General features: G+C 46.2%; 1 protein-coding gene across 4 annotated transcripts; it reads left to right on the top strand.

Annotated features, from left to right (window-relative positions):
* The first annotated feature begins 9428 nt into the window (after positions 1-9428).
* On the top strand, positions 9429-41224 carry UACA (uveal autoantigen with coiled-coil domains and ankyrin repeats). Of its 4 annotated transcripts, none has more exons than XM_082061511.1 (19): positions 9429-9564; positions 22748-22881; positions 23382-23470; positions 24241-24305; positions 25241-25298; positions 25782-25852; positions 25955-26061; positions 26949-27130; positions 27575-27612; positions 28945-29031; positions 30187-30294; positions 31343-31375; positions 31873-31971; positions 32197-32227; positions 32622-32674; positions 34124-36805; positions 37453-37605; positions 38577-38642; positions 39394-41224. In XM_082061511.1, exons 1-19 carry the CDS (start codon positions 9508-9510, stop codon positions 39463-39465), a joined length of 4185 nt encoding a protein of 1394 aa, XP_081917637.1. In that variant the 5' UTR covers positions 9429-9507; the 3' UTR covers positions 39466-41224. The 4 variants fall into 4 exon arrangements, with proteins under 4 accessions (XP_081917637.1, XP_081917636.1, XP_081917639.1 ...); XM_082061510.1 differs by having other exon boundaries at positions 32197-32233; XM_082061512.1 differs by lacking the exon at positions 9429-9564 and adding an exon at positions 19999-20175 and having other exon boundaries at positions 32197-32233.
* Positions 41225-63159: the final 21935 nt, after the last annotated feature.

The following is a 63159-nucleotide window of genomic DNA, read 5'->3' as shown; positions in this document are numbered from 1 at the left end:
GCCCCAGAATAACCCCAAACTGGTGCTGAGCCAGTCCTCTGAGCATCCGAGGAGATGAAACCAGTGCTCCTGCTGGCACTGTGTTCCTGCCGACCCGAGTGGAAAAAGGCTGGAGTGATGGGTGAGGACATTGCATCCCATGGCATGTTTCTACTTTTACCATGTTAAAGATCATGTCTGTAACCTGCTCTAATTTTAGGCTGTGGTATATCTGCCCAGAATTCCCAGCACGGAGGAATGAGCGCAGGTGTAAAATTAGATGGATTATTTCTGGGCTGGCGGTTACCAGTGCCCCATCACTAAAAAGCGCAGTGCCCGTTTGTGTCCGCACTTCTGCCTCCTGCGCTTCACACCAATCACCAGCTGCCTTCCCAGCCCGGATTAGCCTGCAATCCAAATCTTGTTATCCGGGCAGAGGTTTATAGGGAACCGACACCATTCCTGCGTTCAGGAACTGATCCAGATTAGCATCAGTTAAACATAGCAGCCTTTCATCCCCGGGCGCTCTGGCTGGCAGGAGCTGGGACAAGACGCTTAATCGGAGACTAAGCAAGTATAAATGGTGTGTTTCTAGTCTCTACCATGGCTGGAGAAAAGATTATGTGAAATAACTAATATGGAAATGTTAATCAGTCCAAATTCCATTATCAGGAATGCTAATCACAGAGGAGGAAACGGCTTGGATTAGGGTGGCGTGGCAACAGACCCTCTGCCCCGATGTTTGGGTCTTGTGCTCCGCAATTTAAGCTTTTATTTAAAATACAAATAATTTTATTTCCCTCATCAGTACAAAAAACAAAAATGTCAAAATATACAGCAGCTGTAAATCAGCGCAGTGATATGTGCAGGCAGCCTGGAATGCTCTTCTGAGGCTGCATCGAAGCGGCAGCTCGTTAGCGTTAGCGTGAGCTCGTTAGCGTGAGCGTCCCTGCTAACGAGGGATGTGTCAGAGCCGTGTGTCACCGAGCGGCCGCTCGCTTTTCCTCCAGCACACAAACCTTAGACGAGTGCAGGCAGAGCACATCCGTACGGACTGACTCCACCGAAAAACACTTTGCGCTTGCAAAGTCTGCTGAAATTAAAGGCTTTGTGCCTGAACATGACATCCTGAGCATTTGACTTTTTTAACACTGATTATTACTTTGTATTAGACTGGTCAGTTCCTCATTTCAAGGCTTTTCCCTGCTTGCTTTATCCTGAACTTTGTTTTCCAGACCTTTGTAGTTAATACTTCTGAGGCGCCTCCGGCTTCTGTTTCCATTCAAGCTGGAAACACAGGGAGGATGTGGCAGTGGAGTGTGATGTGGGGGAAATCCTTATGGCAGAGTCCACCCCAGCCCAGCAAACTGGAATTAAAACAGATTTATAGGTGTTTCTCCCCGACTTTCACAGGCTGTGCGGGCAGGGAGCAGGGCCAGGCAATTGCGCACGCAGGCCAGAGGTGGTGGTTGTTTCAGAGGCTCTCGAATTATCTGCTGGGTTGTGGGCAAGGAGGGATGTGAGAGTGGAAGCTGCCCTGTGAGCAGGACAGGGGTTGTTTTATCGATGGAGTCACAATGCAGATTGCCCACTGGACCTGAGTAACTGGGCAAACAAGTACATTCAAATCACAGAATCCAAGAGGGAAGGAGACTGAGGCTGTTCAGCAGGGCTGGAGGCTCACCAGGTAAACCAGCCCTGCATTTAGGCACCAAGTCCAGGAGCAGAAGTGTCCCCGCAGCCAGGGCTGTGGGCTCCTCGAGAGCCGGGAGCAGTGTGGGATGGGGGTGCGCGTGCTCTGCGGGGGGATGAACTGCCCGGCGGTGCTGGGGGGGTTCTGGCTGCCCAGACAGTGTCTGGTGTCTGCTCTGAGCACACCCTGGCACATGGAAAAGCACGGGGAAGAGGGGCCAAAGGAAAGGCCTCTTTTTTGCATAGTTCTCAGGCTGTTAGGGTATTTTGACCCGTGGGTATTTTTTTTTGTCTCTCTCTTGAAATGACAAGACTTTGAGAAAATCCATCCTTGAATAGCGGAGAGCGGGCTCAGGTTACGCGGCGGCTGAACCCAACGGACAGGTATTTCGGGCGGCCCCTCGCTGCCTTGTCTGGTGTGCCAGGGGGCTCGGGAATGGGGACAGTGCTGCCTCTGCCAGGGCTGCTCCGAGGGCTCTGCAGCTACACCAGCTCCCAGCTTTGTGCACAGATTGAGCCAAAGATCCTTTCCAGAACCAAATCCCATTTGCAGGAAATTCACACCCCGTTTGCCATCGGCTGGCAGCCAACAGGGAGTAGTAAATGCAGGCCCAAGATTGATTTTACAGGAATATCATGAACTCGGTGAGCGCAGGAACTGGGCAGTGTCAGTGAGAGCTGGCAGCTGTGTGCCAGCCCTGCGGTCACCCCAGGCACCCCAATCTTCCCGTGTCACCCTGTGGGTCACCCCAGGCACCCTGATCACCCTGTGTCACGCCAGGGGTTGTGCGTCCCCCCATCTCCCCTTTCTCTTCTGCTGCAGCCCTGTTCTTGCCCCTCCTGTGGCTCCCAGTTTTGCAGCTGCAGCTCAGCCACAGTCACAGCTGAAGGCAAATTTAAAACCCCACTGGTTTCCTGCTGACCAGAACAAAGTGTGGCAGATAATGAAGCTGTTCTGTGAGGCTGGAGAGCTGCATGGTGCTGCTCTGGTTTCAGAGATGCTGCTGTTTAGGATTATCGCAGGAGATGCAGTGGTTGCTATTATCACATTACAAATCTGTGCCTGGATGGTTGCTAACCTGGGACCCTGCTTTCTTTGCTCCTCATCAACCTCAAAATGAATCAAGGATCTCTCCTGTGCCGATGGGAGGTCCCAAGAGGAGCCACGGTGTGAGGGAGCTACTGAAGGTCAAGGGACTCCGGTTTCACTGTTGATGCATTTGAGCTTAACCAAAGCTCCGAGCTGTTGATCACACATGCAAGAACCTCAGGAAGAGCTTTTGCTTTGCTACTGACTCCACTGCTAAAGCTTTGGAAACTGCGACTGGTGTTGCCTGGAAGCGCTGGGTTCCAGTGTTGCCAGCCAGCAAAACAGAGCCAGCAGGACGCAGAACGACAAGTTAAGGACAAACAGCCACTGGAGATGTTCCCCTCTGAACCATGTGCTAAGGACAAACAGCCACTGGAGGTGTTCCCCTCTGAACTGGGCTGGCTCTCCATGGACAGAACATTGTCTCTCTGAAGAGCTGTCTGCAGCTCGGCTAGTGTTCCGATGGATTTGCACACTGTATGTTCCCACAGAGACATACTTTTCTCTCTCTTTCACTGCAAATGCATCAGTCGTTAGACCACAGCATGGTTACTCCCCGTCTGGTTTGTTCAATCAGGCCCATGCAGGCATCCAGGTCTGGTGAAGTTCCTTTTGATCTCTGCATTTCTTTAGGCTCCTTATCACTCCTCTTTATCCCTGCTACTTGTCTGTCCTCCTCTTTACCGTGTTTATGGTAAAGCTTTATCTCTGTCACCAAACCGGTCCCTGGGTGCTGGGTCTCTGTCCTGCTGCTGCCATGTCACTGGTCCCAGCATGGAGGTCACTGGTGTCCCCCTGCCCGTCTCTGCACGGAGTAGCCAGGCACTGTCAGAGCCTGTTGGGATGAAAGGCCCGTGGTCCCCTGGCTGCTCCAGGCCAGCCCACGCAGGAGCCGCAGCTCAGGGAGTGCTTGCAGGATTAGTTCAGGATCTCCACGTTTCCAGATGCTTGTTTTGTGTTTTCTGCCCTCACGACCATTCCTGAAGTGTTTTTCTAATCCCACAGGCCTTGCGGAGAACCCAGGGCTCCCTGTTTGCTCAGTGTTTGCTGTATCTCTCCACAGATTTGCCCTGGGTGTCCCGGGACAGCAGCTCCTCTGGTACAGGAGCTGCATTATCTGACTGAAGCTCCTGCTTTTTCCTCCTGAAAACCCTGCTTTCATTTGCTGTGTAGGGAACCAGATTATAATGGTGACGATTTCCTGATGCATGTGTGAACAGAAGATTTTTTTTGATACATCTCTTGCACCCACTTCTGTTTCCAGTTCTGGCTCCACAGCACTGCCCTGCTCCAGTACAACCACAGAGCATGTTACAAAGTTCAGTCACAGCTCCCTGGGCGGTAACTGGAGTCTGAATGTGACACATTCCCTTTAGTTTCACTGGGAAATTCAGCTCCCTTACACTTGTCGGAATGTGCTGCTTAATTAATATGATTTGTCACACAGACGCTGCAGACCACGGTGCTAAAACCACCACAGGTTTCCTGGCTGTCTCTCAGTGCTGTTGTCTCATCACAGCAATTTCACTTCTTTGAAAACTTATTTGCCTTCTCTCAGCAGCAGAGTGGAGACCCAAGACAAGATGCCTTTACATGGATGTCTTTCCTAGCGATATTTCAAAATCTTCCCCTCACAACTGGAACCAGAGTCCCATGCAGTTATGAAAATCAAATCAGCCACTTTCCTGCAAACGTGTGGGAAAAATGGAGGAAATCTGCCTCAATGTTCGTCCACAACCTGAGCTTTACCCGCCGCTCCCACTGCCAAAACAGATTCCCTGCCTTTGGGGATTATCTTCTTTTGGGGTGTGTTTTAATCATCAATGAGTACGCAGGACAGCCTGTTCTGTTGGCTGTCTGGGCAGTAGCACCAGTCCTGGTTTCTACACCCACTTCTGACCTGATGAACAGCTTTGGGAAGTCGTATTCCCCCGTTCCCATTCCCTTGCTGCCCTCTTGGTCACACGCGGGCGGTTCTGCACTGTGGGCATGGTCTTGTGTGGGTCGGGGCTCTGCGCTCGGTGTGTGGGGCTGAGCGTTCGCTGCGGCTTCCAGGCGCTGCTCTGAAATAGCTGCGAGGAAAAGCCACAGCAGCCAAGTTGGCAGCCGAGCTTTTGTCAAATTCAGCTCCCAAGAGGTTGGCACACGCTTTGTTTTTCCCTAGGCTCGGGCATCACGCCAGACTGCTTCAGGAGCACAGTGTGTAAACACTGGCTGCACGGAGGTTTCCGTCTAAACATGTTTCCTCCCTTCTCCCTTTCTTGGAGCCCAGAGCAAAATGGGGGTGAAAGGAGTAAAATCAGAGAATCACAGAATTATTTTGTTTGGGAGAGACCCTCAAGATCATCGAGTCCAACCGTTCCCCACCCCTGGCACTGCCCCATGTCCCTGAGAACCTCATCTCTGTGTCTGTTCAACCCCTCCAGGGATGGTGACTCCACCACTGCCCTGGGCAGCCTGTTCCAATGCCCAACAGCCCTTTGGGGAAGAAATTGTTCCCAAGGTCCAACCTCAACCTCCCCTGGTGCAACTTGATGCCATTTCCTCTCATCCTCTTGCTTGTTCCTTGGGGCAAGAGTCCAACACCCCCCTGGCTACAACCTCCTTTCGGGCAGTTATGTCCTTGCAGTGCAGGCTGTGACTCTTCATGGGTTCAAGAGCAAATGGAGACAAAATTATATCCTCCTCCATGTGTGTGCCCTGCATGGAGATTAATTTATCCAGATGATTAAGGCAGCAAGTGATGCAGGAAGTGGCTGAGTAATTTAATGACCCAGGTAGAAATAGAAAGCAAGGAGAGCGTTTCCCTTTCAGTCAGGTTGGGGTTCGATTTTTATGTTGCGTTGCAAACTGATTGATAACTCAAATGCCTGGAGAAGTGTCATATTTTCAGACTGATTTGCTTTTCTGCCTTATAAAATACCTGAGAACCAAAGCTTGTTGAGACTCTGGCTGGGGACAGACGTTGCCGTGCGGTGGCTTGTGCAGAGGCTGCTCCCCCGCCAGCTGTAACTGAGTGAAGCTGTGGGTCCAGGGGTCACTGAGGTCTCTGCCGCTCACAAATGGGGGAGCCAGTACCACCTCGCTTTGTGGTGTGCATGACCACCTCACTTTGTGCTAGTTTGTGACTCTAATTCAAATACTTCCTGAACTCTGACTGCGGGGAAGAGATTTGCACAGATGGTGCCCTTCTAATAGAGCAGAAAGGCACAATTTGGCACTGTAAGTCTGAAAAAACCTCCGTGACGGTGAAGCTATTCCTTCCTCCTATCTCACTGTACAGCTTGGCTCCAATTAGCTTGTCTCAACTGCTAGATGTGCAGGCCAACACGGCTTCTATTTCAGGGGAACTTGCCAGAGATTAATTAGATCCCAGGCCTGTTAGAGGACCGGCCAGCAAATTTTGTGTGCCATTAACTCAGCACTTATCACACAAACATTGCTGGAATAAACATACCCTTTGTTGTGCTGCTGGAAGCGAAGGCTGTCACAAAAATGAAACATTTGAGCAGATACAGAGCGTGATAGTTTCAGGGCTACATAAGCTGCTTAGATCAGGTTTTAGCCGTGGTTACTGAACCAGCACTAAGTGTGTGTGTGTGTGCGGTCCCGCTGTGCTCAGCAGGGCTGTGGCTGCTCCCCCGGGGCCCCAGGGAGTGCGGACAGTGGTTCCTGGTGCACAGAACTGCTGATGCACGGGCATCAAACAGGCATCCACTGGATGCGTAAGGAGCCATCCAGTCCGCGTCAGCCCTTCTTCCAAAGAAACCTGTGGTTTGAAGGATAAAGTCGCAGACAAAGAAATATGTGGAGCTGGGGAGACAGTGGAACAAATTTCCATTTGGTCTCTGTTTGTCAGCAGTGAAGTGAACTCCTGAGCACCCTTGGGTTGTGCTCGGCTGTTCGTGCCCACACAGAGCAAACACAAGCTGTGGCAGACTGGCCTGTATTGGCTCCTCTCCCTGACAAGAGAGCTGGGAGAAAGTCTGGCCACACAAGTGGGGAACGAGGCGACAGAAGCCAAGAACCAGTGACAGAGTGCTGGTGAGAGTGTGCTGCAGAGTACATGAGGATGGATCCAGCGAACAGGCAGAGAGGGGATGGGATGCAGAGAGGGTGATGTAGTGGGAACTATGTGCCAAGAATCTTAGCAGTGGCAGCTTGAATTAATTTGGAGAGCAACGTGTGAATTCTGGAGAAAAAGACTGCAGTAGATGTGTCCAGAATCAGGGAACAGCTCTGGCGCCATGGTAGGGGAAGGGCCAGAGCACAGACGCCTGTGCAGACTGCACTGCCAGGGCCTGGCTTGGGCTGGGGACTCGAAGGGAGAGCTGCTGAGGCAGGGAGATCCCTGCGTTCCCTCCTGAATCCACACAGCCTGGGTGCCAGTCAAATGGACAAGTCAGTCACCAGTAATTTAACACAAACCACCTTGTTCTTGTGCCGACACGTGTGGCACTAGGGCTGAAAGATGGTGCTTGGGTGCTTTCTGCTTCTACAGGAGGGCAAACAGGGGAAGGCTCTGCACAGGTGGATCTGGCCGATCACTTCACCCTGCACAGAGCTGGCTCTTGAGGAACGCAGTGGGGCTGGGACAAACATCCCCCCCATCGGCTTCAGCGGAGGCAGCAGGTGCAGGAGGCAGATGCCATTGGGCTGCCGGGGCTGCTGAGCGTCAGGGGAGCAGAGACCCAGCTGGCTGGTGCAAACGCACATCTGCGTGTGATCTGGGGACGGGGAACGGCGCTGGGATCAGCTGAGCACCTGAAACTGCGATGTGCAGCTTCTCAGCACTGACATGAGAGCAAGGGGTTATTTCTAAAATTCTGCTTTCCCTTGGACTGGAGTGACTCAAAAGGAGCTTCCTTTAAACAGCATAAATTTGGTGGAAGGAGGAGAAATTTACTGCTGTTAGCTTGGTCCTGAAAGTCAGTCAATATTTTGTAAAGCTGAAACTTTGGGTAGTAAAAACATTTTTAATGAACCAACTATTTTATGTGACAACTCAGCAGACAATGTTCTGATTTTAACAACTAAAACCAGTTCATCTGCCCCGGATTAGACTGGTGCTGGGGCTCAGCGTTAGGCTTGGGTTGGTGAGCAGACATGAACGCTGCTGGCTCATGCTTCTGCAGGTCCTGACGCAAACACTCTGTGGCTTGAGTGTGCTCTACAAATTTGCTTTTTCAATTCTGTACCTTTGGCTAATGAAGGGAAACCACTGCTTGTATTGCCATGGGCAGAAAATAATTGGGGAATCCTGGTCTCACCAGCTTCCAGCTGCTGCTCTTATTTTACCCACCATGTCACTTTGATTTGTGCCTGGCAGGGTCAGATTACCCATGCCAGTGGCGACAGGATGGCAACGACGACAGGCTGAAGTGTTGGGAACCAGGGCTCAAAGGGGATTCCCCGGCTTCTGCTCCAAGGAGATGCTGGTCCTTGAGTTTCTGTCAGAGGCATCCCCAGGGGGAATGGGGGTGGCTCCTCAGAGGCGCTGCATGAAAGTGCGGCTGTTTGGGGAGAACACCAAAAACATTCAATGGCATTCAGAGCATTAACATAGTTTCTCCAGAGAGTTCAAATCTGAGCTTAATCCCTGTTAGATGAGCTCAGGCTGGGGGTCAGACTCCTGTGGGGAGGGGTTTCATTTTGGAGCAAGGTGGTGCTCCCCAGCAACTCCGATGTGCACAAAATGAGTCTATTTACAGACACCAGGTGTCTTTGCCTCTGAACAGGTCACCTATAGAGAAAACTGTGTTTGAATCCATGGTTTGCCTGAGCTGATTAAAAAGCAGCGACATTTACCTCGAGCTCTGCTTACATTAGAGGGATGTATCGATTGAATAGCTGCAATCCTGCTGCCATAAGCAAGGTTGTAGAGTTGAAACACAATCCCTGGGTTGTAATTAAAGAGTCTCAAAACTGTGCATGACCTTAAACTCTCCGGTGCTGTGGCACTGTGTGTGACAAGGCTGTGAGTAATGGGATGAAAAGCAGATGTTAAATAGACTCGGCCTGAACAAAGCTGTGACCAAAACAAACTGCCACCCTCAGACATTCCTCACAGAGAAGCAGGGAGTTAATTACACTGTTTTAAACGCTGCCTCTACTCAGCTCGTAAGATCTCTCGCAACTAAGCGCCTCCTTTATTAAGAGCGAGGATATTTGCAAGGCCAGCGATCGCTTTGCATTTGCTGCTCCTGGCAAGCGTGGCCCCGGCTCCCACGCCCCCTCCAGCCACCCGATCTGGGAGCTCCGGCCTCCCTCCCCAGCACGGAGGTTGGAGGCAGTGTCCCCCGGGGATAGGAACCGGTGCCTCGAGGATCCGAGGCGGCGTCCCCGGGACCGCCCCAGGCCGTGCCCGGTCCCGGCCCCTCAGCACACCCGCCCGCGCTCCGCTGCTGCCCCCGAGGAGCTGACCTGGCGCCAGAGCGGCGCACCGCCTGCCGCGTGCCTCTGCCCTGCCCGCGGCGCGCCCCCTGGCGGGCGGGCGGCTCCGTACGGGGTAAAACCCCACTCACACCCCCTCAGGCGGCCTTTAAAATGAGGAAGTTCTTCCCCCAGTTCTGCCTGCTGATTGGTCGCGGCGCCCCGCGCGGACGGGTGCCGATTGGTTGCGACTCCCGGGTGGGCGGGGCGGCGGGCTAGGGGTGTCGCGGCGGGCGGGGGCCGCCCTGCTCCGGCCGTGGCGGCGGGTGCGCGTGGCGGGGCCGGTGCCGCGCCCGCCCGCCCGGGGCCGCGCCATGAAGAGCCTCAAGTCCCGCCTGAAGAAACACGAAGCGATCATCGGGGGCAGCACGGTGGGTGCCGGCGGGGCTGGGGGCGGAGAGGCACCCCCAGCGGCGCGGCGGTCAGCGCTGGCTGCCTGAGGGCGGGGGACTGCTGGGCTTTGGCGCTGTTCGAGCTGAGCCCCCGGGTTACCGGGCGGGACTGAGCTCTGCGGGTGGGACACGCAGCTCCATGGGGAGGGGGCTGTGGGAGGAGGGCGGGGCTCTCCTTGTATGTAAGGCCGGAGACCCGAGGCGTGGGGTCTGGGGACTCCGGGAGGTGTGGGGGCTGTGGGTGCCTCGGGTGGAGCAGTGGAAGGGGTTGGGGTGCTGGGCATCGCCTGGAGCAGAGCACAGGGGTCCTGGCTCAGGAGGGAGCTGAGGCGTTGCTGGGGACAGAGAGTGTGGAAGAGCCGGTATAACGAGGGGAGAAGCGAGTCGGTGGGAAATGAGGTTTTCTGGGGCAATTTAAGAACCTTGGCAGTGGGGGGAGCTGGGCTTCAGTGAGCTCAGGCTGTGCGGGATCAGTGGGTTCCCCTGGGTTTGGGTGCGGGGCCAGGCAGTGGGTCTCTGAGCACTGGCGTGGGGAAACGTGGATGAGCACACACACCTCACCTGGCACCAGCCCCTTGCCCAGGCCTCCCTGGCCGCTCGGAAAACAAGCATGTGAACGCATGTTACCTCTGGCCCCAGCAGAAGTTAACACCTTGGGTTTTTTTTCCATAAGATCTTTGGGAGCCACTGCTGAGCTCTGGCTGGCAACGTGCCCCAGGGCTTGCCGAGATGTGTGTTCATGGCATTGGCAGTGTCTTGTTCAATGTTAGTAATGTCTGTGGCAAGATCAGAGCAATTATCCCAGGGCACAGAGGGAGGATTTACTTGGAAAGTGGGCAAAAAGCTTTCGAAGTGGTTAGTGACTTTATGCAGTTGCAATTTGTGATCATCCAAACTGGGAATGCTGGGCCTGGGGGAGTCGCAGGCTCTGGGAGGCGGGTACTTCTGTGGTGGTGCCATTGTCTGTGTCTGGTTCCCCTTTGCTTCCAAATCTTGGGCTAGTGTTAGATGGATTTAAGTGACTTTATTGGTTTTCTCTTTTACTTGATTCATCTCTACAGGTGACTTTCGATGAGAGAGGTCTATTGTAGCAGAAGAAAGCTATATTTGGAAATTACTTTGTGTGGTAAATCACCTTTAATTGTGACCATTCAGTAAATGCTTCTCTGGGAGTCTGCTCTGGGTTGCACTCCTGAGCCTATTGCTGTCTTCTTGCACTGATTTGCTGAACTTGCCACTGGCTACATGGAACTGTGGAAAAGGGCAGGTTAATACGATATGCTGACTTGTATCAGTTGTCTTTTAATATATGAGCTATCTTTTAAAATACTCCTGCAAATTTGTATTGGATCTGAATCTAGGACTTGAAAATAATAGCTCATTTGAAAGATATGTAGATATTCAGGCTTGTGAACTGCTGACTGACCTCGACTGACACAAGGACAGCTCAGAGTGGAAGCGCATCATTGTGCACAGGAGTGATTCACAAGTCTGTTATGATACTCTGTAATGTGTAGGCTGGCACTGCTTTATGTGATTCATTAGTTGTCCTATACTTCAGAACTATTTGTTATTTCAGACTAAGCCTACAATATTTAAATTGCAATGCTTACAGCATTCATATTTGTTTTTTAATAGATATGGAGATTTTTCATTTCTGTAGGTGAAGGCTCAACAAGCCTTCCTTTCAAAGTACGTTTGAGCAGCATTAGTGCTTTTAAGAGCTGAAGTTATTCTGAAATACATGAAGGAAAATTACTTTCACCATGATCCTTTAAAACCCAGGGTTTGTACCCATAATGTACTCATTTCCCCTGTTTATTATGTATTTTAGTTATGTGATCGCTCCACTGGCTAACCAAACACCAGCTTACAACCTTGTATATAGGCAAAAAAAAACTTCATCTGCATGGGTGGGTGTTAATAGTGCGGCTGAATGGGGATGGTTGGGAAAAGCCGGGTCGCTGTTTCTGAAGGAGGGGAAGTGGGTGAGAGTCCTGCCAGCCCCAGTTCCACAGGTCTGCTGGAAACCAGTAAAAGAGCTGCCTGTTGGAGAAACCTCATCCCTCTCCTGTCCCCCCCTGCCCAGTGCTATTTCCTGGGGGGTGGAGAGAAACTTAATCCCCTCATCACGCTTCTGAAAATTTTCCTCCAGGTTAAGGTAATAGTTACGCCCCCTCTCTGATCTCCTGGGAACGGCTTTCTTACCTGTCTCATGATGGAGGGAAGCTGCGAAAAGCAGCAGAAAGTAAAAATTATAGTTAATACCAATTCTGCAATTATCCAGAATGTTGTGTCTGAAAATGGAATTATCTGATTTTTGCCAGCTCCAGCTGGCTGGTGCTTGGAAAATAATCCGAGCGGCCTGTTCAGTAACTTCGGTGCTCTGAATAGTGAGACAAATGCTCCTCGTTTCCCGTGGTGGAGGCTGGAGACTTTAAGAGCAGATTCTGTGGAGCACGAAGCCTCCAGGGCACGTTCGTCACTGTCAGTCAGAGAATGATGCCTCATTCACCTCCATTTACAAGATGGATTTTAATTAATATAGTCAGTCCTGTTGGGGTGACTGCAGCAGCATGTGCTGCTGGTATTTCTGAGATTCCAAAATACGTGGATGTTTGTGATCTAGTGATCTAGTTTGTGTTTAGAAAATGTGTTCTTCCAGTAAAGTTAGAAATTCTGTCTGTAGCTGTACACAGAAGAAGCAAATAGGAAATGCCCATGGGTTCATTTTTCTTGAGAAGATGCTGGGAAAAAGGTTGGCTTATTGTTTGACAGTTATTTTTGTTTCAGACCTTTGCTAACTGACCCTCACTGACTGTTGGCTTCTGTGGGTGGTCAGGAAGGGTTGCCTACTTATTTTTTTTTTTTTTTTAGCACTTGTCAAATAGCTATGGAGGTGTTTTGTGAAATTTGAGGTGCCTCATTGTATGAACGTGGGGGAGCCAGAGCTGTGTCCCTGTGCTGGGCAGGGCTGCTCTCTCTGGGGTTGTTTGCATCCCAAGATACGACGTGAAAGCCGGAGCTGGCCTGAGATACACACTTCAGAAATCAGCAGCGCTGCCCACGAGTCATGAGAAGGAGCAGATGTGAAACCATGTGAAGGCCTCTATCAATCCTTTCTCCTCCAGGAAAAGTGATGTTGGTTTGTTTTTAATTAAGAGAAACAGAACATGATATATAATTAGCAGAAACCATTGTGCAAGAAACAAAGGCAGACATCTGAGCGCTTGGCTGGGTATGATGATCTGTGGTTATTAAATTAATATCTGGTTAAGTTCTGTAGTTAGTGACAGCTGAACTGTTGTGGAGACTGCCTGGTGCTGTTAACTGGGTGACTTTCCCCTGTGTAAGGAGGGAACTCTGTGGATTGACCCAAAACACAATTAACAGCAGAGGTAAGGTACCACCTCTTGTTCTGATCCCACCATTTTTATTAAGGGAATGGAAGAATTCTGTCTGAATATGATGATTAATCAGCAACACTCTATCTCTGTATGTACAGCAGGGTAACTTTGTTAAAAATGATTTGTAGCACCAGTGTGCTGTGGAATACACACCAGTAACTGAAGGAATAAAGTAAAAAACTGATGTTTGGTAACCTAGTTTGAACTGACCATGCAAGATCACTCCTGTGTTGAACTTCTTAAACAAAACAAACTCGTGCTGCTGGTAACACGTATCAGTTCGTAAATGAACAAGATTTTCATGGCACTTTGTCACCTCTCTGCTCTGTGCAAGGACAGAACAGTTTCTGTTGGCCATGCTGATCACAATGCTATGATCTATTAGCAGAATTTTTCCAGCATTGCTGCTGTTGGCCAGAGCAAAGTTGCTTTTCCCTCTCCCCGGTTGTGGACACGCGGAGGTGACTTTGCAATCCCATCTTCAGGCAGCCCAGCCTAGAGTCAGCACCACTGTCATATTCAAATATCAAACCTTAGGCTGTGGTTGTTCTTTAGGGTATGTTTGCATTTCAGAAAGCTTTATTCAGGCTCATGTTAATGTGTGTGTTCCTTGGAAAAAAAAAAACCCTTTGTGATTCATTTGCATTTAGTTAAATAGAATTATGTGCTTGTTTGATGTTTGTGGTTGCTGTTGAAGAAACATGAGTTCAGTCAACATGGGCAATTTTTGGTACAGCAAAAGCTCTGTGGTACAGCCTTTTTGCAGGTGCATTATAATTTTCAGGCTTGTTACAAAGAAGGGTTATTTGTTAATGCTTTATCATTTTGGAATGTAGCAATTAAAAATATTTTGAAAATTGAAGGTACAGCGAGTGCAAGTGTACAGGTTAAATGTCCTTAGCTGCTTTGCAGACGTAATTGCGCAGATAAGGCTGGTTATCTGTTTCAAGTTCATCTGACCTTTTGCTCAGATACAACTTAAGTAGTACTCATCAGTATTTAAATATTAATATTTATTAGCAAGCAAATTCTTGCAATATCTGAGAGACTGATACTGTCTACATATTTTCATTACTTAATGGAGGCCGCACAGGACTGAGTCAGACCGTTCCCTTCTCCGCGGTGTTCCCTTCTCCGCGGTGTTCCCTTCTCCGCGGTGTTCCCTTCTCCGCGGTGTTCCCTTCTCCGCGGTGTTCCCTTCTCCGCGGTGTTCCCTTCTCCGCGGTGTTCCCTTCTCCGCGGTGTTCTGTGCACACATGCTTGATGCTGTGTGAGGAATGTAATAGTCAGGTTGTGTTTCATCACCCCTGATATTTTCTGATGCTCCATTATTAATAAATGGAAGTATACAAATCAGTTGTGCCCGAGCGGTGGTGCTCTCCTTGCTGTCAAAGGGCAGTGTTCTTTGATGTGTGTAAATGCAGCCCCAGTTAATGTAAAACGTACTCAGACTGTTTTAAAATGCAGCTCCAAACCCACAGGCTTGTTCCCAGAGTGCTTAAGTAGTTCAGATCGCTTTTGTTAGTGTCCAAGTGAGTCTGTATCTCAGGGCCGAGAATTTGAGGGTGTTTTGTCAATAAGGTGCACTTGAGTTGTATGCTGGCAATACATGAGGAAATTGTGTTTAAAAACCAAACCAAACCAAATTGAGTATGCTTCCTTTGGGAGCTATATACAGCGGTCTTTGACACTTGCACTGTATCTTGTGCTGTTGTAGCTGATGCTGGTGGGTTTTCTCCCTACCCCAGCTGGTCGGTACGTGTCACTCCTTGCAGATGGACATGTGCTATTTGACACAGATTTAAGCACCTGTGATGGTTTTGAGAGGACTAGTTGACATGCTACTTGGATAGCTGGAAGTAGATTTGAGTATTTTCCTGATACTTAATAACTTGATCTTGATGTGATATGCTAACTTGTAGTAGGAAGAAAAATGCCTTAATAATAGGGTGAAATAATGAACATTTCTGGTGAGGTTTTAGATGGTTACTGCTTGTTTTGCCGTAACCTGTTCATTAGGAGGCTCTTGCCTGTATGAGTTACAGGATGCAGTTATATAGAACCAAGCCATGCAACAGCACAACTGTTACTATGGGCTCTTGACATAAGCATTTTGTGAGCGCCGCAGAACCAGAGCAGGCCTAGGAAGGCTATTATTTTTGACCGCTTGTTACACGAAGCCTCACCCACTTTATAGCATTCAATGACTTTTCCCGTAGATGGAGAAATGGCAGTAAATGAGGTGATAACATGCTGCGTGTGGGAACCTGCGGCTGAAACAAGAGCCCTCTATTCAAGCTGGGGCTGGTTTTCCCTTTGCAGACTAAACAATCCCTCTTACTCCTGTGGTTTTAAACTCCAAACAATTTGTATGTGAATACAGACACATCCTCATAAGCAAGATGTGCTTATAAAATATCAAATACCATTCCATCACGCCCTCCCAGCTGAGCTCACCCTTTCCTAAACCTGGTATGTGCAGGATTTTCAAGGGAACTGCAGATGAGCCAGACGCTGCAGGACAGGGGGTATTGGCTGATGTGCATCTGTACCAGAGGGGGAAGCTGCACCTGGTGCACGTCTTTAAAAAATAGTTTCAGTAGCTTAACCTGTCCTTTCATTTTGTCACTTTGTGCAGTTTTTAAATAAATCAAACTACTTCAAAAGCAACTGTCATTTTGTGCCATAAAGTAAATCACAGGGTGTGCCTGTTCAGACGTTGGTTTTAATCACAAATGCACTCTGACCCCTGTAGAACGAGCAGGAAAATTGCATGTGCAGGCTGACAGGTGAGCCTGTCCTTCTCAGTGGTGCTCGGCTTCCAGAACACATGTGTTTCGAATGTCTCCCGCCTGTCTCTGCGGGAAACCGCATGGGACCTAAACTGGAAAAATCAGAATCTTGTCACAAAGATGGGCCTAAAATTAATAATTCTTGGTCTCTTCTTTGACAAGTTATTCTATTTAGTGACCTTCACAGACTTTAGAAACTACAGTTGTAGTTTTGTAACTGTTCCCATAAAAATATGATGTTAGTGTTTTTTTGTCTAGATAACTTTCAGGACCACTGGTATATTTGTGAGCAGTTGCTGTAGGTGGGGGTGGTGGGTTTGACCAGAGCTCTGTGCTCAGCGTGGTTTATGTGCTTATGTCACCCGCTAATGGCATTAGAGGAGGATGTGTCCCCGTTGGGTTTTTCCACTAATGGGATTATCTGCCTGGCCCAGCAGTGCCGGGAGCTGGTTCACTTTCACAGGTTTATGTCAGCTTTCAGGATGAAGGCTTTAAGAACTGCTTTGAATTACAGCTGGTATTTCTGAAGTGAGTTAAATGACTACTAAAGACTGCCCGTGTTTTATTTAAATATGCTGTTTATTATGTGTCCAGTGTTTTGCAGCTATGTAGGCAAAAGCGTTTAAAGACTCTGGATGAGCAATAATTCCCAGTTCAGGTGCGAGTTTCCTGAGCAATACTTCTATTTCAACAACAACTTAATTTGTCATTATTTTTTCCGCTGCAACAGTAAGACCAGTATTTCTTGTGGCCCTGGCCCTGTATTATCTTTTCAAAAAAGGTTAGTGTGTTCTCAAACAGGAGTCGTTCCTCATGGGTTGTGCTCAGACTGATGAGCAGAAATCTCTTCTTGTGGGTTTTTTGCTGCCATGAAAAGTCTTGAAAGTTCCATTCTGGCTTCTAGAATTTTACTCTGGAGAATACTCGGGTTGAGAAGTCTAAGCAGAAGAGCTGCTGGGATTTGAGGGTTGTGAATTGTTTTCCAAAGGCCTGCAGGGCTGGGATCTCTGTCCCATCTGAGTCCCTGTAACCCCAGTATTATTCTCTCCTCTTGTGTCTTGGGTGCTTTATTAGCTCGGCTTCCTGCGTGGGGACCTGTGGGTGGCCGGGTGTGCGGGAATCCTGTCCCTGCTCCAGGAACACCACCTGCTTTGCTTTTGTGCTTGAGACAGAGAATGTGCACAGTAACTCCATGCTCAGATTCCCTAAGTATGGTGCTGTCTTTATTTATTGATAAACATATATCCTTGAACAATAAAACTTTAAGCGTTATCTTTGCTAGTTGCTTCTCAGGTTGTCAGCAGTGTACAAATATATATACATATCTATATATATTTTAGCAACACTGTGCACTTTCCACTGCCTTCAGTAACTAGAACATATTGTCTTGGTTTGCTCAGAAAAGCGAGGATAATTAGTCTGGGTACCAAATATGTCATGAGTGTAAATATCTCTAGCAGCCATCGTTAGTGGTCTCACTGCTCTCATCTTTAAATACTTAATCGTAATGATGAGTGAAGAACAGCCTGGGTTTCCAGGCCTGGAGTTTGAAGAGTCTCCTATAAACTTGGATTCTGAATGATGCCATGTGTTCTTCTCAGCAAATAGCTCAGGGTGTTGATTTGATGTTTGTTGCCTGCTGGCTGAAAGCATTGCAGAGCGGGAGGCTGTAGTCATGTTATGTGATGGTCCATAGGTACCTTTGAGATGAGGATTGCGGGTAGGTAAAGTAGTTTGACTTCTCATCTGCTAAATATCTCATAAGATAAGAGATTTTGGGCCCAGAGAATAGAAACAGGTAATTGTTCATGCAGCATGTAGTTACCTTGTACAGTCCCTTACCAAAGCGTGCTAAGGATGCTAAAAGCTTACGTGTACTTGAGAAAAAAATGGATAAGTTAACAGAGCAATTAATTCAGAATTGTAAAGCTTGTAGGTAGATTCCCTTTAGCCCAGGAAATTTAAGGCATTGGTTGAATGCTAGGAGAACATTTGGGAAAGAATTCTGTGCTTGTTTAGTTTACTTTTTCTGAGTACTGTGTGTATCTCCAAGGGCAGTATGATACCAGATGGATGGACAGTGTGTGCACACACCTGATGTGTCTGCTCAATATCAAGCCCTCAAACTGAGGGCACATCAGATAGAAGTTGATAGGAACAAGCATTACTTTTTATCCCAGCCAGATGGTGGAGATGGAATATTCTCTTATCTTTGGAGACCTGGAGCTGGGAAGAATTCTTGGCAGGCTGAGCTTAAGAAAAGCAGGTGCTGTGTGTTAAGAGAAAATGGGCAACATTTGCCTTAGCTAAGTGTCTGTGGTGGGTTTGGTGATTTAGCACCTCTGGAGATCTGTGCTGCTGCTATAGCTGATTAATGGTCTTTGTTCTGAAAAAAAAAAAAAATCTGAATTAGGTTTCAAACTTTGCTTACACTGAAAGAATGCAACACAAGCACATTTCCTGAGTTTCTACCCTTCGATCTGTCTGAGATTCAGCTGCCGTGGAGAACAGTTGAATGGGTGTGAGTTTGCAGCTGGGCCCTGTTCACTGGAGCTGCTCTGAGGGCTGGGCGGAGGCTGGTGGGGCAGCAGTGGGGACACGCTTTAGCAAGCCCAGATCCGGTGGTCAGGGCTGTCTTGAAAGAGGGTCTTCAGCATGAAGGGGCTGCAGGGGGAGTGCAGCTCACAAGTGTCTGCAGGTGGATTAAAATGGAGACAAGGGAAAGCTTTGGGATGATTAAATCAAAGACTGTACACCTGGAAGCAATAGTCTTACTGAGAGAGTTTCTCACCAAACTGATTTCAGTTAAGGTGTGGTGTGTGTTTTGTAAAGTGTATTTATTTTTCCCCCCAAGTGCCATTTTTAGCTTGAGCAGACAGACTTGGTTCTGGTCAGAAGATAACTGGAGATGACACAGTCCTCCTGGTGATCCCTGTGCTGTTTTGGAGTGGCTCTGTCACACAGGCGGTAATTACAGAGGACTCTTGGAAGGTTCTGCTCAGAAACACATTCGTGCTGCGAGGTCAAGGGCTGGTGCTCAGCAAATGATGTGGAATAGTTTAGAAGCTGCTGGGAAAGGGTCAATTTGTGCAGATACGAGTGAGTGATTTTTAAAATCTCTTTCTCGAGAAGACCCATTGGTGAGGTTATTTGCAGTCTCCTACGTGTGTCCTCCGGGGAGTGTGGATGTGGTTTTCCGGGCTCTGCACCATGTTTCTGTCCTGCACACAGAACAACACATTGCTTGTCATGTTGACCTAGTCCTCTGAATATGGCACTTGGGAGATCTCCATTTAAATTTAAGGCTTGTGAGAGTCTGTCTTCCCTGCTGTTAATCGACGTGCTGTCTGTTTAATGTTTTGACAGCCTCTGTGACTCCTCTCGTTTCACATGTTGGGAGACAGGCTGGCAGCAGCAGTAAGCTGAAACCAGGTTCTATTCAGAATGGGTTTCATCACTGGAAAAGAGGTGTTGTGTGGTTGTGTTTTTTGGTTTTTTTTTTTTTTTTTAAGCAGAAGCATGTGTGTTTTCTAATTTAAAATCGGTTACATTTCTGTCAAAATAAGATCATGCATTCCATCTGCTCCACGGTTGTAACTGTCTGCAGTCTGATCATGAGTCTGGTTTCGGCTTTGTGGTGTGGTGGAATGGGAAAAAATTACTCCTGCGAGTATTTCAGTCCTCCTGTGTTATTAGTGGTGACACGTATGACCTTCATTAATGTCAGCGGACAGTTAATTTGACCAATGTGTTTGTTATTTTAAAGTGAGTGTTTGCATGTCTGCGGAACATAACACTGTAGTAAAGTTTCATGCATGCTCGTCTCGTTAGTTAAGGTTGAATCTAAAATGCATTACTCAGGGCACGGGCATGCGGAGAATGTATTAATAGCTATTGCTTTCTATTGCTCAGCTATCAAGTACTGGATTATCAGAAAATAGATCTGGGCTGATGAGACTGTCTACGTATTGTTTACGAGATATTTCGGCTCTGGGCAATATTTACTAGTGAGTCGGAGTCGCTCTGGCGTCTGTCCTCGCACACCCACTGCTCGGGAGGTTTTCTTGGGCCGCTGGGCTGGACAGGCAGAGCAGCCGGACCAGCAAAGGCTGGGGTTAGCCCATCGTTTTTTTTAAGAGCTATGAAGTCTGAAGATGATCCTGAAGATGGAGAAAATCTCCTTGGGGACCCAAGCTAAGTGAAGGATGGAGCAGGACGAACTGAGGGCGGTGCAGAGAATCCCTTTCTCCAAGCGCCCTGTGTGAGCTGCGCTCAGTGCTGGGAGCTGCGGCGGTTTGGAACTTGATGCGAGATAAAGCGATTGCTTCTGGCAGCACCACGGGGCAGGTTCCACGATGACCTGTTGGTTTTCTTGTGCAGCCAAAGACACAGTAGGTATCCTGGGTTTCCCATCAGTGGCAATAGCTTACAACTGCAAAAATGCAAAAGCTTGAATTTTGTAAATGTTTTGTAACTGTTTCTTTTTAATTAATGTGTGTTATATCTGTCTTTAACTACTCTTCCTGTGAGGAGTTTTCCTTGCTTGGGTGACATGATTTCATTTACTACCTATAGAAAATGGATACAATTTATTTAAGTGTTATAAACGGTGGGGGGGGGGAATATTTGGTTTGGGTTTTTTTTAAATAACACTCTTGTTAATGAGAAGACTTATGAAATGGGGGCAAAGCATAGTTGTTAAAAGGTTTTCCATAGGTTTGAGTGAGTTTGTGCTGCAGGTATAAGCTGCAAGTATGAAACTCAGCAACCTAAACCCAGAGGCAAACACGCAAGAAGTGAGCACTTTCCTCTCAGGATGTGAAATGTGTCATGTGCAAGAGAATTTGGAGGAAACAGAGTTCGATGCTTTGTATGTGCTGTTTCTAAGGTATTTAAAAATAAAAGGTAGGGCGTTCTAGCAGAGGGACCTTTGCCAGGCCCCCACAGCGTGTGCAGCTTTGCAGTGAAGGGTCATGTCACCAAAGCTGTGACTTCCATACGCCAGCCAGGCTGCCTCGGCTTTTAAGCTAATGGATGTTTTAATTGATTGATAGGTCAGTGCTGCGCTTTAGCTGGGCAACACTAGTGGTTGTAATTTCATTAGATGTCTATTTTTATTACTTCGTGTCACTTCTAGCAAGTATTGTACTGAGTAAGCTGTTGCTAAGACTTCATGACTACTGTAATCTTGTTTGTCGTGAGAACAGGGAATAAAGATAATGATGATTACAACTCAGTTATACAAATCGTTCTGCAGATGCAGGGGGCTGGGGGGGTGTGCTGTTTTTGTATCTCCTCTTTTATGAGCCTGCTCTGGGTGAGGGTAGATCTTGCTGCAGCTCTGGGCTCTGCCCACTCTAAGAACCGGCTCTGGATCCTGCCACTGGGGGTCTTCCAGAATTTAGTGCATTAGATCCTGAAAAATGTTGGTTTTTGCTGTCAAGACAGTCTTAAGGAGAAGGTAGTTCTGTCTTGATAGAATGCAGCTGCATTTTTTTAACATGAAGATTGTACATGGGTTTTGTATCTCTTTTTGTTTCTGCTTTCACGTGAACACTGTAAAGACATTTGTGTAGTAGGTTTGGTGCTTTAAGGAGGCAGAAGGGTGTGTTGCAACGAACCCAGCATGAATGGTATGGGATTGATAGGCTGCTCTCTCACTTCAAGAAACAAAAATGTTTTCAGCTGCTCTATTGTGGAAATGATAAGGCTTACCAGTTTTAGTGTTCTTTATTGAGTGAGCTGTGGAACGTCTGATTCACAGTGATAAGTAACTTCATGCAACTATAGGCTGCGTATGTCTCACTGTTATCGGTAAATTATTTTGCTGTGTAGAGTTAGATTTGAATGTAATACTCCTTTATAAGCCTTTCTCTTCTGTTGAAAGCTTCTTGAATATCAAGTCATCAGTGTCCAGCTTGGCTGTGAGGTTTGTCACCAAACAGAATATCCTGAAAGTGTAAAGCAATTCAGAAAGGTTGATTTAGGCAGCAAAGAGAACAAGCTCTGCATTTTGGGGTGGGATGCTTGGCCTGTGATCTGAAATTCTAAATTTGAAGTAAACAAGGAAAAAGTGGGGGGTGCTGAATGTCTGAGACTGAATGCATGGTGCTCTATTTATAACTGACTTGGACTTTCTTTGCTCTTCACGTTGCTTTGGTAATTGCAGGCAATTTAGAGCTATAAACTTTCATAGAATCACAGAATCCCAGGTTGGAAGGGACCTCAAGGATCATCTGGTCCAGCCTTCCTTGGCACAAGCCCGGTCTAGACAAGCTGGCCCAGTGCCCTGTCCGGCTGAGTCCTAAAGTGTCCCATGGTGGGGAATCTGCCACGGCCCTGGGGACATTATTCTTTTTGTGAAAAATGTTCCTCTTGTGTCCAGTCAGAATCTCCACAGGAATAACTTGTACCCATTACCCGTCGTATTCTTTGAATTTCATTCTACAGCTCAATAGATGTTCATCTCTTCAATATCACAGTTAGCTAAATTTTGACCCTTTGAACAGTCAGGAAAAAGTGTGTCGTCTTGCATATTTTTAGTGCATCCTGTCTGATGTTAAAATCTGAAAACTAGTTGGGACATAATGGAGCTGGTTCAGCTTTATTTGAAAATAAGGATGGGGAACTACTGTGTGTGGCTTTAGTTTTAGGCCTATTAGATAGAACAAAGCAGAATGAGGAAAACCAGAGAGGTTTGATCCTGAAGGTCTCCCATAGGACCAAAGTGTCTTATCCAGACTGTATTGGAGCACTGCACATGCAATGCTAAAGCCTGACTGAAAAGCTGCAGTGACATTGTACATAAATAAGCATCTCAACAGGTACAACTCTGTTTGCAAACCAAGGCATTTTTGGTTGTATCCCCCATATTGCAAATGATTCAGCCTTTTATTGAACTTCCTCTAGTAGATCGATCATGTACCATAAGCTCACTTGCGTTTCTAATTCTCTCTTACTCAGCTGAACACAGACTGGAACAAATATGATGACAGGTTAATGAAAGCAGCTGAAAGGGGCGATGTGGAAAAGGTTCAATCCATCCTTGCCAAAAAAGGAGTCAGTCCTAGTAAACTGGATGTGGAAGGGAGATCTGCGTAAGTAACTGCCAGTCCTCCAGTTATACTGTTGGGAAGCTGCTGAAATTTATTCAATTCCTAAATCTTGCTGCTGCTTTAAAAACTCTTTTTTAAATGTATAACCCTATATAACACACCATGTTAGATTCTAACCTCATCTAAACTGGAATACCAGATAGCTAGAATGTCAAATTCTCATAAACAATCCTCAGTTCAAAATGAAGATCAGTCTTAAATACCTGATCTTGCCAGATTTGAATGCCAAAGAGAACAGGAAGCATATTGGTTTTCACCTGGCTCACTGATTCAAGGTAAATGATAATTACTTCTCCAAAAGTAATCTTGTTCCTTCAAGTAAAATCTACGAAACTCTTAACAGGATTTGGACGCCATCCAAAGCTGAATTTGTGTTGCATGATGCTTTCAATATGCAGCTGTTTGCTTTGGCTTTCCTGATAAATATTACCATTTTTGTCTATAAAACAGTTGTACTTAAGCAAGGTATTTTCTGTTTTCAGGTTCCATGTTGTAGCATCCAAGGGCAACCTGGACTGCTTGAACACCATCCTTGTTCATGGAGTTGACATCACGGCCACCGACGCTGCAGGTAGGATTCTGCAAAGGGCTATGAGCCACCTGCAAATGTTCTCAGTTTGGTTTTGATTGTGGAGTGGGATTAAGCTGAGCTATAGGATGAATGTTCTTCCTTTCCCTGTGGTTGGAAAAAAAATTGTTGTTTATGTGACCTGTTGCTGAACTTAGAGGAAACTGGTCATGTCCAGTAATGTAAGTTCTGCTGCATGTTGGGGCATTCATGAACGTGTGAGCTTTAGTTTTGTGCTGCTATTACTGTGTATGAGTCTACTACTATGCTACTATGCTACTACTGTATATGTAGTCTACCCCAGTCTCACTGGTGAGATCAGTATTTCTGGTCAAGAATAACAGTATAGGAACTATTTTAAATGAATTTGTGTTCACTTACATACTAAATGCATTTGACGGAGACTTGTGAAGTACAGTACACAATGAGGATTAGAATTAAATGGTACGGCAGGTGTTGGTGCAGCCATCCCGAGCCCTCTGCAATTCAGAGTGCCACTGTACTACCTTCTTGATTTGCATGTGCAATACCAGAGTTTGCGGTAACGGAGCAGATGGAATTACAGGGGAGGCAGACCACAGGGTTTTGTTCAGATGAAATAAACTATGCTAATGCTTTCAGTGAAGAACAAATGAACTTCTTATGAATTTAATGTTATGTGATTAGTAATAGAGTTTCTGAGAAACAACATCAGCATGTTAAATTTGTGTGCAGTAATTCTAAATGCATGTTCAAAATAGATCCTGAATTGCTGTCAATCTCTCTCTTTTTAGGTAGAAATGCGTTGCACCTAGCTGCAAAATATGGACATGCTTTGTGTTTGCAGAAGCTGTTGCAGGTACTGAAAAGTACAACTTGTCTATTGTTATGGTTTTTATTCTTGAGAGGGTAAAAGATGATCTTAAACATACTGATTTGAAATAGGGATATACCAGTAGTCTTAAAAAAAAAAATTACATTAATTTTTTAAAAAAATAAGTTGGTCATGGAGAAAAGTCCTTTTCATATTAAATAACAGGTTGTGGCTGAAAGAGTGCTAAAAGAAAATAAACTCTTTTTTCTTCTCTTCACACAGACAATCAAATCAAGTTGTAGTTTCTACCCCTTAGAGAAAAGGGAATCAAGTGTCTTTTAAAGGCTAGTGCACCTTTTCTGAATACGTTTGCATTTAGGAACAGTAACACTGAAGGGCCTGCTCAGGAGTAGTGTTTTCTTCAAAAGATGGGCATCTATATCCAGTCATCTTTCATTAATGAAGCAATATTGCGTGGTTTTCTTAGCTTTGTGTGATTATTTCTTCATTTATTCCTGGGGTCAGTTGTTGCTCACTTGAATTTTTTTTTGAACTTTCAATGGGTTCTCTTCATCTTCTGTTCCCTTGGTGCATGTCTGCATGCAGATATAAGCAGAACATTTTCTGTGGAGTGCCAGAACTAGTAGCAGTACTGGTAGCAAAGGGGTAATGACAAGTAGCAGAGAATTTTCACCATAGTGAATGAACTTTTGAAGTGTTTGTGAAAAGTCCATGATGAATTACATTTTCTTTCCAAGATCTTAATTTACTTCTATGAATTTTCTTCAATGCATGTAGAACACCGAAGTGCACATACCCATAGCTCTTTCTTTCATGTATGTCGGTATATTTGTAAACGGCAAACTTTTTTTTTTTTCTTAAATCAGTTTTTATTGCTTTAATTCAAACCTCAAAACATGCAATGTTTTGTAAGTGCAATCTGAATCCTAATTGACAACCGGAATTACTTATTCTAACAGTACAATTGTCCAACGGAGAATGTGGATCTTCAAGGGAGAACTGCTCTTCACGATGCAGGTAAAAGGTTTTGCTTTTTGATAACTAGTATGAAATCTAGATCTGATCAATTTGCAGATGGGCCAAATTCATCTCTTTTAATTTTCGTGACTGCAGTAGGGAAAAATGTTTTACGTTCTCATGACATTTGTCCTCAGTAGCAAACTTGTTAACAGACTTAGCAGAGGTTGGAGGTCTGAAAGTCTCTTTGCTCTTACATCCTCTATACAATCTTAAACAAGTATCAGGAGCAGTGTTTCGGAGCACTGATGTTAGTAGGGTAAGATACCTTTACTTTGGATTGTCTGGCTCCTCATAATGCTGTGCCGTGTCTTGAACAGTTGTGTTTGATTTCTTTCATGCTTTTGAGATAGTTGTGTGAGAACTAAGTCCCAGAGTCTCTAGTTGCATGAGTTTTTGTGAAGCAGTTGCACCCCCGGAGGTGTGGGGGCTCTCGGGCAGGCTGTTTTCAGCAGCACAACCTGCTCTTTCTTCTCTTGACAGCTATGTCCGACTGTTCCTCTAGCATACAACTCCTGTGTGATCATGGGGCCTCGGTGAATTCCAAGGATGGAGTAAGTTGCTGCTTATTGCATTCTCCTGTTCAAACCCTGCTGGAGTGCCTGTGTTTTTCCTGCTTTCTCTCCCTTTCCTTACTTCTTCTCCTGTCTCTCCAGGACGGGAGGACACCGCTAGTGCTGGCCACGCAGATGTGTCGTCCCATGGTTTGCCAGCTCCTCATAGACAGAGGAGCGGACGTTAATGCCAGGGACAAACAAAACAGGTAATGCATGCAGGGACTTGTCAGGTGCCTGCTGACATTTAAAGGTTAGAAAGCTGATCCTTGGCTCTCAGGCTACAGAGTAAATATGCTAAATCCAGTGAAAAAGAACCTGGGATTTAGTTCAGAAGTAGATGTGCCAATTCAATAATGCAGATAAGCTTGGCCTTTTTGTTACTTGTTCTTGCGTCCAAAACACATATAGGCTTGTTACTGCTGGCGGAGAAACTGCAGTTGGTTGATTTAAGGGCTGGCCATCCAAAGCTGCACATTGCACACTTTGGTATCTGTGCAAAGTGGGTCACTGCAGAAGTGGTGCTTGAGTGTCACTGGAGCTCCTAAGGGACTAAGGGCCCTGAAATGTTTGCTTCTGTATTCTTGGAGTGGGGACAGGGGAGGGGGTTCCTGTCTGGAGCTGCTCCTTCTGCAGGCTGTTTCTTGGAGAGGGATGGCTGCCCCATGCCCAGTGACGTGCGGTGCCTGTGGGACAAGCATGGTGCTCCCATGGTGTCCTGAAGCTGCCAAGTGTTCAGAAGGCATTGCCAGGGCTCCCAAGCACTCACCCCCCTCAACTTTGTGTAAACTTCTTGTCTTGTTTGTTGAGTCTATTGACATTTGTATCTAAATAGAGAGGAAGCCAAAAATTGTATGAGTTACTGGATGGCCCTCAAAGGGTTTATGCTGAATTTCATGAAAGTACTGCTATTATGTGTTTTGTTTTTTAACAAATATTTAAACATTGGCTAAATGACTTTTTAAAACTTAGTTTCCTCTCTTGATAGAGGACAGATTCCTTGAATCAAGTTTCTGTGGTTAGACACAAGTGTATGAAGGATTATTTCTGGAAGCGATTGCTCCATTAAGTGTGACACAATCTCTTCCACCCTCAGGACTGCCCTCATGCTAGGCTGTGAATATGGCTGCAAGGATGCAGTGGAAGTTTTGCTCAGAAACGGTGCCGACGTTAGTTTGACTGATGCCCTGGGTCATGACTGTGCTTACTATGCCAGAATTGGTGACAATATTGACATTTTGGCTTTAATAAAAGCTGCTGTTGAGGATTCCAGCAAAGGTATGAGGAACAGGGCTGTAACAATTTGCTGTTATTCTTTCATTTGAATTGTCTATGTGCTCACTGCTATGTCTTCAGGAAACTTCTTTGGAAGGCAGCTGTAGTCCTTTAAACAAAAAGGTGCTAAACCGCCTGTTTGGGAGGGGAAATAAGGGGAAAGAAGGCTTTTGGGGTTGGTTTGGTTTTAGTAAAGCCTTTAAGGCTAATGCAGGCTGTGAGGTCTCAGGCATTAACATTGCTGAACCTGGCATTGCAGTTATTTAGCCTTATTTGTAGAAAAGCTTTGTACTTGTGAATGTTTTCTGTATTTGATTAACGGAGGGTGGTGGAATTTATTTCTTGATGTCCTCTCAAGATAGAAACTTGATAGAGGTAGCTGGATGTGTTGCATGGATCTAAATGAAATGCATTTCTTAACTTTGTGGTTTTGTGGTGCTTTTTTAGCAAGAGATGCTGTGAAGAAAGGGCAGCCAGAACAGAAGGTAAGGCTGATCATACAAAGTGTCTCCTAAGACTAGTTTTTGAAGAAGGTGTGAGAGGACACACAGCACTAGTGAAGCTTCCTTCTTGTGGAGCACTATGCCCTTCAGTTTTCCTATTGCTGTGAGATCATGTTGGGGTACAGGGTCCAGAAAGACTGGGGATGTTTGAGGTCACTGTTCATTTTCAGTAACTTTCTGCTGTCTAGAACTGGATGTGAGTTATTGCTGAATGAGGGTTTGTGTGTCACTACAGCATCTTCAAAAGCTGGTTGTTCTGCAAGAGTGTCCCCCAGCTTATGTCACCAGTGTACGGTGGGGACACCCTATGTTTTAGAAACAGATGGGGTGGAGGAATAAAACGGAATTGGTTTTAACTGACCTAACAAGACTTTTTCTTTCTTTTTTTTTTTTTTTTTTTTTAAATTCAAGTTTTAATTCAGATGTTTGGTATATATGTCACACAGAAAGATAGATTACAGGGGTGTGATGTAAATTTTACCAGGCTGTTGTCTTTGCTGTGAAACTAGCTTATCGAGGCAATAAATGAGTAACGTTACTTTCCATAAGCTACTGACGAATGTGTAATATTTTCTTTTCCCAACATCAGTGCCTCATTTGATAGAGGACAATATAATAATTAAGAAATATGTCAAGATTTTGTCATTTCAAGATCCATAATTGTAACTAAATGCCTAATGCTGTTCAGCGGGCCTGTTACTTCAAGATTTATGTTACATAGACATGCTTCAGGTCAAACAACACTTGATGTGCTTTTTTGTGCACCTGGCTTCTTGCCACATCTCTATGCTGAAATGCAGCTCTTTAACTCTGAGACATGATTGTAAGGTCTGTTCAATCTGTTGAGAGGGGCTTTGGAGAGACTCCTGATACAAGAATAATGTTTTAGCTATATGGAATTGAAAGAGGTAAAATGGAAGCTCCCTGCTTCTGACCACTGAAACGCAGTGTGCCACTGGTATTGTTGAGAGGGTGAATTTGATTGTGCTGTGATGCAAAACTAGTTCAGTATTTTTTGAATTCTTAGTTTCATGTGCAGCTGAGGTGATTGCTTCTATAATCAGACGGCGTGTCTGTTTCTATTTGGAGAGTATTCAGTGATGTGCATGTTCAGGATTAGAGTTTTGACAAGCATCCCATTTCCGGGTGAGATCACGAGTGGCCTCTCCTGAGCAGCGATCTGTCAAACTGCGTGTTGGTGGGATCGCCCCCAAGGAGGCCGCGCTGGGGCTGAGAGCAGCTGCCGGCCCCTCGAGTGGGTGTCTGCGCAAAGCAGCAGGAATAGAAATTAACACTTGACTCTTGCAATAACAGATTACTAATACGTCACAGAAGTGGAATCGGCTGCATGCGCAGGAGGAAGTGAATGTCAAGCTGTATCAGAAGGATCATAATGCTCAGGTAAGGGAGGAGGATTTCCATGACTTGCATATTCCCATGTGTGTGATGAGCCAGACATGCCAAAGACAAGGTGTGCTTATAAAAGAATCATTAGCAATTCCATTAACAAATGTCATATATATTGCTGTTTATTTAAAACTTAATTGCATGACTGTAATGTGGCAATTATGCAGATAGGCTGTAGACTTTTTCTGGAAACAAATACTTGTTTGTGTAACAAATATTTGCAATTCTCTTTGCGTCTTAACCCTGCCCATCTCTTGACCTTCTGGCTACTACTTCCACCTGCAGTAAAATCATGGGTCACAAACCAGGAAGATTTATTTTTAACATTCTCAAGAGAGATGTTTAAGTGTCTTACTGAAAACAACCTATATCATAACTGTTCTACTAACTAGTATTAATTTTTCCATCTTGTTGCTATGTCATTACAGTTTTCAAAAAGGTAAATAATGCTTTAAGCTATGGGGAACAAATCCCTGAAAAATTGAGGCTTTCATTCTGAAATGCTTTGTAATAAAGGGGTAAGGATCTCTAAATGCAACTTCTTTGGTTTGAGCTAAAGTAGTTACCACAGCTAAGGCAGTGATGATCAGGTGAGAGTTGGACATGCTTTACTGTTCGCATGTGAGCACTGGACTGATTGCTCAAAGACCTGTTGTTTTTGTGTGTTTGATTTATTATCTATGACTAGAGTGATTCTGTAGCTGCCGGAGCAGGGAGCACATTTAAAGGTGCTTCGTGTGCTCAGGCGCTTCCCTTACACCTCTGGCTGCAGTGGTTGGGTTTCAGGAACTGTTTTAACATTAATTATTTTCACTGGTTAACAGACAGCAGATGAGCAGCCTCTCAAGTGCCATCAGCGTTGAGTGTGACCTTACTCTGTTCTGTTCATACTTTCAAAAACTGTATGCACTCTTACATGAGAATGAGCTGTCTAGAGCTGGAAAGCTTGAAGGCTCTGGAACCTGCACTTACGGAAACCTTCAGAATGAAACAAACCTGGAGTGAGGCCACAGAATCATTCGAGGCCTTGTTAGGCGAGGCTTGGTGTCTTTAATGACTGCTAAAATTGTTGGTTCAGATTCTCTAGTTTTCCCAACGTGTGTGTAGTGTGGTGGTGGTTTCCTTAATTTTGTTTATTTGCTTTTTAAGGAACTGGAGTTGGAAAATCAAGATTTGAAAGATCGAATGAGAGAAGTGCAGGAGGAGCAGAGGATGCTGCTGGATAGGATCAGTGGGCTACAGCTGCAGCTGAGCGAGGTAAACCTGGGGATGCATTTGCCTGGTGTGAGGGCTGTGATGACACCCTGTGCTGACAGCCAAGGCTGGTAGGAGTAGAAAGGAAAGGACATATAATTGGGATGTGGACTTTACTGCTTTCCTGAGAATTGTTTCTCTGTGTGTCATTTACATTTTCCTCTTCCTTTGGTCTTATAATACTCAAAATGTGAGGAGACATTACAACATCATTCACTGACACTCATAAATTTGAACAACAACATTTGTGGCCATACTTTGCAGTGCAGCATGAACCATGAGGTGTTCTGGTATGTTGTAATTTGGAGAGTAAACTTCATCTGCACAATTAGATGGAGGTGTTGTGTGGCAGTACTCTATCACAGCCACTGCTTATTTTCCAGCTGTTACTGTAAGTGGAAATACAAAGAAAAATCTGCAATTGGCAAAAACAGAAACAAAGGTTTTCAATAGGCAATTTCTCACCCAAATTTGAAACCCTATATTTAAAAAGTTCCCTCTTAGAGGTCTAAATGACCAGTACAATTGAGGAATAAAATAAGAACACTTTTTTTTTTCTTCATGGAGGCTCACATTTGTTTCCTCACTGTATTTTTGTAGAGGTACATGTTAAAAGTATATGCAGCTTCCCCTTAATGTACCACATGGCTAGAAAGAATATTTCTTCTTGCAATGTTTGGCTTGTCTGAACTTCTCTCTTAAGCATTACCTGTACAAACAAACAAAACCCACAAACAAATGCCTTAATGCTCTCTTTCCCAAATCAGCAAACTGGAAAACTGTGCCTTTCTGCCTCAGTAGTGTATGAGTGAGATAATGGAAAGGTTTTCCAGTGTTCTGTGTGCATGCCAGGAGATGGGACTCTGTCAGCCTTACCTTGTGTTTATTTTTGTTTCTCTTGTTGGAGCTCAGGTGGTAAATGGCAGGGGAACAGTCAGCAGCATGTAGCACTGGAAACTGGGGGAGACTTGTCAGCTAATGAACTGTGTATAAGCCCCTTAAACATTATTGAAAAAATTATTTGTGGGGGATTTTTTTGTTATTTTTGCAGGAGCAAATGTTTGCAGATGATCTTGAAAACGAGGTACGATATATCACCTTAAAGTGTAATAGAACTGTGAAATAGGGCAAGTGGCTATTGTATTTAAGTAATGGTATTTTAAGCTATAGAGAAAAGAGAAGCTATCTGTAAATGCTAAATGAAACATCTACTGATATGTACTCAGTTTATACAGCTGCACAGCACTTCTGTTACTACAAATAATACATGTAATCCCTATGACACCCTTAAAGCAGGTTTAATATTACAAGTATCTCTTTAGTGACTTTCAGTAATGCCAGACTAATAAATGCAAATAAATGAAACAATAGCAAATGATGTTGGTGCATACTCCCTTGACTCATTCTTCATGACTCCTTTTGTAGAGGAGCAGAGTTGTGGAAGAACTTCAGAATAAAAAATTCAGGTGTTCTTCCAGTGCTGATCTTGGTTAAAGTTTTTAAAGGTTTTTAAAAGTTGCTTGAGATGTTATAAATCTGGCCCTGTGTGGCTTTGGCTATTGGGCACTCTCTCTCTTTCAGAAAGATGAGTTGAAGAAAATCCTGACTACCAAGGAGAAACAGCAGGAAGAAAACTTAAGAACTATTGAAGCTCTCAAAGCTAAACTCAAATATTATGAAGTACGTTAATTGATTTTAAAATGTAATGTAGCAATTGATGTTTACAGTAGTAGCAATTGATGTTTACAATAGTATATATTTAAGTAATCTTAAATTGTTAAAAGTCTTAAATTGTTATCTCGCTGTAAAAGCTTTTCCTGCCCTTTAATCTCTAGCTTAACATATAGCAAAAATTTGAAATGAATTTTCAGCTTTATTTTTGTGTTTCTTGCTGTTTGCTTTTAGGTTGACCTTGTGGGACCTGGAAGTAACTTTGGTAATAGTGAGTATATTTAGTTTTTAAACCTTGCTCTGAGTGACGTGGTGTTAGAATACACAGACAAAGGGTGGAGTTTTTTCTGTCTGCTCTTCCTTTTCTTGCTCTTAACTGTAGCCAAGCTTGGCTCAAGGTGGCTTTTGTGGCTGTTCTGCAGAGCAATACCTGGCCTGGCATAGTAGGGATGTGTTTTTTCATTAGTAGGAGTCTGCCCAGGCCTCCTATCTGACTTAATTAGGGGGAGTTGTTTTAATATCAAGTACTTAAACACCAGCATGCAGCCTAATGCTGTCCCATTGAACAGAATAAAATTAGGAAGGAAAATCCTAGTTGTTGTGATTGTATGTTACTGTTTTTAAACAGAGGCTCAATGCTGTTTGCTTTGCAATTCTAGGAAAAGAAGATTTATTACTTATGCAAGGCCAAGCGTTTGCTGTGGAATCCCAGGTAATAAATATTTTGCCACTGTAGAGATTTCTAAGCTAGTTATGCTTGGGAAAGCTAAACATACTTATAAATGTACGTATGTTAAGCATCGCTCTGAGTACAAGATGTTCTGTAATGCTTTGCCGTTTATTTTTAACTGCTAGTGCCCTCTAGAGTTACACGTGTGACACAGCTCTGATTGCTGTAAAAATACCAAATACTGTAGTGAACATTCTTAAAACGGAACCACCAGACTGCTGGATCAACAGCCAGTGTGATGTGCAGCTGGCTCTTCACCTCCAGGATTTCTTCCCATTTTAAATTCAGCTAAAACTCAAAAGACTTTATTTTTCTGCCAGCTCTATAATAATTACCTGCCAACTTTGTTTGCTGATAGAGAACTGCATTTTTAAAGCCACAATTTGGGTGTCAGCTGGGCCTGTCAGGCTCTTACAGTGAGGCATGTGTGGTGGGGATTGGTCTTCACCTACGAACTGTTCTCACACTGGAGTATTTCAGCTGCAGGCTGATTCCGCCAGACGTGGGAGATGCCTAGAAATAAATCTTAACATCCTATGCGTTCTTGCCGGATTTTACGGATACAAACATTTTGTATGTTCTGCTGGTAACACAGAAAAATCCAATCTCTTCTGCTGTGTTCTACATAAGATTATATGGTCTCAGGATTTTTTATTCTTGGTTGAAGTTTAAAATGAGTTGATGTGCAATTATTTAAAAAACCAACAAAAACCCCCCAACAAAACCAAACAAAAGAGCACAAGCAAAACCCCAAACAACACCCCCAAAAAACCCAACTGCCCCCAAACCACAGAACTGAAAAAACCCCATCAAAACACCACAAAACCAACAAAAAACCCAAACAAAAAAAAATAGAGGGGTTGTAGCCATACAATGCCAACCACCACTACCATAAAAACCAAACAACAAACACACACCACACACAACAAACTAAACCCACCATGTCCCAAGCAGGAATGCAGCGGCTCTGAGCTGGCTGGACATCCTTTACTGGACACTACATTAAATGACTGTTTTCCTCAGTCTTTTTAGAGAGAAAGTTCCATTAACCATGACATACTCTGCTCTGATTCCTTTTAAATTTATTTTCACATGCTTGAGGGATGGGGGAAATGAAGTTTCTTCTAGCAGATGAGTGATTAAATATTAATAACAATGGAAATGAAATTAATATACTATGCTGGCAGTTTAATGTCAGTAGGTTGGGAAACAGTGATGTAGAGCTATATTCAAGACTTTTACTATTAAAAGCTGAAATGCACATGTTCTGTACTATGGGTAAGAATAGATTAGTGTGTTTGTGAAATCTCTCAGACAAGTTTTATACTCGTATCAACACAGGTTTAAGACAGTTATGTATATGACAGCTCATGTGTCTGTGTCTTGTCAAACTTGTGAACTGGGATCCATTTTGTGCCAATTTCTCTTCAGTCCAGGTCCATGCTGAGACCCCTGGAGCTCTCCCTGCCCAACCAGTCAGGCAGTTCAGAGAGGGAAACTTTAAAGAAAGAACTTGACAACATGAGGACTTGCTATGGTGCAGCGAAAGAAGAAATCGGCAAATTGCAGAGAGAACTGTCTCACAAGGTGGCTGAGTGTAAAGCGTTGGCGTTGGAGTGTGAAAGAACCAAGGCGGAATCTGATGGACAGATAAAACAACTGGAAGATGCTTTAAAAGATGTACAGAAACGAATGTTTGAGTCTGAAGGCAAAGTTAAGCAAATGCAGACCCACTTTCTGGCTCTGAAAGATCACCTGACTACCGAGGCTGCTTCGGGAAGCAGTAAACTAGCAGAGGAGCTGAAGGAGCAGTTGAAAGAAATGAAAACCAAGTACGAAGGAGCCTCTGCTGAAGTGGGAAAACTGCGGAACCAGATTAAGCAGAATGAATTGCTGGTGGCGGAATTTAAGAGAGATGAAGGAAGGCTAGTGGAAGAAAATAAAAGGTTGCAGAAGGAACTTGTTAAGTTGGAGATGGAGCGAGATAAAAGGGGAAGAAATGTCATGGAGTTAGAAGGGCAGCTCAAAGAAACGGCAGCAAAGCTGGCCCAGTCTGTAACTTCAGAGAAATTTGAAAACATGAAGAGTTTGTTATCAAATGAAGTGAACGAGAAAGCAAGGAAGTTAGTGGAGATGGAAGGAGAGCATGAAAAACTGCAGGCAGAGATTGGGCTTTTGAAGAGGGAATCTGAGAGTCAGAAAGCAAAACTTGCTCAGCATGTGAAGCCAGAAGACCACGAACAAATGAGGAGTGGGTTTGAGCAAAAACATGAGCAACTTGGGAAGACAATTTCCGAGTTATCACAGAAGAATCAGGCTCTGCAGAAGGAACTTGAAAGACTTCAGATGGATAACAAGACGCTTAAGCAGCAAATCCAAATGCTAAAAAGCGAAATTAAAAGCCAGAATGTGCCTTTGAAAATTCACGAAGAATTGAAGAAAACAAATGATCTGACTGTTGGTGACCTGACCAAAAAGCTTTTTGAAATAACAAAAAAGTACAATGAAAGCAAAGCAGAAGCTGAGAAGTTACTGGCAGAGAAGAACAATTTAAGTGAGAACATCAGCCACTTCCAAGCCGTGTACCTGTCTCCAGAGCAGCACAAAAAAGAAGTGGAAGCTTTAAAATCTAATGGCGTTGAACTTGAGAAGCAGCTTGCTGAGCTTCAGAAAAAATATGATGATGGGCAAGCAAAAGTGAGCAAACTGATGTCTGAAAACACAGCCATCAGAGAGAGTCTCAGGGATCAGTACGTGTTGGCTACAACACACGAGGAGGTTAAAACTGTCTTGAATAACACGCTAGAAGAGACAACCAGGGAGCTGTCAGATCTGAAGGGAAAAACTGAGGAGATAAAGCAAGCATTCATGAGGGTAAATGAAGAAAATGGAACTTTGAAAAAGAAGGTGGAACTGTTACAGAATCAATTACAAACAGAGTATATAAGTTTAAAAGATCACGAAACTACAGTGACTACTTTAAATAAAAGCATGCAGGAACTTCAGGAGAACAATGTTGCCATTACGGCTGAATATAAAAGGGGTCAAGAAGAAATTTTACAGTTGCATGTAGAGATAGAAGCCCAGAAGAAGGAACTTGACACAATTCAAGAATGCATTAAGTCAAAATATGCCCCGGTTGCCTCCTTTGAAGACAGGGAACAAAGCTTGGAAGCCACAGTGAAAGAATTAAGAGCACAGTTGCAGGAACAAGTGCAGAAGTGCAGGGAAAGTGAGGAGGAAAGCAAGAAGTGCAAAGAGGAGAATGAAAAGCTCAGAAATGGCATTTTGTCCATCCAAAACGACTTGCAGCAGAACTACATCCTCGCTGAAAAGTCCCGCGAAATGGAAAAAATGTTTGCAAGTAGAATGGAGGAGTTGAATAAGCAATTGAGAGAATTGCTGCAGAAATACACAGGCCAAAAAGGAGAGAAAGATGAGAGCACCAAGCAGCCCCTGATTCTGCAGCCTCAGCCTCTTTCAGCAGGACAGATTGAAGCCTTGAAGCAGGCGCTTGGTCACACTGTTGAGGATCTAAAGGAAGCCCTCAGAAGTAAGAAGGAGTGTTTTGACAAAGAAACACTAAAAGTAGGAGAACTACAGCAGGAACTGTCAGATCTAAAGAAATCTTCAATACCTTTGGTAGAATATACACAAATGAAAGAAACGCTAGAACAAGAAATTGTAGCAACCAAAAACAGCTTGAAAGAAAAGGAAGAAGAAAACAGAGTTAAAAATGAGAAAATCTTGGAGTTGCAGTCCAAGGTTGAGTTTACTCAACAAGCTTTAAGAGAGCTGGAGAGCAAAGATGTGATTGACATGTCAGAATACAAATCCATGAAAAGTGCTCTGGAGGCCCAAATTAGCAGCATAGCTGAAAATTTTTCCCATATGAATAAAAGGTATGAGGAAGCATGTGAGGAGGCTTTGCAAGCTAAAAAGAGCGAGCTGTCTTTAAAGGATGAAAAGGAATTGCTTCAGTTACGGAGCTGCAGTATTGAGCAAGAAATTAAAGACCAGAAAGAAAGATGTGATAAATCATTGACAACAATTATTGATTTGCAGAAGAGAATACAGGAATCTGCAAAGCAGGTGGAAGCCAAGGATAACAAGGTAGGATGTGTGGGTTAATGCTCTTGATGTTTTCAGTTTAGCGGTGAGGAGCTAGACTTCAAATCCAGCTACTCGAGTGCTTGAGCACGACTCCATGTTCTGAGCATTCGGTCCCCAGGACTGGCCCACATCTGCTCAGGTGAAGTCCTGGTTTTGGGAGCATTACACTACGTTTTTCTAATTCCTCACATTTCACACATCATAATGTAGTATCTAAACTCTATTAGAATAAACTTCAAAACTGAGTTTCATTCTTCTGGATTATAAGCTGATTCTTCTGTTGGAGCTATGTTTGTTTGTCATCTATGGCTCGCCTTCTGACTGTTCTTTGTCCTTTTAAAAAATTAGACTGAGAATATCTGTAGAGTCATTTCTATTGCTGGCTGACCCTCAGGCTCCACAGCTCGGTACTGTACAGATCTCAGTGCTAGGAAGCAGAACGCGAAAGCATGTCATGAAAATGAAGCCCTATCTTTGCAAAGCCTCTTGGCCAGTGGCATGCTGATACAAAGACCCTCCAATGCTTGCTGATCTTCATCAGACTTAAAAAAAAATGTTAAAGAATCTTGGTTTTCAGTAAGTGAGAGGTCCTTTAATGATGTTTTGCGTGTGTTTCTGTGTGTTGTTTTTTGTTTGTTTGTTTTAAGATAACGGAGCTGCTTAATGATGTAGAGCGGTTAAAACAAGCCCTGAATGGCTTGTCTCAGCTGACGTACACCACTGGGGTTCCCTCCAAGAGGCAGAGCCAGCAGGTTGAGATGCTCCAGAGCCAAGTGAGGACACTGCAGCAGCAGCTGGCGGTGAGTGACCGTGCAAGGGGGTGTCTGCAATGCAGTAGCGTTGCTTACAGCTGCTTGTCTAACGAGGAAACACGCGTGTGCTCACTGGGGTTTGCTGTAAGCTTAGACTGCAAAAGTAGCGTATTCGTGATTTTGTTTTATTTTTTTCCTCTGGCTGCTTGCTTCTCTGTACGTTTGTCTGCTTCCTTCTGTACATTAGAGTTGCAACATTTGGGAACTTTTCTGGATAAAAGGGACACAAACAATTTAGAGAGAATTTGTGCTTGCAAGATATGCTACTATAGTTCATGCTGAGGTCATTTCTGTCTGCAAGTTCTATGTTAATATTTTCTTGCAAAAAACCCCATCAGCCATGTGTTTTCTTGCCTTAAAGAAAAACAAGGGGATCCTTTCTTAACGGATTTGATTTTGTTCCCTTGTCTGCAAACACTGAAGTGTATTGCTTATCATTGCGTACTACCAGTAAAGGGGACACATTTTGGGAAGTGCTGTGATTTTGTGCACAAACATGTTTGTGGCCCCTGTGACTTCAGTAAAGCTCATAATTAAAGCGATGGTTGTGAACGAAGTTTAGCTACTTGTAAGTCTGTACAGAAGCAGGATGTATCTTTAATACTAAACTTTTGCAAGGTAGACCCCTATAAGGCAAAGCATTCTTAAATTGGGTGGTTTTAAACAGCTGATACTACTGAGGAAACAAGTTTTTCCTCCTCGTACCTGGGCCGACACGCTAGATCAGCCTGTCTCCGATAGCCTTCCAGCAAAATCGCTTTGCTGTAAGTAAGCAATAAAAAAAAGTGAAGCAGTGACTTTTTCTCGATTAATGGAGGGATAGAGCTAACTTCAACCTTGACATTCTGCTTTGGCTAGTCTGTAAGTGCACAAAACCAAGCTCACAAAGTTGGAAATGGGCAGGAGTAGGTGTTGAAAATGTGATGACTTCACCTCTTCTTCCTGTCTCCTTTTTATAGGATGCTAAAAGGCAGCACCAGGAGGTAGTTTCAGTTTATCGGACACATCTCCTTAGTGCTGTACAGGTATGATACTCCCAAGTTCTGATTGTTTTACTCTGTCACCTCAATGTAGAGATTCTTGAGACACATTTCTAACTGCTGTATTAGAAGACCTCAGACTTGAAACTAGTGTCAACACCTGTGTTCCTGTTCAGAGCTGAAATTTAGAATGGACTGATCCAACAAAAAAAGCAAAGGCACCTCACAGCTGCAGTCTTATTGTGCCATCTTCTGACTACCAGCTGTCTGCGTGTAACGTGTCACATAAACCTGCTGGGGAGGGTGATGGTGTCTGGTGCTGTGAGCGTGTTCTTAATTCTGAACCATCCCAGGCAATGCTGGAGAGAAATTGTGTAGAAGTTGAAAACGTAGCACAGACTTTCTCTCTCTGAATAAAGAGCTGATCAGCTAATTCACGTCCTGTGACTTCAGATATTTAAGGACGCAAAAGAGGGACTGTTACTACAGCAGCGGGTTGTGGTATCCAGACGACAGGAATAGTGATTTTAATTTTATTTATTTATTTATTTATTTATTCCCCCCATCATATTTTCATTAAAGAAACGGCTGTGTCAGAGGCAGACCCTGCTTTCTCTCCGGATAAAAAAATAACAGGATTGCTAAAGTATTTCAGATTTTCCCAGAGAGTGGTGAAAATACAGCAATGAATTAAGGGTTTTTGGGTAATTTTGAAGTAATGTGGGTAATATTAGCAGTGGACGGTTGACACTTTATGGGTTTTTTAATTTTTTCTCTAACTGTTCGCTTGCTCTAGGGTCACATGGATGAAGATGTCCAAGCTGCTTTACTGCAGATCATTCGGATGAGACAGGGACTCGTTTGCTGACGTGCTCAGTGCCATTGCTCCTGCCGGCTGCTGTGGCTCGTAGGAGTGCTGTGGTTATGGTAGTGAGAACCTGCAGGACATCTAGATAATTAAGACGATATAGCTGCAATTAGAACCTCCAAGTATGAAACAACTTAAAAAGCTGAAATATATTCTTCTTGTAGAACACTAAATTAGGACTGTTAAGTTTCAGATCTGACACTTCTTTCAATAGATTAATAAAAGATGTAGAACGTCTTTTAAAATTGATATACAAGCTGCCTGTCAAAATGATGACATAGTAGTTAAATTATTTTCATGTCTGATTGACCACTTCTTAAAACAAGGCCTACACCCAGAAACTCCTGTTTATCCTCGAACTTGAACTCTCACGGTATGGTTAAAAATACACTATGTTGCAATGAGCTTGGCTGAGTATTGTAGCTGTATATCTCCTTTAGTGATTAAGAGAAAGTGGCTATTTTGTCATGTAAGCCGATCAAGACATATTACAACATGCTTAGTAAATCAGCTGCAAAAGCAGATGAAAGGTATTTAGGTATGTGTTGTAACTTGGCTGGCCAAGTTATGGACTTTATTTAAATATACGCTTAAGATGTAGTGCCTTTGCTTTGTGCAAGACTTAAAAATCAGGTTTTCCAGCAAAACACTAATTTGTACGTTTGTGTCCCTTCCCCCAGGATCTTTCATGACTGCTTTGTAATATTGATTACTGTAGGCTAAACCAGTAGGACTGGGGTGTCATGGGTTGTAGAGCAGCATTCTGATCTAAATGCAATAGTCCTACTTGTGTACCATTTCATTCTTCATTAAAGCCTCTGAGCAGTTCATTAAGCTGTATGCTAGATAATTCAGGTATTGGATTTTCAAACACTATCTCATGAAAGTTAAGGTATCCTCTTAGCTGTAAATGATGTACTATAATCTTATTTATGGGAAAAGATGAAAATAGTAAGGACTAATTAAATGAGTATTTTTATTTGCTTGGAATCTACCCGTTAAACGAGACAAGGTTTTATTTTGAACAGAAGGATGATGTTCCCATAAGTAAGTTTTATGAAAGAAAACATGAAACTTGGAACTATTTGAAGGAAGAAGTTGAAAATGAGCCTGCTAAGGTATGTGGCTGTTTGAATAGAGCAAATGTGGCAAGTGCTGCCAGTGGCCGCGTTTGCTTCAGTCTGCTCGGCTGGAAGCGTTTGATTTTTAACGGGTGAGCAGGAACCCGGCTCCTGCTGCAGAAAAGACAAACCTTCTCTTCCATCTTCTTGAAAAATACGGATCAGAGTCAGTGCGGGTTCCCTGCTGCCCAGCCAGCTGTGCCTTGCGGGCTTGGGTCTCAGTTTTTTTTATTAGTATTACATTTGTTTCCTTTTTTGTCCCTTTTTGTAGAATTGAAGGGACAGCTGCCATATACAGAAGGATACAGACATAGTGACGAATGTGCAGGGCAGTTTTTATTACATAAATACACTTAATATATTTACTAAATATGTGTCTGTAGTTAAACAGATCTATTGCTGCTTTCCTTTAATTTCTTAGAGGACTATTACAGAAAACATCTCAGTATATATACGATACCTTTTAGCCAAATTCTTTTGATTGCATTACTTGAAACTCTTATTAGAGAGAATTTGTTTTAATATACTAACTGGCATATTTTGATATTGTATGTTTCCTTATTGAGGGAGTTCTATATATGTTTTTCTAAATTTCTCCTCTATTACATTATCAATAAAATGTTTTCTTCTTTTTTTCATTGTAGTGGTCAATTCTGTAAAAGGTAAAGATGTAAATAGTTCTGCAAAATAGGTCAGGTAGTGAAGGATGTTGAACTTGCTTAAATGTTCTTGAATCCCAGGTAAAACGTCTGGTTTTCAGGTGTCTGCTTGAATTATTGGGGTTTTCTGTCTATTTCAAGAGGTTATGGTTGATATAATGTTGGTGACATCGATCAAAGCTTCTACCGGTTAATTCTCTGAACAGGATGGGCTGGTCTGGCAGTCGGTGGGTTTGGAGTGGGCCGGTGTCGTTTTGCTACCGCTTGTAGTGAAAGAGTAATTCATTCAACCTGCACCGCTGCATGATGTCATACTGAGCAATCTCTGTGCACTGATTTTTGGCACTGCCAAAATCCATTCATTTGGTCCAATTTGAAAGTGAAGGACTCTGATTTCATTATGAGCATAATTTTAATTTTTGGTGGTTTGGGTTCTCGTCCAGCCTGGGGGACATGAAGATGTGTGAGGCTGTGAAGTCATTTGGGTGTGAACAGTGTAAGTGGAACTTTATTTAACTGATGACTGGAACAAGGGTTTATTCCTTGGCTCTTGGAAGAAGTTCCTTGTCTTGTGAATTAGTAAGCAGAAGCTCTTGTTACGGTTCTTGTAGATCTCTAATTTGACCTGGGTGGGGGCGGAAAGTTTGCGTATATATGCATTTGATTTTTTCTGCAGAGGAACTTGCACTTAGGTAGAACTGTTTCAAGACCTGCTATGTCTAAACCACCCCTCTCCAGTAAATACGTTGACTTTCCTGAGTCAGCCAATCTGCAGGGTATCGCAAAGTGCTTTTCACCGATCATTTTCTGATAGCTTTGTATATTCTCAGGTGTACTGCGTGGGTATTTTGATCTCCAACCAAGTTTCTTCTGTAGAGCGAGGCTAATTATTTAAAAGCCTTTTCAATTATGTGTACATTCTCTTTTATTTTTTAGCAGACAAAGTAATTCTACTAGAGCTTTTTACTTCTGCCATCCTTGTTTTAAGCAGACGGAAACTTTAACGTACCACTTAAACACCAGCTTGAAACACCCTCAGAAGCAAGGTGCTCGTTGGAAATATTCACTGTTATTCCACAGCAGCTGCCTGGAAGTGCTGAGCTTGTGCACTTCAGTTTCTTCTTGTGTTCAGACTTGATTGTTGTAGCTGCTGTTCCGGCAGCTGAAGTGGCATCAGTCTGAGCTTTCTTGTTAGGTTAAATGACTTCAAGATCACTTCTGCAACTTCAACCCAACATCATATTACTTGAAGCATGAATATGATTACTGGCTTCATCCATTGCAAAATGTATATATATATTTTTTTAAAGGAATAATTTAAATTACCATTTTTGTATGAACTGTGACTTGGTAGCTGGGGGTTGGGAAGTTGTGGTTTGTTTTGTTTTTCAAATGTTTCCTTAATACTGCTTTGTATGTCTTGTTAATCTGTTACTGGAAAGGAGATAATTAAGCTGAGAAGTTGGTGCCTGTTGCAGGACCTGCAGGGAAGCCCCCAAGGTGCAGCAGAGCTTGGGCCAGCGTGGTTTAACTGCGGTTACTTTGCCTGTGCACAACGCTGCTCTGAACAGCAGGAAAAATGTCCTACCTGGACTTTGAAGTGTAATAGTTATCTAGAAAGAAAGTCCTACTTTAGAAATAAATGCAAGGTAAAGAATTCCATGGAAATGAGAAACAAGATGTGAATTTCCTTGTGAGCACTGTAATTCAGTATTTCATGTAATATGTGGTAGCTCAGATCCTTTTGTTGCCTTGGTATTGGTGATGCTGTGAAATCAGAGCATGCAAGAAAGTAAGCTTAATGTTTTCAGATTTAATAGATGTGGATCGTTTAAATTCTGCACAAATGGGGATGTCTCCAGGCTCGAACTGAATGAACAGGTCCCTTGACAATGCTGTAAGTAAGTTTGAGGGGGTTTTGGCTCAGTTGACTCATGAGGGTAAAATCTGGGCTGTGTCCACATCTTGCACTGTGTATGGGTGAAGTTCCTGTGATAATCCAGGTGTTGGTAAAATCAACCCTGAGGGGTCAACTGTCTGGGGAAGGAACCTCTCAGTACTCCTGCACTGGCGGACAAACTGCGGATAAATGAACGGGAGAGGCGGGAGGTCACACAAATGTCAAATGGAACTGAAAGGCATCCAGGAGGTTTGAAGGATGCTGCACAGGAGGTATTTGGTGATCTGTTCCATGAAACGGCAAAGCAACATTAATAAGGCAATGCAGCTTGTAATTGATTGTTGGCACAATGTTCCTATTATATAACAGCACTTTTTCAGGTGAATATGTGACTCCTTTATTTGTTTTGCGTAGCTGACTCGGAAATATCTCTGAATCCTGGAAAGTTTATAGAGATTACTGCTTTTAAAATCTAATGCTTGTATTGCTCTGCCAACTCAGAAAATTAACTTTTAATAGAAAAAACATACATGTAATTCAGTCACAGCTATTAGATCAGATGGATTTTACATTAAGTGAAAAAGATGTTGAGCATTTAAGGACCATTAAATTGTGAAGCTTTTTACTGTTGCACTTGTAGCCTTCAAGCCAGCACTCCGCTGTGAAGAATATTTATTTTTGCATTTGCAAAGTATGCTAGATGATGGGAAGGGAATACATTTTAAAGGAAAATAGGACATGAAAATGTGATGTTTTTCCACTTTGTGAACAGCCAGTTTTATTTCATAATAATTAGTTTTACACTTCATTAAATGTTGGGGGTTTTGGTTATATGGTCTTAGAATACAATGGAGAAGATTTTGAGGATTCTCAGCAGGGCATTGAGTTAGAGTTTTATAATCTAATGGAGACATTTCAAAGTAAGATGGGATTTATTTTTTAGAAGTTCTTCATATCTTGAGGGTCGTGTATAATATAAGAATTATTTTGAGTGCAAAGACACTTCCAGCTGGCGTCCTGTCTTGCCATGCAGCTCGCAGGAGTGTCGGGCTTGGAAGATATTGTCAGACTTACAAATGATGAGTATAGATGGGGTAAAGCTGTAGTGTGATCTGGTCACAACAGACCTGGACAAGTGACTTTGTCTTCAAGCACCAAGGGGCTTGGTGGGTAGGAATACTTGTGCCTTTGGCTTTTTAAAAGAATAAAAGTTGTCTATAAACACCCTGGCTATGAAAAAGGGTGATTTTTCTGGCCATGCGGATGTGCTCCAACCTGCAAATTCCTCTGAAAGAGGTCAGGAAGGGTTTTTCAGGGAAGCAAGGATGGGAGAGGTAAAGGAGATGATCTTTTTGTCAATGAGCAATTTGCTATGAAAGAGCCAGAAGAGAAACTTGGGGGAAATAAAAAGAGTGTCAGTTGTGGGATACCAGGATAAAAATCCTTCCAGAATACGAAAATGGCTCAAGCTTCAGGGAAACAGCCAAGGCTGTGGGGGGTGTGGTTGGTTGTGTGTTGTGGGTTTTTTGTGGGGTTGGTTTGTTTGTTTGGGGGGTGTTTGTATAGGAGGCCAAGGACTTACAAGAAGTACTTGCTGCAAGCAAGAATAATGGACAGGGTTTTAAAAGAAAAGGGTTGAGAGATACCCATTAGGTATTTATGGGCCTGACTTGAAATGAAGGAACTGGAATGTGTTCCAGCGGGTGAGCTGTTACAGGAATGTCCTGGCAGAGCGGATGGCGAGGGATGAGACTAAAGCTACCAGTGCATGGCCTGAAATCGGAGAGAACATTGTCCTGCAGGCTTGAGAGCTGCAGCAAGGAGAATGCTGCCTGGGGATGGACACTTGTGAGCTGTGTTTTTTGAAACGTGTCAATTTTAGGTCGAAGTACTGCAAAGGCAGCGGGCGCTTTGTGCTCTGCCCGCTCCCTGCGGCGCTGGCTGCTCTGGACCTGCAGCCGTGCTGATCTCTGGCTGTGCTGGGAGATGCTGACCTGCCAGGGTGCGTTCGAGCAGCCGGCCCCCGCGTCTTGGAGCAGGACACGGGCTGGCCTGGCTGCTGGGAAAATGCAGCTTTGCTACCAGTGTGGTAGAGCTGGAAAAACGTGGGGAGTCTCAGCTGAGTTTTACCTGGTAACACATGAAAAAATACTGAAGTCTTCAGTTTCTTGCAGTAAGCCAGGGAAGTGCACACTTTTGCCTTTTATATTTGAAATCTGAAGTGAAAATTACTCCACAATATCTGCTGCTGCTCAGAGGATGCTGACATGATAAATGCATGAGTGCTTTGTAATGCTGGTGTGACACGTATTGAAAACAGCTACAAAGCAGCTGGGTCTGCGTCACGCTGTGTGCTTGGCCGAGCCACAGGGCTGGCGAGCGCCGTTCCTCGGGATGCGCAAAATGACCTTGGCTCCTTCTGGGAATCCTGGACTGCTCCAAAGAGTTGTCAAATTCCTATAAATTCCAATAAAAGACAACTGTGTCTACACATCTCAGCTCTCAAGTCTGACGTTCTCAAGCTGTTGGAGGTTTTTCTTGAGGTGCTGTGTTGGTGTTTTCCACACATGGAGGAGTGGGTGTGATGCGCTTGGAAAACATGGGACCTCTGGTGTTCATGGATATTTTTGTACAAGAGATCCGTGGCAGAAATCCAGGAACCCCGTTCCAGCAGCTTCTCCCAGCCTTGGGCAGTTTTGTCTCTCACATCCTACTAAAAGGTAAAGAAAATCAGTGAGTGTTGAATAATGACACACTGCGATAAGAGGGAGCTCTGGTAAAAAGCAAAACCTTGCAGGACCTTGGGTCTGAAAAATGGATAACAAAGTTCTCTTGGACTTTCATGTTTACCTGGGGAGAGTGAGGAAAGTACAAAATACATTCATCTGAGCAGCTTGGAAGAATCCTGCAGTCTTCTGCTATTTTTTTTTTTCCTCTCTTCTGAATGATGGTGTATGAAGAGCTAAGGGAGGATAATGGTGCAATTCCGCTGTGCGCAAGGGGGTTCCTCAGCTCCCTCGGCCGCTGTCTGCATACCTGTGGGGAGGATGTTGCTGCGAAGGGGGACAAACCATTGGTCCACCCTCTATGAGGGTCCGTAAGGAAGGAGGAGCTGCACTCAGGGGTTAAAGATTTGCCCCAAGTGAAAGGATGAAGATTTGCTGCTCAGATCCACTTCAGCAGATCCCCAGACTCAGATCATGCACATCTGTCCTGTTCTGCTTCATTGAGGCTTCCTCTGGGTCTCAGCCCCAGTAGCTGCGGGGTTCACCCTTGTCCTTACCAGAAAAGTCACCTTGCAAAGCCTGAGTGACATTATCTAATGTCCCAGCACACCCACCAGCACCCTTTGTGCCCTGGGTGCCTCATACAGAACTCTGGCTGAGGGTTTGCTGGTGGCTTCTGATAGAGTGTGTGATTTAAAAACTTCCCAGGTCACCTTTGCAGTATCTCAAATGCAATTGATGGGGAATCCAGGGACACATTTTAAAGTAAATTACATGGAACAAATAAACCAATCTGCTTCTAAAGTGCTCTTGTGCCTTTGAAAACACTGACACTGACTGTGTGATGGGTTTTTTAAGGGTATTTTTATTCATTCTAATTGAGTAGACTTAAAAAAAAAAAAAGGCGGTAACAAAAAAATACCCTGTGATGTAGGTGTCTGCTTAATAGATGTCTGGTTTTAATCTCAGACAGCCACAAGGGTTGGGATGTTGCAATTCCTCCCTCACAAGAGGCTCTGCTGTCTGCAGGGTCCGGCTCTGGGTGGCCGCAGGGACGGCTGCCCTGGGGCGCAGGGTCGGGCACTCGGCCCAGAGCGAGCACGGAAGTGTCTCCTTAGAGCCACTTGTGCGGTTGTCCCTGTGCCAGCCAGGGGGACAGGCAGCCCACCGAAGCATCCTTGTGCTCAGGGCCACCTCCGCTGCTCTTTGTCATCCTCCTTCTAAATGTGACCATGGTCTTGTCCTCCTCGCTCTGCAGAGAGGTCCCACCGCTCGGGGGTATGTCCGTCATCGGTGTCCCTGGGGATCAGGCAGAATCCACAGCAATTGCTTTGCACCATGGGCCCCATTCCAAGTGTGGGTTAGCGATCGTTACCGATGTGCCTGTGTGCCGTCACATCACCTGGCAGGACACATTTGTCTACCTCAAGTGTGATCCTGTCATCGTATTTGTCAGCCTAACGAGAACAGGCAGTGCTGAGCCCCCACTGGCTGTGCGGACGTCGTGCCAGCTGTGGGCTGGCAGATGGGGCCGGCTCGGCCACAACCGCTTCTCTGGCTGAGGCAGAGGTTACCTGAGCTGGCACCGGGCCTGCCAGGACAAAGTTAATGTGCCAGCACTTCTGGAGCGTGTTTGAGCTGGCTCAGGGAGTTTAGGCTGTATCAGCACTTCTGGCCTACGTGCTTACGGTGTGGTTTGTCCTGTGTCAGACACCTCTGGGCTGAAAAGCGATTAAAACACTTAGAAGAGGGTCTCTAGTGTAGTCCATCTCTGGCCGTTGTGTTGCAGGCTGGTTTTATTTCTGTTCTTGAAGCTGGGTGAGGTTTAGGGATGATGTTTTCTGCTATGTAGGTCTGGCTTTGGCCACGTTTTTTGTTTCTTTGTTTGTTTTCCTTCGGCAGTTCCAGGTTTGGAGCATCCTTCCTGGGAGCAGCGCGGGCTGGGCACAGAGCGAGGGGAGGCTGGGCGGTTCTCTAGGCAAGACAAAGAACCAGGAGGGTCTGTAGACCCTGACTGGTAAGTGGCTCTTGGGGGAGAGGAGGCATCTTGCTTGTCACGTCAAGGTTCCTGTCAGATTTACCTCTGAAAGATGCAGGCTTTCCTCTGTTAGTTTCAAATGCATTTAATTTTAATGTACTTAGAGAGCTTCTGCCTGTAGGCTCTGGCAGAGATGATGTTCTGCCCCGTGGCTCCCAGGTTTTTTGTGCCGGTTGACTTTCCTAATTGACAGTGTTCACTCTGCACTGATACAGCAAGTCATCAACTGTGTAACGAGTGTTACGGGGGAGGGAAAATAGGCGAGAGGATTCTGGCTCTACCTTGATACAAAACACTTACCCAGGAATGTGCTTATCTGGTGTCTTCCTATCCCAGGCATGAGATGCTTTCGAATTTCTGTTGGAATAGAGATGCCCAGAAGGGTTTAAAAATGCTGCAGATGGACTTTATTTGGCTGCAAGAAGGTATGGTGCCACCCATGCCAGCTGGCTTGCTACATCAGGACAAAATATGTGACTGTCTTCACTGTCCCCAGATCCTGGGACTGTGCTCCAGGGGGGCAGGAGAAGCCATGGACACCACAAACAGTCCAGAGCTGGACAGTAAGGCCCAACTTCTGAGCTGGGTCTATGTTTGATGTGTGGTATTGTGGTGTCACAGGAAGCTCAGATTAGTGAAAGCCTGGCTGTGCGGGCGCTTTCCCAGATTAATAGCTCATGAAAAGGTCCGCATGGTTTGAAGTCCTTTAAGCATTACCTAATACGAATATCAGACAAACGCAGAGGTGGCAGGTGTTCTGACTGCCACCAGCATCCAGGATGGCCCAACAGGAGCCCAGTACTGCTGGGCAGCAGCATTGATGTAGGATTAAGAACTCCAGCTGTATGGTGTGTTCTGTACCCATGGCCAAAGGGGGTGGTGAAGAGAAATTTCATCTCTGAGTATTTGTGTGGGCACTTCTTCAAAGCTTCCCGTGCTTGCTATGGAAGTGTTGTGTGGCACGAAGACAAAGAAGTGGAGAGTAAGGGGGAAATACATTATTTTAAAAGTAGCAAGTGACTTTAGAACTTATGTCAGAATGAGGATTTCCATAAATAAGTAATTTAGGGAAAGAAGAACTTCTGAATAATTTCTTTTGAACAATTTCTTCCCCAAAGGGCTGTCGGGCATTGGAACAGGCTGCCCAGGGCAGTGGTGGAGTCACCATCCCTGGAGGGGTTGGACAGACGGAGATGAGGTTCTCAGGGACATGGGGCAGTGCCAGGGGTGGGGGAACGGTTGGACTCGATGATCTTGAGGGGCTTTTCCAACCAAAATGATTCTATGATTCTATGTTGTATAGACTGGGAAACAGAAATAAGCAATTTATTATTATTCCTTTTAAATAAGCAAACCACCCAGATTCTGTAATCTGCTTTGCAACCTGACGAGCAGCAGATGGCTCCGTGCTCTTCGCAAGCACCCATCCACTCCATACCAAGGAATAACTGCGTCATGTTGTTCAACAAGCCGCAGAAAATAATATTTTAATCCAACCTTACTTCCCCCTTCTTCCTCCCACCCCCCTGTGGTTTGTTGTTCTCTCGGTAGCTTGCCATACCGCATTTCGTCCTGCTCTGATTGGAAACACAAGACGTGGCTTTGTTACAAGCTCGATGGCTTCCCCCTACACTTAACATACCGTACAAATTGTTTGCTCAACTTTGGCATCTTGCCTCAGAGGAATTTTTGTCATTTGAAGGTTTTAAATCAGCTATTTGAGCCACTCACGATGGTAAATAATAGGCTATTAGTTTATAAGAGACACGCTCACTGGCATTCAAACCTCTCGGAGGGATCATGCTGTCTCGGAAACCCTGTAATGCCTATGGAACCAAGCGCTGTAAAAGAGAAACCCCAAAACACTGCCCTGGGAAAATTCATTTATAGAAAATAAGTGAAATGAATAGACGTTTTTAGCCACATGTTCCTCATTTTCGTTTTATTGCTTTAACATGTCTTCACTGGAACACGTTACCGTGGGGCTGCGGTGCCAGCTGTACACCTGGCTCGAGTGGAGCGCGGAGCTGGGCCTTTCATCTCTGCTGCTTTCTGTTATGGTTGGAACCCGGGATTGGCCCCAGATCAGACAAAGGGTGAGCTGAAAACCATCCTCGGAGCTGCTTTCTAGAGGAAGCCTTATGGGGTTGTGGTGGGGGGTTGGGGTTTGGGGTTTTTTTAGTTTTGGAGCTCTTGTGTCAAGTTTATATGCTGGCAGAGGCAGGAAACCATTGTGTACAATATGGCAAACAGAGCGAGCAGACAGCCAGGCCAAAGGGCTATAAATTATTATTTTAATTTCTTGGTTTATGGTTTCTCATTGACTCCAGATCAATAGGAAAAAGGTGCATTGAGCCACTTCTTTTAATTAAAGGGCTGCTGTGATTAGGCTTCAGTGAGGGACGGAGACAAGTGTGAAAAAGATGTGCCTGGAAGCAGCTGCGGGCTCCCAGTGTAGGGTGTACTGGTTCCCAGTGCGGGGTGTACTGGTTCCCAGTGCGGGGTGTACTGGTTCCCAGTGCGGGAGGTGCTGGTTTCCCCTTCGCCGGGTTAGTTGCTCGTGTTTTCTGGAGCTGCAGCCCAACTGTGGTACAGACGCTCCCCCAAGTTTCCTCCCAGCCTGTTCTGTGTTTCCATTCTCACATCCTAAGCCAGGGGACCTTGTTTCCCATTGAATAAAAAAGCAGCGCTTTTTGCTGGAATCTTCTGCTTATTTCAAAACAATTCCAATTTCATTTCACCATATACTCGGGACACTTTCCCTGTGATGCTGAGAAATCATTAGCATTTTGCACCTAACAGGTGCAGGGAGATTTTTCTTTCCGAAGGATTTCCAGAGCGAATTGCACATCTGTAACAAAGCTTGTATTTTTCTGCTCATCACCCTCAGACATGACCATAATTAAATGCAGATATTAAAACTGAAGCCTAGTTTATGTTCCATAATTCTTAGGAGAATGACCCATCCTATGATACTTGTTTGAAGTCTTCGTTAACCTTTAATCATTTGATGCTGAGTCTGGCTTTGATTTTGCTGCAGAAAAAAAAAAAGTGTATTTTGCAAAATCTTCAGAGAGGAAATATGCCAATCCTGCGGCATTTCTCGTTGTGCTGGGAATGTAACGTTTGAAATCTCTTAGGTGATAAAGCCTGTGGAATGAAGGCTTTTTCTGTTTCCATACTCAGGCTCTGCCTCTTCTAAGGCCGGTATCCAGCACCAGAATCATAACTTTGATGCTGCTGGAGCTGGTACCTGTGATGGAGCCCGGGACAGCTCGATGCAGGTCTCAGATGCAGAATTTCCTCAATACTAAGCTATGCTGAGGAGATACTTGAGGAAACACAGGTGTTCAGAAAAGCAGAACTAGAAATGTGAACTCTTCAGCACATTCCGTGATAAAATCAGAGCCGAGAGCTCTCAGCAACATGCCTGTTCGGTTTTGCCATGCGGGAGGTGCTGGTAACCTGGGCTGAGCCCTCAGATAAGGCGGTGAGGTGCGGAGTCCCCCTGCCCGCTCCCACTGCGTGCCCAGGGTGGGGACTCCTCACGTGAGAAATCCGCTTTGCACGGCGGGTTTGGCTCCGTGCCGGGGAGCCGGGCGGCCCGTCGCAGGTGGAATCCTGGGCTGTTGTTCTGATGCTTGTACAAGGTGGGTGAGGAGCTGGGAGCCAGGGTCAGACCAGCCGGGCTGCACCCACCCCCTGAGCAACCCAGGGTTTCCAGCACTCCCCACCTCCGGAACTCTTCATCCCCGTGCCAGTGGTTGCTTCTCACCGCAATTCCTTCCCTATAACTCTCGCAGCTGTTTCCTTCTCCAAAGAATGAGAAACAAACCCCCTGAGCTCCAGCCAAAACCTAATAACTGCTGGTAAGTGGCTTGTCAGCAGGGCTGGGGACAGGCGATGGTGCAAGTGAAACGGTGGCTCGTGGAGGGACAGACGTGCTGGAAACCTCGTCCCCTCCTCACGCAAGAGGCTGAACCCAGCTGTGCTGTGGAGCAGGTAAAGCTGCCAAGGAGAGCATGGGGGGGCCTGGGACCCCTGGACCGTGGTGAAGTGCTGGGGTCCAGGTGTTGCCCAGAGGTTTGGCCATGGGGTGTGCAGCTGGCGGACAGATCAAAGGGATTGAACATCCCCAGAACGTTTTCTTCCTGCCATGTACATGAATACTTGGATAGTTCACTTGCAGTTTGGACAGAACAGAGAGCGATATTGAGAGCAGGGGAGGGAAAAACAGCATTCTGGGCTTGACTGGGGGAATTCAGGCTTTAGAAGCTGGTCCATCCTTTCCTGCTGGTGCTGGTTGAACCTCAGTGGGACACCTTTCAGCCCTGGCTTACAGGCGCTGTCACGGGCTTGCTCTGGCCCGTGAGCACTTTCCTGGAACCCTGGTGAGCGCTGGGCATGTGCCCAAGAGTGTGCGGGGTCAGATCTACAGTCCCGTAAGGCTCCTCAAAGCCATCTTAAGCTCTCGCGCTTTGAAAGTGTTTACTCACTCCGTGTGAAGGATCTGCCTGGGCAGTCCTGGCTTCCCTGTCGCGAAGGATTTCTGCAGGGTGAGCGGAGGAGCTGGGGGGAACGCTGGGCTCTTTGGACTCGCCGCAGGCAGGTTTCGGTTTGCTCTCCAAATCTCTCTTTGCTTCAGCTTTCTGTCTGTGCGCTGATGATAAAAGCGCTGCTGTGTCTCTCCAGGGGCTGGGGAGGATAAACACAGCGGAGATTTGTGAAACATCCAATGTAATAGAAATTGGGACTGGCTAATGCTGAGAGAGCTCTCTGCTGACGTCTCTAAGCACCACGCTGCCCTTTTCATATATTCTCTTATTAGTTTTCTTTTGCTTCCCTGAATGAACTGGGTGGAGAGATTCTCAGGTTAACAGGAGACTTGGGTAAGAGCCTCTCTCACTTTGCAGCATCCTGCGCTGGTGGGCCTGGAGTTACCAGTGGTCTGCTGGGGTTGAACACATAATTCTGAAGATCCTTGTGCTCCCTGTTCCCCCTTGGCTTGTCCCCCGGGGAGGGGGTGCAGGGGCTGCGGGTGGCACTGTCACCTGCAGATGGTGCCAGCGCCATGGCCCAGAGCAGGCTGGCTGCTCCGACAGCTCTGCCCAGCGGCACACAGCTAATCCGGAGATAATGCCGGGAAGGAACGGGAAATTGAGAGGAAATCTGTAGCAACAGTGTTCCGAAGTTCAGGGAAAGCTGTTACAAAACCTGCTGCTTTAGGTGACTGAGAATATTGCCTTGAAGCAGCAGAGGCATTGAAAGCAAGACTAAGGTGTGGAAAAGGTTCTCCGCTTTTATAAAAAAAAAAATCCTTGATAGCTTCTTCATTCTTCTGCATGGTATCTGCTCTAGCACCAGTTAGGTCTGGTCCTGGAGCCTGTTGGTGCAGTGCAAGGTGATGGATGTGAGGGAAGCAGCAAGGTCTGCACATCAGCTGCACGGTGCAGGGGTGCCCAAGGGAGCTGCACATCAGCTGCACGCCAGCTCGCTCACCTGCCCTGCCTGGTGTTTCGGCTGTGCCATGAGCATCTCCCCTGGTTCTGAATACCTTTGAAGATGTTTTCATTCATCTTTCAGTCTGAGAGTGGTTAACACAGTTTTTAAAAAAACCCTAAGGATAGTCAGGCGGGCTATTGAATTATTCTTTCATTGAGAAAACAGGGCTGTCTGGAGAGCAGCAGTGTATCTGCCGTGGCTCATAGCTATCACAAGGCTGAAAAACTTGATCTCTTAATTTCCAAAGATGTCAGATTGACTGTTTGTTTCCCTGTTAAAAACACTTGTAGTTGATAAGAACTCGGGGTCAACTGCAGGTTCTAACAAAAGGCATCCCGAGTCCCTCCTGCTAGAGGATGTCTGCTTCCAGCACAAGCCTGGCCTAAGAGCTCTGTTCATACTGGAACGAGTGGACGTGCCCAGCCAAGCACAGTCTTTCATGGAAGCCCTGGCTGTGCAGAGCTGGGATGAATCTTCCTCTTCTGAAAGAGGTGAAACCTCCTGCAGTGTCCCCAAGACCAGGACCTCTTCACACTGATGCCCAGGAGCAACATCCTCAGAGGCTGCTGCATGTGGCACTGGGTGAGCTGGTTGTGGGTAGTGCCAAACCAGCCTCTGTAGACTTGGCTTTCTTAGTCCAAACCAGCTTGCTGGCAGTGCTCTGCCATGCCCCGTGTTGCCCACCATGCCGATCCCTCCGCTGGATCCTCGCTGCTCTGGCCACCGGTGACAGGGTGCTGGACACAGCGATTGAATCTCCACTGGCTTTGCAACAGCTTTTGGATGGTATTTATTTTTGGCGGCCAACCCAGCTGGCTGCTGAATGGGGTAGTGCGGATGGCATTTTCCTTTTCAAGTTCGTTTTCTGTGGAGACTAGTTTCTTTGTAGGTGATAACTTTACAGGAGAGACTAATGACCACATGTTGATGAAATACTGCTGGGAGCACATCTGGAGCTGCCCCGCGTCTGTGGGTAACAGCTGGTGAGCAAAGGCAGCAGAGGGAGCTGCCCCAGCAGAAGTGGAAGAGGTTGACCCCTTTTCTCTCTGACAGGCCTGTTAGCTTTTTAGGATCAAAGCTTTTCACATTTGGTCCCTGTACTTGAAGAAGCTCAAGTGTTTCCACTGCAGACATTAGTGATTCTGGCTCTGCTCCCTGCCACCCATCCCCAGATCCACTTTGCAAGCTTTCTCCTTGAAACTGTAGTTTACAAAAATAAAACCTAGATTAAAGCCAGTACAGCTGCCCTGAGGTTTGAATCAGTGCTGGTATGATGTGTTGCCAAAGAGAGAATTACTCAGGAGTGTGGATTAGAGCTGTTTGTCTCCAGGAAGACCTGGTCTTCAAAGCCAGGGAATTTTCCCAGCTATAGCTGGTGTATCTTCAGCTAGGAGGCTCTGGTGCTCTTCTCCACGGGCACCAGACTGTCAGCTATCTCATTTTTATCTCAACTTCTTCATCTCCTTTCCTTCTGTCTGGTTCAGTATTCTCCCATGCTCCTACTCGGGCCAGAATTTGCTCAGCAGAACTGCCCTGCAGCCTTCCCGCTGCTGCCTCTCACCAGCTGTAAAAACTTCAATACTTTGAAAAATATTTTTCTTCCTGTTGGGAGAGAGGTTAGGGTTTTGTGTTGTTGTTTGCTTGTTCTAAACAACCCACGCTCCTGCAGCACTGCTGAGGGTCCAGTACTCAAGGAAGGGTTAGAAACTCCGTTTGTTGGCAGCTGCTGGGGCTGGGGAAGGGATGCTGAGCGCTTCAGGAGGCATCTGGGCAGCGCTGGTGCTGCACGGCAGCAGCGTCAACACGCAGGGGGTCGTGTGAACCCCTGTCCCCTGCACCGGGCACTGGGGAGGCCAAACCTTGAACCTGGGTGTCAGTTTTGGGCCCCTCCTGCCAAGAAAGGCCTTGAGGTGCTGGAGCGAGTTCAGAGAAGGGAACAGAGCTGGGGAAGGGGCTGGAGCACAAGTGTGATGGGAGCAGCTGAGGGACCTGGGGGGTTCAGCTGGAGAACAGGAGCTGAGGGGGAGACCTTCTGATCTCTGAACTGCCTGAAAGGAGCTTGGGGCCGGGGGGGTCGGGCTCTGCTCCCCAGGAACAAGCGCCAGGACAAGAGGAAACGGCCTCAAGTTGCGCCAGGGGAGGTTGAGGTTGGATCTGGGGAACAATTTCTTCCCCAAAGGGCTGTTGGGCATTGGAACAGGCTGCCCAGGGCAGTGGTGGAGTCACCATCCCTGGAGGGGTTGAATAGATGGAGATGAGGTCCTCAGGGACATGGGGCAGTGCCAGGGGTGGGGTAACAGTTGGACTCAATGAAACTGAGGGGCTTTTCCAACCGAAATGATTCTATGATCCATTGAATTTTGCAGGTTTGCAGGTGCTCATCACTGACCTGGGTCCTCAGTTTTCTTGCTTGGCTTCTGGGGCTCGAGCTGAAACCCTGCCTGGAGGTTTGGAGTTCTGCTTTGGACCGAAGCTCATTGTTGGCGTCCAGTGCTGGGGCACCCGTAGGGCAGAAGTGAAGGCTGGACTTCTGACTGCAGCTTAGGCTGGACTTCTGACTGCAGGTGAGACCAGATGCCAGTAGCAGGAGGGCTCAAGGTCCTCGGAGTGGGCTGGTGGGAATGATGCAGAAGAAGGACTTGGGGACTCTCCAGTGTGTTTTCGGAGAAGAAACGATTGAGGCGGCGGTGGATGTTTTGATGGATTCAGGCTTTATTTATTAATGTTCCATTTTTGGCTTGTTTGTCCCTCTCCTTGACAAGGTCATGGCTGTAAAACAGAAATAGCATCCATGATGGATCTCAATCTTGCCTATTAAATCCCTTTTAAAAATGCAGTCTGGATCTTTAAAAGAAACTCCAGCCTGGCCCAAGGGAAGGGTGAGCCACCAGATTCCCCACTGAATGGAGCATTTCTTCCAACAAATGGGGACCTGCTTCCTTATGTGTCAAGACCCCAGGATGCTTTAATTTCTGTGTCAGTGCTAATTGATTGGAAGCAACAATTTTGCCAGACAAAGCTGTAAATTAGTTTCAAATGGGGGAAACAGGCCACCCACTGCCCAAATATCATATTGCAGTAACAACATTAAACATAGAGCAAACCATAACCCAGGGAAGGAAAACCCAAGTGAAACCAGATTTCCACTCATTCCCTTTCCCCAGGAAAGTGGAACCAGATGGTTTGTGGCTTTGATAATAAGAGAGGCTGATTCTTTCAGATACAGCTTAAACTAAGTATCACACAAAGGGATGGGCTGAGAAGCAAAACCTCACAGGCATGAATTCTGCCTCTGGAGACCATCGGCATGTGAAACCCTCCCAATAAAAACATTACAGAAAATTGTCTTCCTAATTGCAGCTGAGCCCTTCTCGCTTGGACGGCCCCTCTCGTTGCCTCGTGTGAAATACCAGCGCCGCTCCCACAAGCTTCAGCCGCAAATGCAAATCCCTCCTCGCATTTCGTGGGTGCCCGCCCTGCCTGGGAGCATTTGCAGTGTCTGAGCATCAGGGCTGGCGTTGGGGAGAGGCTGGCGATGCTCCCCAAGGCAGCTCTCCCATAACCAGTGCCCGCACCCAGCCTCTGCAGCTGCATTTTTGGGCCGATGAAGGGATGGTCAGGGCACACAGAGCTGTGGAGCTCCCAGGTTGGGCTGCACCTCAGTGGTGGAGCTGGGCTGACTCATTATCTCAGCTAATTGGAGCTCTGCAGCCCCAGAGCCATTTCCTGCAGGGTTGCCTGGGTCTGTGTTCGCAGCCCTGGCTGCGGGGGGGCTGTGGGGGTTTAACTGCAAGCGCTGCACTCTCGTGGAAACTCACGTGTTCTCGGTTTGCCCGTGTTGAAGGATCAGCTTTGTCAGTCTTCTGGTTGTGTGACTCTCAGGAAACAACTGTCAGGTCCTTCTAGAGACCAGGTGGGCTGAGTTGAGCATCCACACACCAAAACCCTTGTCTGATTCAGGTCTGGTGTCTTGACATTCAGGAGGTAAAATTTCTTCTGGGTAAAGATCTGGTTTGTCTTACTGTCCCCTTGTGAAGCAGAAGGAAGGAGCCCATCATGGTCTTTCTATCATGCCAAAGACATCCCTGCCTGTGTTGCCCTGCCTGCTTTGTCCATATGTCCTTCCCTAACAGGGACATGCTGGCAGCAGCAAATGCTGCCGTGGGTGAGGAAAGTCCCTCCAGGGACATGAAAGCGTGAGACCTGCTTCCAAGTTCAGTGTAATTATGTAATTATCCATGTGTTCCTGTAGCATCTAGTGCCCTGTTCCTGGGGCAGCACATTGATGTGCTGGGGACAGATGAAAAGCCTGGTCTCTGCCCTAATAAAGCTGGTGGCAATTCCTTGTGACTTCCATGGAGTTTGGTTCTGGGCACAGAAAACCTTGTCTCCACTGGGAAGCCCTTTCTCCAGGCTGGTGCTTCCTGACTGTGCAGCAACCCAAGGGAAAAACTTTCTGCTTTCTTCCCATTGTTTGGTTTTATGTTTGGTTTTCAAATATTACTTTTCTCTGGGCCAACTGTCCCCGCAGCTGCCTGGGGACCTGGCTTGGTGGGGCCGTTCCCTGTGCTGGAGGGGTGCAGGTACGTGCTGGAGCAGACACAGGGAGCTCCTGTCAGCAGCTTTGCAAGGTCTACAGGCTGCCTGGTGATGGGTTCAGGGGAGCTGTGTGTACTTTGTGATTGGATAAGGGCTTTGAAAAACCATCCACAAATAATTGCAATTTCCTCTTCACCTTGTGGTAAGGCTAGATCCGAGCCTGAGAAACCGCTGTTGCTTGCTGTAATGATACACAAAACAGAAATCTCCACCTAACCCCGTACAAAATGCTGCGCAATCACTTCTAAATCACTGTGGGTTGCTTTAGCCACAGATGCAAAGTCTGACATCCAAATGCACAACAGAAGGTGGGTAGGAAGTGCTACGCAGACCTACATATGTGTGTGTGCTGGTCCCTCTTGGTTGCAGAGGGGGTTTTCTGTCTCTTGTTCACCCAGTGTAATCAGGGAGAAGGGGAGTTTATTTGTGCATGGATCTGCTGGGCTTTCTGCCGTGCAGTGAGGTGCTGAGCGATGGGCAAGGCGGGAGGAGGGCTGGCTGAGCAGCCCCTTGGAGGGATGGACAGGGTGCTGGAGCCTGGTTTCTGCCCCTGACTCTGCCCGTGCTGCTCTGTGGTGTCACTTGGGTCCCGTGTGGGTCACAGGCAGGACATGGGCCCTGCAGCCCTGGAGCTGTCTCTCACTGCATGTGGGCAGCTTCGAGCAGCAGTGGCTGGAGCGCAGGTGATGGTCTGGCTGTCGCACCTCCTGCACCTCGCACCTCCTGCATCTCGGCCTCTGTGCTACAGCCAGGTCGTGGAAAGAGCCGCACATGAGTGTGTGTGTGTCCTCATGGCAGCTGGGGCTGGGCCTGACAGGCAGCAAAGCTGTTTCCCTGTTCCTTTGGCAAAGCGCTTGTGAAACACAGGATGACACAGCCGTGGAGACGGGTAGGAAATTCCCATCACAACGGGAGAACACCCTGTGGTCCTTGAACTTGTGAGGACTAGCAGCTATCATTATGCATGCAGCATCTTCCCCTGGGTGCCTACAGAATTACAATGCTGGGTTCTCCCAGGCTAATCACTGTTTTGAACAACAAGATTGATTGCTTTCTCTTTTAATTATTTGCAGATCACTGAGACTTTGCAAAATGCTCTAGGTGACATAAACCGCAGTTTAGTGTGTTAGCATTTGCCCATCCTGGGGATTTTTCAAGCTTAGCCACCAGCAGGGCTGTGGGAAAGGAGGAAGCAAACATCTCTGTCCTCTAATGACCTGCCTGCATGCATGCATTATCCATGCATTATCCATGCATTATCGTCTGTCTGCCTTAATGGGAAGCTTTGGGGAGCAGACCGGGTGTCTCGTCCCTGTCCCAGATCCCTTTCTGATTACTGTGAATGAATCCAAGCACTTAACAGCCTTTGGCTGCTAATTTGCAGCTCCAAACCCGTCGGTGGCAAATTAGATTGTGCCGTTTGTCTGACACTGACAACCTGGATTCAGGCTATTCCGCACCTCCAGCACCATCTGCCTGAGGTTTGGGGCTCTTGGCTCATCCCTGCTTCCCCTGTGTCTCTGTTGGAGGGTCACTCGTCTTCCTTCATCTCTGCTGACCTGGAAATTGTTTCTGCGAGTGCTTTGTACATGAGTTGTCTGGCAGCAGCTCTGCCTGGGAGTCTTTGTGGCGTGCTATTTAAACCTCACAGATCTCTGCCTTCTTAAAAGGTCACAATATCTGCATAGACTTTTACAGCTAAAGCTGCTGGAGGGCTGGGGAAGATATTGTGCTTGTCGAGTCACATTCGGCGGAGAGCAGCTATTCCCATCATCACACAGAAATAGCTTTTCTCATTCTGGGGAGGATGCTTTGCTCTCGGGCTCTTTCGCCTGCCATGGGGTACAGAGACGCCGAGTCAAAGCGCGGGGCTCATCGGAGGCTTCAAAGTCACGGCAACGTGATCTCCTTCAGAGCTCCTGCTCAACAGCACGGTGGTTATTCAACTGACCCTGTCTCGCCCAGCATCTCACCTCCATTTTCTGTCGCTAAAGGCTCAGGAAGGGGCTGTGTGGGGACTCAGCTGTCCCTGGAGTGGCCCCAGCTCTGTCCAAGGCCGGGTAGGAGGATGCTGAGTACCACCTTGTCCAGTTGATGGATGATTTTTTGTGCTGAAGAAAGAAATTAGCTGTAGGGAAATGCATGTCTGCTATATATTTCCCGTTAAAGCACAGCTTGGTGCTGACTAGGTCTAGAAGTTACATCAAGAAAGGGAAAAAAAGTAAATACGCAGTATTTTTTTTTCCTCTTATCCTTTCGACAGATGGAGCCGTGCTGATTAGATTATCTGATCTCTTTCTAAAGAACAAATTGTTGATGGGAAGCTATCTTTGTGGGCTCATAGCGCTGACTCCGCTCCGGGATGACGCTGTGTTTGTTCCCCGCACGTCCCCGCACCCGTGTCGGCAGCAGCCTGGTGACGGGCTGGCTGCGGCTGCGTGCCCGAGTGAGGGCCGAGTGAGGGTTTTCTTAAATGAAATCACTTCCTTGGAGTAATTACATCAGCTAATTAGGGACCTAATTGGCTAATTAGAGTGAAGTGACAGTTTCTTTGCTGTGCGTGGAAGGAACACTGTGTAACGGCAGGAAATCTGCAATGCTCCTCGCTGCCAGCACCAAGGTGGTGGGGGACCAGGGCTGGAGCAGGTGCTGGGTGATGCTGTCAGCCCGGGCTGCCCTTCATCTTCCTCGGCAACCTCGTCTGGAGGCACACGAGCTCCAGGAGCTGCCCTTGCAAGCAGGCAGCCTGCTCTGCCTGCTGGGGCTGGGGAATGTGGGCAGAAGCTGTGAGGTGGGTGCAGAAGGTGTCCAGGGGCAGAGGGACATCAGGTGTGTTGTTGGAGGCAGTGGCTGGAGCATGGCTCGCTTCAGCCCACCTTGGTCCACTGGGCTCGGCTTTGCTGGTCTGTCTCCTAGGCAGAAAGGTTTGGGAAGGACTGAAGGGAAAGGATGGATTTTACTTTCATCACTTTTTTGTTTGCTGCAGACAGATGGAGGCACGAGTGCTGCCTGGTCTGTGGTGTGGTTTGGCCGTGTCTTTGGGAAGCCCTTGGATGTGGTTTGGTTGTGGAGGGCCGGGGTGGGAGCTGCAGACCTGGATGCCGTTCTCTGCCCTGGCACTGGTTTGGTGTGGCCTCGAGCACATTTCTCCACAACCCTAGGCCACTTTTTCTGCTCTTTTGCCAGCCTTGCCTTATAAGTCATCTTCTTGGAGCAGAAACGTGTCTGTGTGTATCCACAGCAGAGCTTTGATCTTGTTTGGAGCCACATACACCCCATCTCAAAATGACTTGGGCATCTAAATGCTGCCTTGCTATTTCTGTGAGCATCCAGAGCTGACACTGAAGTTCTTGTTCATGTGTGATCTAGCAACTAAAGGCCGATAAAGCCTGGCTGGTGTGTGTTTCTGTCAGCGGGGCCCCTGGGCACCGCGATGCCTATTACCTGTTACTTCTACTACATCTGAGTCCTTCATGTGTTGAATAGCTTGTGTCTGTCTCCATCTTGGGATGCACAGATTAGGTGTTTCTCAGTCCTAATATCCAGGGACCGTAGTTCAATAAGATCTAAGAGGGCCAGGGCAACCTGCAGGGGCAGCTTCTGGGCAAGCAGAAGGTGGTGGGTACCTTCCTACCAACTGCGGGTGGCAGCCCGCACCCGGGCAGGCAGAGGCTGGACGTGCCAGCCTGAGATGCCTCCAGGTTACACTTTGCATGAAAAATTATACATGACCAAGGCCAGAGACTGACCCAGCTGTGTGGGGAGAGTGGGGAGCCCTGGCCCCAGCCTGCACCCCAGTGCCTGTTCAGCCTGGCAGGACCCACTGCTCAGGGTGGGTCCCTCTGCTCAACACCGCAGATTTTGTGTGTGTGTGTGTGTTCTTCTCCTTGGCGTTGCCCGCAGAGTGTGTCGGGGGGCCTGCCTGGCTCTGCCTTCGCCGTGGGGTGAATGCGGGCAGGAGGCTGCGGTGGAGCCCCATGTGCTGTGGCAGCAGCAGCTGCCATCCCTTGATGTCTCCTGCCCTGTGTTGTGGTGGGAATCACAAGAGCGTGGTTGGTACCCAAGCATCCTCTCTGTGTGGTGGGCGCCTTCCCACACTCTCCTCTGGCAGCACTGAGGATTTTCAGGTTGTGTGGTACCACCCCGTGCCTTCCCGCATCAATGCATTCTTTCATCTTAAGGCTCTAAGCAAGCCAAAATCATGGCCCAGCAAAGCCAGAGGTGCTCCCAAAGCCCATCTTTCCATCCCTCTCGTTTCCTAGATCTGTCCTGAGCTGTGTTGGTGCCCATTCTCGCTGAGCAGAGGGGAGCCTGCATGGGGAGCGGGATTGCAAATGGGGGTCTGCTGCTTTCTGGAAGCCCAAAGCCCCAGGCAAGCTTGGTTACAGTGACTAAATTTCATGTGAAAACACTGCAAAGTGGAATTTCTCACGATCTTCCTCTGATGATAAAACCAGCAGGCTGAGTTTGCTCACAAACCAGCCCCTGTGCACCCCGTGACGGATATAACCTGAGATTGCAGTTTGGACTGAGGGCCAAAACCAAGAGAATTTTGTATGGGTTTAAGTTTATTGTGAAACATTTCACCAGGTTCTAACGTATAGTTACTTGTTCTGGTAACTGCTTATTCGGTATTTAAATTACAGCAAAGGATACTCCCTCTGACGCTGTAACACTGGCTGCAATCTTCCTCTTGCTTTATATATTTACCGCGCAGCAAGGCCATGGCCCTCGGGGGAAAAGTTCAACCTGCTCTGAGATGTTTTTGCAGCTGGAAGAAAAAGGCCTTGTAACGCTTCAGGATAAATTGCTTTCAAAGTATTTTTGTAGCGCATAAAATAATATTTTATATATATAGAACAAAACAGGCAAGGAAAGGATGTTAAATTCCTCCAGTAAATTGCTCAGGGAATTTTTGTTCGACTCCTGTTTCTACCGGAGGAAAAATCTGACCGTGATCATGGTGTTAAGTGCCAAGTAAATGCCTCAACCGAGAGCCAGGGCTGCCTGCGGTCACCAGGGGCTCAGAGGTGACAATGGTCAGATCTGGGTGCAGCATCCCTGGGGCAGGTGATGCCCCCTCCACACGGTACAGCCCTTGTACCCCTGTGGATGGCTGGGGGAGGTTCCCTTTATCTTCACAGGATGA

Source organism: Streptopelia decaocto (assembly GCF_964273445.1).
Source record: "Streptopelia decaocto genome assembly, chromosome: 9".
NCBI classification, from domain to species: domain Eukaryota; kingdom Metazoa; phylum Chordata; class Aves; order Columbiformes; family Columbidae; genus Streptopelia; species Streptopelia decaocto.
Note: the sequence above shows the minus strand (reverse complement) of the source record. Positions and strands in the feature narration are given on the sequence as shown.

Coding starts and splice junctions, on each gene's coding strand:
- UACA (XM_082061510.1), top strand. CDS start 9,508: ATGAAGAGCCTCAAGTCCCGCCTGAAGAAACACGAAGCGATCATCGGG. Junction 37,606..38,576: donor CACTGCAGCAGCAGCTGGCG/GTGAGTGACCGT, acceptor TCCTTTTTATAG/GATGCTAAAAGGCAGCACCA. Junction 38,643..39,393: donor ATCTCCTTAGTGCTGTACAG/GTATGATACTCC, acceptor CGCTTGCTCTAG/GGTCACATGGATGAAGATGT.